Genomic DNA, 72,089 nt, shown 5'->3' with positions numbered 1-72,089 from the left:
ATTCTGGAATATACACGTGCGTAGGCCCACAGGCAAAAACACACATCTCTCAGATAGGTTTGACATATCATAGAATGTAGGTTTATGTCAAACTAATTTAGCTGGGGTACTCTTTTCATTGAATGATGGGGGCAGGACTTCAGGCCCCTTATTTTCTGCTGGGAAAGAGGTCGACTGCATCAGCAGAGTAATAAAGGCACATTTAAGGAGGTTGCATACTCTGCAGCACGGGCAATTTTCATTAAGCCTGGACAAAGCACTACGCTACGCCCGCGTAGTTTGCAATGTTTGCGCTACTTCGCACTACGTGAATTGCACGTAGCACAGTGCAAACATGCGTAGAGTAGTGCGGCGGTCATTTTTTGCTTGCTTGCGGTCCTCAATGTCAAGTTGGTGACCGCGAGCAAGCAAAATGACATCCCGGCGAGACTTTTTCCTCATTCGCGATCAGCAACATCAAGTTGCCGATCGCGAGCGTGGAAAATAAACCTCCCGGCAAGCTTCTCAACGCGGGGAGGTTAGGTTTCTCATTGCAAGTGGTCACGTATGCTTGCGACCGCTCGCGATGAGAAGCTATCAGTCCGCGTTGAGACAGCTGCCGCTCGAGTAGAAATGTACTCGAGCGGCAGAAAACGACCCCTTGCACTGTGCAAGATGCAGTTTGCACTGATTGCACAGTGCGGACAAGCATCCGGCACTGTGCAATCAGTGCGAACAGCATCTTGCACAGTGCACTCCGCAGTTTGCAAAGCTATGCGTAGCTCGCGTAGTGCGAAGTGCACTTCGCGTAGTTACGCGTAGCGCTACTTCGCAAACTACGCCCAGGGTTACTTTTCATCACTTAATGAGGCCCAGGATGTGAGGCCTGATAATTCTCACTAGAAGAGAGGCAGGCTGCATCAGGAGAGTGCCGCATGGGGCCATTTAAGGGACTGAGACTGAGCGGGACACACTTGCGCGCGTGTTTGGGCGAAGAGCGGGCAAAGAGTGGATCTGTCTACGCATGCAAGCCTGGAGGAGGCTGGGCCCCTTCTCTTGGTTCTCTGTTTGGCCAGTGATGATTCACTTTTGAATTAGGCAGGTACCTTTATTTTACATCATAGAGAAAAGAAAGGCAAACGCTACAAAAGGAAATAAGGAGGTTCCCATAAAACAATATCCTCTAGTACTATTTAATGTCACAAAATCGGGCAATTATCTCTGAGATTGAAAATGTTGAGGAAAGGATTGACGTTCTGACGAGGCAGACATTGTAAGAGAAGGAGACCAGGAAAAAGCATTGGTAAATGTAGGAAAATATGCTACACCCAATAGAAATGGGGAAAGATAAGTGGCACGCACAGGAACCAATGAAAAGCCAGAAAAGACATGAGGTAGGATGTAATTCCGTTTTAAGTTCATATCAAAAGCATAGATTCCTTAAGCACAACGCCATCCCTGAACAGGTAAGCCTAAGAAGAGAAGTGAGGGAGCAAAGCCCGTGTGCAAGAAATCGCTGGTTCCTCTCCAGCCGGCTATCACTCCGTGCAGGAGGCGCAGTACTCATGTTGATCAATCTTGCAACACAGGAGATAATAGCAGGGGTGATGAGGTAATATCCTTGCATATTAAATTGATGGGGCATTGTAATCTGTTTAGAACCCTTATTGCAGACTTTCCACACTAACATGGAAAATAAATTGTTCCTACTGCTTAGTCTCATCCATGCTATTCATTTGGTTTGCTGAACTGTCCTCAGCCAAAAATCTGGCCTTTAATGCCCCTGTGAGAGGAACCGTTTGGCTGACGCTGTTAGTGGTAGAGAACCAGAAGGACGACACCACGGGGCAGTCCCAGAGAAGGTGGACAATGTCTCAGTTGAGAGTACCACATCTCTAGCAAGTGGTGGAAGGGAGAAGGGAGGACATGCAGAGCTGAAGTGGAGACCAGTGCCAGCTACAAATTACTTTAAAGTTGTTGAACTTGAGGTGGGTCTCTCCGAGATAGCGATCATGATCCGAGAGGGCCAACCAAACAGTCATCGCGCACTTAGGAGTGGGCAAACCACTCCTCCACTGTCCTGCTCAGAGCAGAGCAGCCCCACCCTCAAAGCAGCACAAACATAAAATGATAATAACTGGAAGTTATTATCATTTTATGATTTTGCTTCTCGCACTGCTTGAAAGCAGTGGGGTGACGCTCCGCCGACATAGTGGAGGAGCCGCCACTGTACGCCAGAGCTGTTTTTGAACCCTTCTACCAATGATGTAAGTTCCAAATAACTTGCTAAATCACTTTGTTATAAATGGTGCTTCAATGAGCAAAAGAAGAAGGTGCAATGTATGAAATCAGTGTTAAACTATACAGCTGTTTCTTCTACTCGTTGGATAGAACCCTATTTGGACCTCATATCCAGGTCCACTTTTAGATGCTATCCTACTTGTCTTCGCCTGGATACTTTGCACTTTGAGGTGACCTTTTCCTGTGCAGAGATCTTGGTGAAATGCACTTCCAATATGGTCTCGAATCAAAGCAAGTGCACTTTTTTTTGCTTTGCACTGCATATAGTTCCTATTCTTCGAGCAGCAATCATTAGGCAATATCAGACTGGAATGATTTTCTTTCAACACTTAAGTAAGCCAAGTATTTGTTAACTTTGATTAATTTTTTTAGTGCTACTCTAAGGATTAGGATACAGTACGATGATTCATAAAATGTTACTTTCACAATATGTAATTTATATATTTTCAGAAAAATCATGTTATTAAGGTAATTATTTTTGTTCTTTTGAACGTTTAGCCTTTCTATTTCTTATTAGGCGATTGTAAGTAAAATATACTGATTTTGTACTGGGATACATCGGTTTGTTCTATTTTATGAATTGTATGTGCTTTGCCCTTTTATGACATGTTGCCGAATAAAGACCAGTTGACTGACTGGTCGAGGTACCCCAACTTCCTAGAAAAGCCATTCAAATGGTTTGTAAAATGTGATGAAAAAATAATCATTTTGGTCTTTTCTGCAGTGACTTCCAAAGGCGCCTTGTAAAGGACTGTCTTACTTGCTGCGCCTACTTGTTGACTCAGTGAGCGTTTGCAATGTATGTACTCTGAGCGAACCCCACCAGGGGATGGTGGAGGCTCAGGCAGTTTGCATGTGTCGCCCCTTTGGGCAGCATCTCAGACTAACGCCCATTGCTGCCCCTCATCTCTCCCAGTGCGACCTGATGGTCCTTTGTTGTCAAGTAACCCGATGTGCATGGTGCGGCATCTTCTGTTCACGAGTCGCCTTTGGACTGGAAGGTCACAATTGCGAGCATCTCATTTCTTCTCAGCCACTATCTTGCTTCGGTACTTTTTCTCGAGTGGAGTGTTTCAGTTTTTTTCCACCCTCTTCCATTTTCATACTGGTATATAGGGGTGTAATCCCTTTCCAGGAAATGCATCTCATGTCTGGTAAAGCTTGTTTGTTACAACGCTTCTGGGGTGACTGAAGGGTGCTCGGTGCCAGTTGCTGGCACCAGTAGAAATGTTGCTGCTCTTGTGCCACCCTTTTTTGGTTAATGTGCTCTCAGAATTCTTTCAGTTAAAAAGCTGAGACAAGCAATTACTGGATGAATAAATTATAGGCAGAGGCTTTAGACTCATTGCAGTCTTTTTCGTATTAAAGAACGAGTACAGGAGATGAGTTGTATGGCATACCATCAAAGGTTTCCAGTTTTCTTTTGCAGGATGGTTCACCCAGTTTTCATTAGGCCGGACATGTTTGCTCTGCGTGAGCATTATGCACTGACTATATTGTGTTGCTAAACGCCTGCCATTTCAATTGAACGTGCCGGGAAATTACGACTCTTGCACTTTGCATTGGTTTACGTGTTCAAAGATTTAGGTCAATGAGGATCTTATATAAATGCACATACATTCCAAGAAGAATAAATATTTAAGTGGATGGCGATATAAATAAAGAATTAAGGTAGGGACCTTTTTCAGAGAAGTGATGCCCTGCATTTAAATGTGGGTTTGCGAACTGCAGAAGTGACAAGACTGAACAATATACAATCACCACACACATCTATTAAATATGAAAAGGTCATACACAGTGCAAGATAAAGTGAATATTAAATTTGCACAGTGAGTTTCAGGTGTGAATGATTTGATGCTAATGATGCCATTCTTCTTCTTGTGCACCAGGGTGGGAGTGTGCTAACCTTCCATTTAAAAAGACACACACCTGATTGCTCTCCAGTGAAAGGTTTCTGGGCTTGGTGATAGTTGCCGGTATGAATGACTTTTCCGAAGTAGTTCATTTGTGATTCATTTAATGTTTTTAGCCTCCTGGATATTCAGTCTGTTACATCTGTGCCTAGAAACTTGATCCTGTGTTCACAAATAAATATTGCTTTTACTGAAAATAATCATATATGAATGATTACTATATATCAGTTTCAAATTGGATTGCATATAAGCAACTATAGATGTTTAGTCAATACGGGGTTGTTTTCCATGACGTAATCTATGTAGCATCAAATGGAAAATTAGAGCAAAGTCTGGCTTTTCTATGACGCCCTTAGATCAAAAACTCCATGATATGCACTGTTACACATTTATAATTTTATGTTTTGCCCCAGTCCTCGTTCCTTACTCAGCAGATCTTGGAGAAAAGGTGCACAGGAAAGGGGGAGTCACAGTTAAGCCAGGCACAACACTGCCTCACCCCCTTCCACAGCACTGCCAAATAATACTGTACAAATGAATGTAACTTGGTATCCTGACAACCCTCCATAACACTTGTTATTAATGTTCTACTACCTAATAGCATTAGCTGACTGAACCTTTACATGCCGCAGATTTAAACGCGTTTGCGATTAGCGCTATTTTTAAAAAATCGAATCCTCTTGTATGCTATTTGATTTGTTATTCTTTGTTATCCCCTGATTTTAGTCACATTTCAACCCGCTTACTTGCACTATAAAACTTTGCTCCAACACCGCTCTTTGGCGGATCACGCTACTGGGAAGTGGGGTGTTCTTTTGGCAGCCATCTTGGTTTGGGAAGGAACTGCCAGGTGTTTGCCGGGTGCCATTTTGGGGGAGTAGGCGGGCAGTGCAGGCTCCGACGGCGCATTTAAGCCGGGCGACTGTATGTGTCACATGATTAGCTGACTGAACCTTTACATGCCGCAGATTTAAACGCGTTTGCGATTAGCGCTATTTTTAAAAAATCGAATCCTCTTGTATGCTATTTGATTTGTTATTCTTTGTTATCCCCTGATTTTAGTCACATTTCAACCCGCTTACTTGCACTATAAAACTTTGCTCCAACACCGCTCTTTGGCGGATCACGCTACTGGGAAGTGGGGTGTTCTTTTGGCAGCCATCTTGGTTTGGGAAGGAACTGCCAGGTGTTTGCTGGGTGCCATTTTGGGGGAGTAGGCGGGCAGTGCAGGCTCCGACGGCGCATTTAAACTAGCCATCTGCACGCGCAGCGGTGACGCGCAGTGGTGTGCGCCTCCCTGCGCCGGAGTCGTGCCAGAGTCCTGCCCGTCTGCGCTCGTCCGCGTCTCGGGAGTGTCCGGGGCAGGACGGAGAGGTGTCTATTGCTGTCTATGCTGGTAATTCCGGTGTGTAATCTTACCGGTATGGTATGTTACAGTGCGGCCTAGTGGCCAATGTCATCTTTCATTTCCTGGCAGCCGGCATTTTCGAAAAAGCTGTTCTACTTGTGGATGGCGGCCTCCAATTTCCATCGGGACTGCGCCAAAAACCACTCCGCTCCCTTACCAATGCCTTCTTCTCAACACTAGATCCGTGATCGGTCACTCTTTGGATATTTGGAACTTATTGTATAATTCCGATATATCATGTTTATTCCTTACGGAGACATGGCTGAGCGACTGTTCAACACCTGACCTAGCCAACGCCATCCCTCCGGATTATAACATCTTTAGGAGGGACAGAACTTCTGGTAGAGGGGGAGGAGTAGCTCTTGTGGTCAATAAAAACATTCCCTGCTCAACCTTTCCGGTAGAGAACATTCAGGGATGCGAAGCCTTGGGCTTCACCCTTCAGCTCTCCCCCCTCCAGGCCTGCACCGGGATTCTCTTATATAGAGCCCCGGGGTCGATAGGGTCGTTCTTTGATGTACTACAAGTCGCTCTCTTTGTTCCCTGTCTCAGATCAGAGCACTGTATGCTTCTTGGGGACCTCAATATCCACATGGATATCACAGCCGACCCTGACGCAATGAAACTGAGTGACATCACAAATACCTTAGGTCTGTCTCCGTTTCTTCTAAAGCCGACACATAATAAAGGCCATACTCTCGACCAGATCTTTTCTACAAAAGCTATTGTGATAGAGTCTTTACAACCGGTACTTTGGTCTGATCATTTTTTGGTCTCTTTCTCGGTACCTGTCACCGTTCTCACCCGGGTGAGAGAATCTATAGGGACCTCGCGATCTTCGCGCCCTTTCCATCTACTTTCGGCGGAAATGCTATCTGAGGCCCTTAAGATCTTTCCATGTCCTCTTTCGGGTACGTTGGAAGAGAATCTCAGTCTCTTTCAGAATTGGCTGACAGCCAGACTTCAGACCTTAACTCCCGAAAAGAAGCATAAATATGGCGAGCGCAGAGTGTCTGCCCCATGGTTCACTCCCCAGTTAAGGGAGCAGCGGCAGGGCTGTAAAAGGGCAGAGAGAGTTTGGCGACGGGCCTATGACCTGACTGAGAAAGCAAAATTTCGAATAATAACTAAAGCCTACCATCAGTCAATTTGGAAGGAAAAAAAAGCATACTTTGAGCGACGAATTGATGAGGCTGAAAATGGTTGTAAGGAAATTTTTAAAGTTGTTTTGGATTTTATGTCCCCTGCCTTTTGCACTCCATCTCATACTCATTCTGAAGAATGGTTAAAACAGCTTGCAACTTTCTTTACGTCCAAAATTACAACTATTCAAGCCTCTCTTCTCTACCCTGGCTCACACTTGGCCGCAGGTTTTTCATCCCTCCCTGTATTTAAGGAGAGTACAGGCCCTTCTCTTTCACTTTTTCCTCATCTTTGTCTCGACACCTCCCTGGAGCTTCTGTCTGGTTTGAAATCAGGTTCTCCACTTGATCCGTGCCCAGCTAAACATCTGGGGAAGGTGGCACCTGCTTTAAATGCTTTACTGAATCCACTCTTGAATTCTTCACTGCTAACAGGAGTGGTCCCACAAGCATGGAAACATGCCTTGATCCTGCCATTGATCAAGAAGCCTACCTTGGACCCCCTCATCCATGCCAACTATAGACCTATCTCCCTTCTCCCCGCCCTAGCGAAAGTGGCCGAGAAATTTGTACATCGGACGATTTCTAATTTCATTGAGGAGCACGATCTGCTGCACGACACACAATCTGGGTTCCGTGCAAATTTCAGCACAGAGTCGGCCCTCTTAGAGGTCACTGATGACATCAGGGAAGTACTCGACTCTGGAGGAAGGGCTATGTTGGTAATGTTAGATCTATCGGCGGCGTTCAACACCGTCCCTCATGATCGCCTCCTGGAAAGACTCTGGGAGTGCGGCATTCAGGGAACGGTGTGGAGTTGGCTTAAATCTTTTCTAGCCGGCCGCCGACAAACGATCTGGGCGCCTCCTTTCTCCGTGGATATGTCTCCATTAGAGGTAGGGGTACCGCAGGGTTTCATCCTTAGCCCCACGCTATTTAATATCTTTATGGCCCCTCTGGCGGCAGTCGCAGAGTCTTTTGGCGCCCAGGTCATATCTTACGCCGATGATACCCAGCTCCTGTTCACTTGTGACAGGGGCGGGACTTTCAATGGCGTACAGATTAAGGACTGTTTGGGGGCGGTTTTCGAGTGGTTTAGGTGTAATGGGTTAAAGTGTAATCCCGACAAGTCGGAATTGCTCTTTTTTGGTTGCACCTCTGAACCAGACTGGAAAGCCTGGTGGCCTCAAGATCTGTTTCCACCTGACAGTGTGTCACTCAAGGCAAAAAACCTGGGAGTAATTGTGGACAGTGAACTGTCTTTTGGGCCACATATTTCGTGCCTCTCAGGTAAATGCTTCGGCATTTTACGGATGCTGAGAAAGTTCCTTCCTCTTTTGTCTGTTCAGCATAGGAAGACTATTGTTCAGGCTTTGATTGGATCGCGACTGGACTACGCAAACGCCCTTTTTTTGGGCCTACCAAAATATCTTCTGACCCGTCTGCAAGTGGTCCAGAATTCGGCAGCCCGTGCTATTTACGGGCTCCCAAGAAGAGCCGGTGCCACGGCCCTTTTGAGAGATTTACACTGGCTGCCGATCACTAAAAGAATTCTTTTTAAGTGCCTGACTTTTGCCTTTAAGGCTCTACAAGGCTCCGGCCCCAAGTACATAAGGAAACGTCTTTCCCGATATGTACCGGGCAGGGCCCTGAGATCATCTTTGCTATCTAAAATGACAGTCCCGGTCATTAAGCGTGCAAGGATGGGTGGTCGATCCTTCCGCTACCTAGTCCCGAAGGAGTGGAATGAATTACCACTCTCTCTTAAACAGGCCCCGAGTCTCCTTGCCTTTAGAAAGGAGCTTAAAACGTGGCTTTTCACTAATTAAGTTCTTCTAGATAACTTGAGTCCCTCTTCTGTCTCTTTTATGTAGTTCTCTATGATCTGTTTTGTCTGCCAATGTTCTTCAGCAAAGCGCCGGGACGCTCCTGGGAGTAGCCGTGCGCTATAGAAGAAATAAATTAACATAACATAACATAACATAATATACCAAAAAAATACCTGGACACATATCTAGCAACATTTGGTGCAACGCAATGCAGCAACACAACTTGCTGCGTTCTGTCAAATGTACGCAGCAAGAATGTGCCATACTTACTCAGAGTGCTGCCGAGCCTTAACTCAGGCACCCATGACCACGGTGCAATGATGCCTGTGTTACAGACTGTGCACCACCCTGCACAAAAACAAGCCTCAGAGGCGATTTCCTCTTTTTATGTGAGCTGCAGAATATGTGACATGTAGCAAGAGGAAATACACAATGCAATACCATTCCTAAACCAATTTAGAATAGGTGAGCAAACATTAGTGAGGCAAAGGACACCAAGATCAGCAAAATAGGTTAAGGGGAATAAGAGATATGATTTTTTAAAACATGTTCAGACAAAAAGCCACAAGAGAAAGTAAAGCACCAATCAAGTCACTGCTTGAAGTTGACTGATTCAAGTCAATTGTGATGGAGCAAATGAATTATCCCGGTCAACGTTTTTACCTTCTGAATTAAGCTTTTATTTTGGAAGTCAACATCCTCCAGAAGGGTAAGGTACAAGGTTTTGGTGATTGAGGTCCTACCAAAATCAGACACACTGAAGCTGTTGGTTTTGGCTCCAAAAGCTCCAAATGGGAGACAACTGAATTTTGAAGCTGGGAAGGTCACTTAATGGGTGAGACACATTTGCCTCCTCCCCAGGTCCAAAGTTTTACATTTGAACTCAGTTACTTTTTTGAAAGCCAAAATCCTACAGCAGGTTTAGGCTGGAACGACTCCATGAGGCGGGTTTCTTTCTCTAAGAGGTCTCAGTGAGCCAGTACTCAGTGAGGCAAAAGGTTCAGAGTGTCCCAAACCTGATTTCCTTGCACACCTTAGATGTGACCTCCCTTGGCACACTTCAGCTCCGGAAAACAAAACAATGCAAAGTGCCAACTATTTCAAACTTCTGGGAAAGTTCCTCCTGATAAGTACTGCAGCCCCAGCTCCTTTGGATGGGATTCTAGGCACAAGGTCTCTCTCAAGCCAGGTCTTCTGAAGGGTTCGGCTCTCAGTGGTTAGCTGACTTCTCTTGTGATCAGGAGCTCTTTTCTTTTTGTTTCTGTAAAACAGGGGGCTAACAACTTGACCCTTGGAGATCAGTTCTTATCCCTTTGTGCCTGCAGGAATTAGGAGTCCTTGAATCCCTTTTTTCCAAGAAGAGCCAGGAGTCTTCTTCCAGCAGAGCCTTCTTCTTCTGATGGAATCTTCCTGGGTCCAGGAATTTTGTGAGAAGACAGTGGTAGAGATGCAAGATTTTAGCTGTGATTGAAGAAATTATGCCAGCCAGTCCTAACTATTTTCCCACGGTCCTCCACCACATTTTACAGCACTTCTTCTCTTGGCTGTAAAATTACCCGTTAGCCACTGTTGCAAGATTGTAAAACCCAGCTGTCACCAGACAGGCCTGTCATCATTTTTTTAACCACTTTTCTATACAGATTAAATCTCCTCTCACTTGAGAAGGACAAATGCATTTTTTCCTCTTATTTTGACTGGAACCTACATGCCTTCTGGGTTCCTTAAAATGAATAGGAGAAGTCCTAAATAGCCTCTCAAAGTCAAAAGAAGCAGTGTAAAGCATATTTTGCTCTGCTCACTATTCTTGCCACTCCTAGATAATGAATCCCAGCTAAGTGGTGATCAGTTAACGCCCTTTGGCCCTCCTTGGCTTCAGAGACAGGGCATTTTATTTTGAATCAGAGTTGCTAACTCTTCCAACCAAGGATGTGAATTTCAGCTCTGGAGATGAGATGAGTGAATGAACTGGTTTGAAGCCTTTTTTTTTTTCAAAGTTATGTTTATTACATTTTTACATCTTACAATCTGAAATAGCACCATTACATGTTCCCACGCAGGGGATCAAAAAGACTCAGCAATACCATAACAGTTAAACAAAATTCATTGATCAAGTAAACCAGCTCCTATTGCCATTAAGTAGGCCGAATGGTGGATACAGTCTCTAAACATACTGGAGCTTAAAATAGTCTTTGCAGAGTCTTTGCGACGTAGCTGCCCCAAGGTGCTCAGTTGAAGTGCTGAACATTAAATGGCCAAAAACATGTGCAAACGGATCCCAACGTGGGAAAATGTAAATAACAGGCAAAAAAAGAGACAAAAAAAAGGTTAAAAAAACCCACAACCCACCCCCCACCCTACCCGTGGTGGCGGCGAAACTCATACAATCAAGAAAGTGATCGACACTGGGACTCTAATCAACATTGAAAGAGATGGAGGGCTCTTATGGAGGAGGGACACACAGCCGATGGGAGACCTCTGGAGAGGAAGGAGACAAGGAGACCCCATTTAAATTCAAAATTCTTATAGTTATCCCTGAAAATGTCAGCCATACGCTCTAAGCTAAGCAGTCTCCATAGACGACATTGCCAGAGGGAAATAGCTGGGGCCTCCCTCCTCTTCCAAGCGGCTGCCAGAGTAACCTTAGCTGCTTCAATGCAAAGCCACATAATCATTTTATCAGCTCGAGTCTGGTGTTCTAAGGAGGAGTCATGAAGCCCCAAAAGGACTCCCCCCATGGTAGTGGGGATGGGATAACCCAACATATATTTTATATGAGCCAGGATTTCTTCCCAGAATGGGCGGATAACCGGGCAGTCCCACCATATGTGCTGGAAATCCCCAAGAAGTCGAAGCTTGGATGGATGCAGATACCAATCCATCATGGTCTTCAAGTGTGCCTCCCTGAGTTCAGTGGAATGATTGAAGCGTACAATGTTGGACCATAGGTGCGTCCATTCCTCATCGGAAATAGGACGGTGAATCAGGTCTTCCCACATTGACATATACCTGGGGCATGGGGATAGAGCCGTTTTAAGTAGTAAGCTATATATAAACGAGATCACCCCTTTCAGTAGCCTTGGTGAGGAAGGCCTCAAATTTAGTGATAGGGCGAGTGGCAGCATCCCGCACCTGAGGGGTAAGGGCCCAATGCATCAATTGCGCATAATGGTAACTTTCTGTGTTCTATAGGTCATAGTCCCGCTTACAGTGAGAGGGTCAACATTATGGAACAATGTGTTAGAGCTAAGCAGAGCTAAGCAGCCTCCCTTTCTCCAAGCATCAAAAGCTCCCTCATGCTGGGCCAGAGGGAATGCTGGATTAAAGTGGATCGGGGTAAAGGGGGACGGGAATGAGGTCCATCTATCGTCACCCGAGATCGAATCCCATACTTTAAGAGTGGTGTGTGTGGGGGTGCTAATGTATGCGTTCTGGGGCCTGTCCCTTCGTGAGCGCCACACTAGATCCCATATGGTTCGTCCCGTCACACTACGATCCTTGTGTAACCAATGTTTTTCGGACTCCCGTTGGGATCATTCAACCAGGACCCTCAGCTGCACCGCTTTGTAGTATAAGAGGATATCTGGGAGGCCTACTCTCCCATCAGTACGGGGCTGGCGCAGCAGAGTGTAAGAGAAGCGTGCTCGTCCCCCCTGCCACATAAAGCGCAGGATCATGGCCTTCACTTTCCGAAATAAATCATTCTCCAGTTCAATGGGTAAGGCCTGAAAAAGATAGAGAAGCTTGGGCAAGAGGGTCATTTTCATGGCGTGTATGTGGCCCAACCATGACAGGAAAAGAGGTTTCCATTTCGTAAGGTCCGTCTGGATGCGCACAAGGACGGGAGGGAAGTTGGCAGTAGAGAGCCCTTCAGTTCTCGGCGTCAACTGAACCCCCAGATACTGGATGGATGAGGTAGTCCATGACAGCGGGGTAAAAGGTTGGAGCCTGAGGACCTCTGAGGGTGAGAGAGTAAGATTAAGTATGTACGATTTGCCCAGATTTATTTTAAACCCTGATACTAGTTCGAAACGCTCGAGTTCCGACTGCAAGTACGAGAGAGACGACGCAGGCTCAGACAGAGACAAAAGAACATCATCTGTGAACAGAGATATTTTATGGGATTCTCCTGTAAATGGTATTCCCTGGATGCCAGGGTTAATTCTGATCGCTAATGCTAAGGGTTCAATGCTGAGCGCAAAAAGTAGAGGTGAAAGAGGACACCCCTGACGCGTGCCTCGTGAGTGGAGAAAGGGAGATGATTGTATCCTGTTAATCACCACTCTAGAGCGGGGGAGACAGTAATTAGCTCTTATCATATTGAGAAATTTGGGGGCAAAGCCGAATGCCGTAAGTGTGCGAAAGAGGAAAATCCGATCTACCCTCTCAAAGGCCTTCTAGGCGTCCAAGTCCACTAAGACCGCAGGGATTTGGGGTCTATTTGCCTTTTCGATTAGGTGTATGATTCTACGGGTATTATCGTGCGTTTGACGGCCTTTTATAAACCCCGATTGGTCCGGGTGAATGAGGATAGGCATGAGATCATTTAGGCGATTGGCAATAATGGAAGAATACAGTTTAGCATCCAGATTCAATTGGGCGACCAGCCTATAGGAGGCGCAGCGCTGGGGGTCTTTCCCCGATTTGGGAATCACTGAAATCACCGCCTCAGACATGGAGCCTGAAGTTGCACCGTCTTCCGCTATTTTGTTAAAGAGACATACAAGATAGGGGGAAATATCGGGGGCAAATGTTTTATAAAAAAGAGCCGTATAGCCGTCTGGCCCTGGCGCTTTGTGAGGTTTCAGGTTTGTAATGGCCATGGTGACTTCATCTATGGTTATAGGAGCAGAGAGAAGAGCATTCCATGTATCAGACACCTGGGACAGAAGCAACGACTGGAGGTATTCCTGTTGAGCGTCAGCATCTAAGGATTTCCCAGCATATAGGTTCCCATAGAAATTCCCAAAGATCTCAGCTTTGTCTCTGTCCCTATGTGTAATTTCCCCCGCAAAATGCCGCCTATGTATTCTTTCTCCAGCTTATCTTTCAATTGTCTAGCAAGATGTTTACCAATTTTATTGCCCTGGGTGTATGATAAGTGTCGTAGCTTGAGAAGTGTGAACTCTGCCCTGTTGTTATAAATGGCCCTGAGTTTAAATCGGAGGGCAGTGAGACTACGTATCGTTTGTCGCATGGGATTAGTTTTATGGGTACGTTCAAGAGACATCAGTTCAGTCTCCAAGAGCTCTCTCTCGCGAGTGCACTGTTTTTTTAGTGCCGCGTTGAGGGCAATACACTCCCCTCGAATAACCGCCTTCAAGGTATCCCAGGTGACAAACTCCGAGGTATCTTCTGGCCTGTTAGTATTAAAAAATTCAGTTATGGCGTTTCTTAGCTTGGAGCAGGATTCCTTGTCGCGTGTAAGCGATGGCGAGAAGTACCATCTAGAACTGGTCGGGCGCTCCCTTGCCAGTTAAGACAAACAGAGAACAGGCCGTGATCAGATACTGAGGGGGAAGATCTTGGCGTCCTGTAATGCACCCTGCAAAGACTTATTGATGAAGATGTAATCCAACCAGGAATAAGTACGATGGACATGTGAGTAGAACGTGTAGTCTCGTGATTGTGGGAAAAGAGTGCGCCATGTGTCTAGGAGGCCCATATCGCGTATGTGTTGTGTTGTCTCCCCGGAAAAGAGCCCATGTCTGACCGCTGTGAAGATGTACTGTCCAAGTCTTTTTGCCATATCAAATTAAAATCGCCCATGAGAACTAGCGGGCCTTCTGCAAAATCTGTCAATTTCCTCAAGAATGCATGCAGGAAATTCGCCTGACCAGAGTTGGGGGAATATATCGCCGCAAAAGTGCAAACTTTTCCTCTATTGAAGTCCTTTTTAAGTTACTTTTCTGCTTAAGTTGTCAATTACACCATTAGATTTGTTTCTAAAAAACAACCTCAAAACAATTTCAAAGCTTTTTTCTAATCTTTTCCTAAGTTTGCCTAGAGAAAAGTCCATTAAGGCCTACATAGTGATATATCTTTTGGGGTTTCCTACACGAAGACACACATAGTTTACCTTTTCTTAGTATTGGCACCATGCCATGTGACTTAAAGGCACCTTCTAGGTGGTGAGATGAATGTATAAAATATGTTTCTGATACATTAATAAGTCACCCATACAACCCTCAAAACACCATCCAACAATCCCATTCCAATATACATTTTAAAAGGTTATATGGCATTCAATCACACTTTCCACACATTCCCTAACTTCATCACAAATTATAAAAATATCTGATGTTCTGACACCATCCCAACACCACTGAAAAAGACACCCACAACACATTCCAACATTAAAAATAAAACTGTCCCTAAGTTCTGCAAACCATCCCTCCAACCTTGAATTAAGCCGCTATGTACAATGTGGAATGCCTTGTATTTTGCTTCCCACCCCATCCCATTCTCATCATCACTGATATGGCTCACTGTGAGACCTAAAAGTGTGGTAGTGGACTGTCTGTCAGCATGAGACTGTATGTTGGCAGAGGCAAAGAAGCTCCAGCCTTCTCTGGCCTTCCTACAGAATTTAGATCATGGAAAGGGGCAGTAGAAATTGAAAATGACCGACACTCAAATTTCCTCTGTTTTGCTTGTCCCTCAGACCTATTTGAGATAGAGGAGCAAAAGTAAAGCAAAACCTTCCCTGGTGATGTCACAGCAGTAGAAACAATTTATTTTTTCCACAGCTGTGGGGTAATAGCAGTGAAAAACTGGGTTTATATATAGTATTCTTTCTACTGGCTCTCAGGAGAGCGATCAACCACAAGGTGTGCTGTTCCTAGCAGAGGGAGCGAGATCAGTTCGGAAGGGGGGGGATAGCTCCTATAAGGAGCAATGGCCCTCACACACCCCGGGAGGTGTCATGCTTCATCAGCGGAGAGGTGTGGCTCACTGGTTAGAGGAAGCAGACCCAGAAGCAGAGGACGGCCCGGGACCAGGGTTCAATCCCCGACGCGGCAGGGTCGTGGACCAGGGCCAGCGGACTCGATAATTCTCGCTTCGGTGCCTACTCTAACCAGGGATCACACTCGGCGACTCTGGGCATTAGCTTGCCTCATCTCCACAACGGCCCCCCATATTCGCTGGGGATGCCTGGTTTCACCTTGGAGATACCCGGGAGGGACCATCTCACAGGGATAGCCAGGACGGGTTCCCCAGCGGTCTACAGCGCCAGGACGCCTCAGGGCAGCAGTGCGCTTTACAAGACACATACATTTACATTTACATGGGGCAGCTCCTCATTGGGCTGATGTTGCAATGACCAACATGCCCCACAGGGGGGCTCTTTGCCGGAGATCCTTTCCCTGTGGTTTCTGCTGTAGATGAAGTGGGAGTATGTGGGATCTATGGTGTATGTATAGGAGTGAGCAGAGTGTGGGGTGAATGAAGTTAAAAATAACTATAGGATCTAGCTGTTTTCACTTTATTTAGTGACATTTTGAAAAGAATATATACATGCACTTAATGTATGATTCTATACCCTTCAATCCAAGATAGTAAATGGGGGAAATTCAATTTAAATAGTTGCATTTTCTACTTTAAATCACATGGGAATATATTCTTTACACTAAAACTATTTTGGTTTTATTTAAATTTTTTTAAACCTCAAACATTTAGGCAATTATATATATATATATATATATATATATATATATATATATATATATATATATATATATATATATATATATACATTATCTAACGGCGGTCGCCAGTAGATAGTTATAGTTAGGACCTATTTTCCATAGGAAATCTGCAACATTCTATTCCCAATAAGTCTAGCGCCGGTTGACGAATCTTTCCCGAACTTTTGGCCAGCTCCGCTCCGCTCCTACCCTGAAAGTTTCGTGGTGATTCGTCAAGCGGGGGCCGAGAAAAAAAGGGGGTCCCAAAACACGTTTTCCCCATGCAATTTCCCATAGGATCTGTTGTTGCAGCTACAGCCCGAACCGCTGAACGGAATGACACCAAATTTGGCAAAGAGGTAGTCCTCAGTTCAGACTCGTGCCTTTTGCATAAATGGTGTGAATCCGTTCAGTAGTTCCTGAGAAAATTAGAGATAAAAGTACATAAATATCTATGGCCGCGGAGGATCCACGGACCCTATACGCACCGTAAGCGCACCCTCCCCGAAGCGAGCGCGCACCCTCCCGATCGCGCGCTGAAGGCTAATTGGCTATTGAGTGTCTGTCTACATTCGAAACCAGGAACTGTTGGCAGCCATTTTCTGCCTCGGTAGAAGCGAGGCTGAAGAAGCAAGGGGAAAAAGTGTGTAAAACATATAAAGGGGGCAGAGTGGAAATACTCTGACCCTCTAGAGGTGCTTAGGGGGTCCCAGAAGGACCCCCTGGGGCCCCCCTTTAAAAAAAAAAAAAGTCGAAATGCGCACACGGTGCGTACATTCTATCACGTTGGATGCACGGATTCTCTCGCAGTGGGTTCGCGGATCCAAGGAAAATAAAAATGAAATTGTTGGGAGATAAAGATTAAGCTTAAGTGTTTTGTTCTTGAGTGGCTCTAAAAAGAGCTGTTGTGTTCATTGAGAGTTTTTGGTACTTATAAGTAAGTACCTATACAGAGTCTAAAGTTACATGTTAATGTAGTACTCCTTGTAGATGAAGAAATGTGTTTTGGTATAGTGCAAGGGATAGTGTTGTTTGTCTAGAATCACACAGAGAGCCTGTGTGCATTTGGGAACCACTGTGAGAGAAGCATTTAGTAATATGTTGTATTTGCTGACAGATAACTCTTTTAAAACCTGTCATGTTGTCAAGTTTTAGTAGCATGAGAAGCCAGTGTTTGCTTATGCGTTGATTAAATGAGTCAGGCAATGATACAAAAGTGCACTTTTGAAATATGCACATTGTGTGCAATTCTCTTACCACTTCCATAGTAGTAAATAAGGTTTGGTAAACTCGTAGGCATAGTGGTTGTTGTCTAGAATCACACTGTGCATGCATGTGTGCATTTAGGAACCAATGTGAGAGAAGCATATGGTAACATTGTTTATTTGCTGACAGATAACTATTTTAAATCCTGTCATGTTGTCAAGTTTTAGTAGTATTAGAAGCCAGTCATGCGTTGAATAAATGAGTCAGGCATTGACACTAAAGTGCAGTCGTGAAATATGTAGATTGTGTGCAGTTCCCTTACCACTTGCACTGTAGTGAATGAGTTTTGGTAAACTCCTAGGGATAGTGGTGCTTGTCTAGAATCACACTGTGCGTCTGTGTACATTTGGGAACCACTGTGAGAGAAGTGTTTGGTAACATCGTGAATTTGCTGATAGATAACTGTTTTAAAACATGTCATGTTGTCAAGTTTTAGTAGCATTAGAAGCCAGTCATTGCTTATGCTTTCATTAAATGAGTTAGGTATTGACACTAAAGTGAAGTTGTAAAATATGTAGATTGCATGCAGTTCCCTTACCACTTGCACTGTAGTAAATGAGTTTTGGTAAACTCCTAGGGATAGTGGTGCTTGTCTAGAATCACAGTGTGAGTTAGTGTGTATTTGGGATCACTGTGAGAGAAGCATTTGGTGACATCGTGTATTTGCTGATAGATAACTGTTTTAAAACATGTCATGTTGTGAAGTTTTAGTAGCATTAGAAGCCAGTCATTGCTTATGCTTTCATTAAATGAGTTAGGTATTGACATTAAAGTGCAGTCGTGAAATATGTAGATTGTGTGCAGTTTTAGTAGCATTAGAAGCCAGTCTTTATGCGTTGAATAAATTAGTCAGGCATTGACATTAAAGTGCAGTTGTGAAATATGTAGATTGTGTGTAGGTCGTTTACCACTTCCACTGTAGTGAATGAGTTTTGGTAAAGTCCTAGGGTTAGTGGTGCTTGTCTAGAATCACAGTGTGAGTCTGTTTGCATTTGGGAACCACTGTAAGAGAAGCGTTTGGTAACATCGTGTATTTGCTGACAGATAACTGTTTTAAAACCTGTCATGTTGTCAAGTTTTAGTAGCATTAGAAGCCAGTCTTTGCTTATGTGTTGATTAAATGAGTCAGGCATTGACACTAAAGTGCAGTCGTGAAATATGTAGATTGTGTGCAGTTCCCTTACCTCTTCCACAGTAGTGAATGAGTTTTGGTAAACTCCTAGGGATAGTGGTGCCTGTCTAGAATCACACTGTGAGTCTGTGTACATTTGGGAACCACTGTGAGAGAAGCATTTGGTAACATTGTGTATTTGCTGACAGATAACTGTTTTAAAACATGTCATGTTGTCAAGTTTTAGTAGCATTAGAAGACAGTTATGGCTTATGCTTCCATTAAATGAGTTAGGTATTGACAGTAAAGTTTAGTCGTGAAATATGTAGATGGTGTGCAGTTCCCTTACCACTTCCAGTGTAGTGAATGAGTTTTGGTAAACTCCTAGGGATAGTGGTGCTTGTCTAGAATCACACTGTGAGTCTGTGTGCATTTGGGAACCACTGTGAGAGAAGCGTTTGGTTAGATCGTGTATTTGCTGACAGATAACCTGTCATGTTGTCAACTTTTAGTAGCATTAGAAGCCAGTCTTTGCTCATGTGTTGATAAAATGAGTCATGATTTGACACTAAAGTGCAGTACCATGTAGTATTGTCTTCACTGCACCAGAGCTGAAAATTTAAAATGTTTACCCTGGCACTGTCCTAGAAGTAGTCTGATGATTTAGTCAGTTTCTAAGTACTTATGTTGTGAACCATTCATTACCAAATAGACTGCTTCAAATGTCTATGCAGTATGCATGTAGTTCTCTAACCACCTACACAGTTGTTTTCACACCTTCAATTCCATAGTCAGTATCCATACACTTCTAGGAAACACCCTGTCAGTCCCTTTGCAGTCTTCTAGTGACCCATTCAGCACCATGTAGTAATCCATTCACTGTGCCAAAACGCAAACATTTATAAATTCACTAAGACACTCTGTTTACAGTACTGTAATGATTCAGTAACTGTCTAAGTATTCATGCACTGAGCCAGGCCTTAGCACATGGACTGCTTCAAACCCCTATGCACTATGCATGTAGTTTTCTAACCACCTACAGACTTGTCTTTTACACTTTCAATTCCCTAGTCAGTATCCATATTGTCCAGCAAACATCCTGTCACTCCCTTTGCACTCATCTAGTGACCCATTCAGTACCAAGTACTAATCCATTCCCTGTGCGAAAACCCAACCACTTATAAATTAATCCAGGCAGTCTCCTTGCTGTAGTCTAATCATTCAGTCAGTACCAAAGTACTCATGCAGTGAGCCGGGCCTTAGCGCATGGACTGCTTTAAATGCGTATCCAGTATGCATTCAGTTCTCTAATCAGCTACACAGTTGTCTTTTGCACCTTCAATTCCCCAGTTAGTATTCATATACTTCTAGCAAACACCCTGGTACTCACCCAGTGTGTCTCCTTTCAGTAGTGTAATCATTCAGTCACTTAGCATGTAGTCTTTTAGTGAGGTAGGCTTTAGGGCATGAACTGCTTCAAAGTAGTATGCACTATGTATGTAGTGTTTTAATCATCGTCACACTTGTGGTTCAGGGCTATAGTTTCTTAGTCTGTTTTTATAATAAAATGTGTTTGTACAGTAATGGAATACTGTAAATTTGAAAGTTATTAATATACATTTATTTGTGATTATTTTTGCCAGAAAAAAAAAGAAAAGAACAGAGACAGGAAGATTATTTGAAGAAACATCAACCACAAGTATTGAATGAACAAGATAATGTGGCTAAAAGGAAAAGAAATTCTGGTAAGATCATGAAGCAATTTATTAAAAATGTTTGTAGGAGCAAACAGAATGGAGAGAATGCTGCAACTTCAGAAAATGTTTTAAGTAAGAAAAAAAATAAAAATAAGAGGAAAAGTAGAAAAGCAAATGTTCAGTCAAAGGAGATAAAGTATGGTAAAAGAAGACAAAATCAGTATAAGGAATTACGCAAAAAATATTTTACAAGAGAGTAGTGCATAATTTGCTGAAAGATGTGAAGAAATATAAAAAGAGAGCTTTATTTTATAAAAAGAAGAAGCATATTGAAAGCATTGTGGAAAAGGCTTTTGAAGTAAAAAGGAAACTGGTAATTTTACTGTTAAACAGAATTCGATCACTAGATAAACCAATATTTGTAATGAAGGCCAAAAGTAGGAAGAAAAGAGATATTAATAAAAAATAAATTGTGATTTTTTTTGGGAGAATGGAAACACAGTTCTAGTTCAGAGCCCTGTTTTAATGAAGAGAGTTATTCACTAAGGGCCTCATGTAGGTAGCATACAAGTTACCACTTCTTAAATACCGAACGTTACCGAATCGGTATTTAAGAAGTGGTAACTTGTATGTAGGTAATCCTTCGGAAAATATTACCGAATCGGTAAAATTCGGTAATTACCGAATCGGTATTTACCGATTCGGTAATGAGGCATACCTTCCCATTGATGGGAAGGTATGCCTCATTACCGAATCGGTAAATACCGATTCGGTAATGGGGGGAACACTTGCAAGGGTGGCAGGGTGTCACATTGACACCCTGTTGCACCCCTGATTCGGCCATGTGTGCACATGTGGCACACATACATGCCCTAAGGGCATGTATGTCTGCCACATTGCACACTTCTAAGCGCTATCACATGCGTTTACACAACCATACATTATTTACCACCAACTATTAGTTGGTGGTAAATACCGACTCAAAACATCACCCACACACTCCCCCTACATCTCATTTTTGTATTCGGAATTTACCGAATCGGTAAAATTACCGATTCGGTAATTTTACCGATTCGGTAAATTACCGAATTCAAAAATGATCCCCCTACATACCAAAAGCCAAAATACCGGTCGGTAACGGTATAATTACCGAAAATCGGCCGTTACCGACCGGTATTTGGCGACCTACATGAGGCCCTAAGTGAAAAATTATTGTATGCAGTTGACACCAGTGGTAGAGGTTATGAGGTTAGTGATGGTTGTCCAATGGAGAAAGAGAAAATGGTTGAAAGATATGCAGAAGAAGTGATAGCTGATGAAGTTTTAGGGAGACGTGCTAAAAACCCTGTGTACACTTGGGATTGCAGTAGTGTTTGTAGTGTACGACAGGAATCTATTGAAAAATTATGTAGTTTTTTATGAGTCTATACTAAAAAGATTAAGCTGTTGCAAGGACTAGACCCTTGCAGAGTGAGAAAACATACTGGTTTGCAAGGTCATTCTCTGGCTTGTCTTTCTAGGAAGGTTTGTGAAAGAGTCTTTCACCATTTCAGAATGCTGGCAGTACATCATACTCAAATGCGGAAGTTAGTGAGAAGGTTGTATTATGCAAAAAGTCCAGCACTAAAGTTAAGTGAGTTTCAGATGTGAAGCAGGTTTGTGAGGATATTGAGTTTTGTTACTTTGGGCCTCAGCAAGAGAGTGAAGAAACTGACACATTAGTAGAACAAAATGTTGAAGACAATGTAGAACCTGTAATTACAGAAAAATTTGAGGATGAAATCACAAAGTTTAAGGTAATTTCAGGTGAAAGACCAAATGTTTCTCGTATTTGTTGTCGGCGAAATCACTATAAAAATCAGACTAGGGGTGTCAATCTGTATTTAAAAAGTGAAATAGAAGATAATGATAAGTGGATGGAATTTGCAACTTATTTGTTGGTAGAGGATTGTCTTGATTTGGGATGTGAGCAGCGTATTTGCAAATATTGTTATAATAAATTAGATGAGAATAAAATGCCTGCTAGAGCTGTTCACAATAATCTAGAGTTGGTTGCTATTCCTCCAGAGCTGATTGATTTAAATACATATGAGTCTATTCTGATACAATGTGTTCACCCGTTTCAGGCTATTGTTCGTATGGAGCCCAAAACAAGTAAATTACCTCCATCAGAGTTGCAAAGAGAATTGAAAGGAAGAGTTGTGTATTTACCATTAGATTTAAGGAAAAATGTTGAAACTATTGGTGTAAATCATGCAGAAAATGAGCCACTAGTCATACTAGTTAATGGTGTTCCTACTAAGAATAAGAAAATCTGGCAATAGTTAGTGGATGTTAGAAAAAGTGCAAAAGGCATCATTGTATCTGATAAAAAATAATGAGTACTATAGAAATGTGTTTGTTGGAGAAGAAGAAATAGATTTAGCAGAAGATAGTGAAACATTAAGTGGACATATCCAGATGTGAAGAGATCTATGAACATTACAGTGTACATCCACTTCATTCCAAAGAGGTGATGGGTAATACAATCGAGTTGTTTCAAATGAAAAAAGCAACAGGAAGTCCCATGAGTGTATGGGAAGAGAGATTGGAAGCTCGTTTTCCCGCAGTTGTTTCCAACAGGAAAAGGTGGACGGTATGATGAACGTCCTGTGCAGATTCCTGCATTTGAATATCGGACAACAAGATTATATGCAGAAGATCCAAGATTTTGACAATGTATCCCTTACATGTTTCATCTTCTGTTTGAAAGTGACTTGTCTGGACTTTCATATGCAGTAAATCACATTTTAAAAACTGGAATGCTTCTGCAAAATGTAACTGCAAAGGATTTTATGGATAAAGTGCATCAGAGAGATGATCATTTAGAATCTCAGTTGATTAATCTGATGGCATGTCAGTGTGGGACTAATGAATATTGGTACCGTCGACATGGAGAACTGAAATGTATGCTACGGAACTTGGGAACTCCTACGTGGTTTCTTACCCTAAGCTGTGCTGAGTACGCTTGGGATGATTTACTTGAATTTCTTCGAGAGGCAAATTCCAATATAAAAAATATTGGATACAAGACACCTGGAGAATTGTGCTCCTTGGATCCTGTCAATGTATACAGATATTTCAATCATAGATTTGAAGCTATGATGTCTTTCATCTGCAATAAAAAGAATCCTCCTCTTGGAGAAGTTGTGGATTTCTTTTGGAGAAAGGAGTATCAAGCAAGAGGTGCTCCTCACATACATATGTTGTTATGGGTCAAGGACGCCCCCAAATTTGGAACAGATTCAGATGAAACTGTTTTGTCTTTCATTGAAGATTATGCTACATGTGCTCTTCCAAATAGCAGAGAAGAGACAAACTTAAAACAACAAGTCTTACGATTTCAAAGCCACAGGTGTGTAAAATACTGTCGACGAAAGTACAAGTCAAAGGATAAGTTCTATACCAAATGTCGTTTTGGATTTCCACGTCCTGTATTAGCCAAAGGAAGAGTGAACAGTTTTATGTCAGCTGTACGACATACCATCACAAGAAAGTCTCCGAAAAACACCTACAACTTAAGAATAAGCGAAGAATCGAAATACATGAATGACTACAATCCAGTTATTTTATCCATGTGGAACGCTAACATGGATATTCAGTATGTTGCGGACAATTGCATTGCTGTTGCTCGATATGTAACGTCTTACATTACTAAATCAGAAAAGACTGAATTGAAAGAAATGTGGGAAGAGATTTCTCAGTTTCAGTTTGAAGATGTTATTGCATCGTGAAATTGGAGCATATGAATGTTCAGATCGGTTATCATCTGCAAGTCTATATTCCAAAAGTAGAAGAATCATTTGGGTGAGTCTAGGTCTTGCAGGAATGCGAATTCGGGTACTGAAATCTGTTCAAGAAATTGAATTTTTAGCAGAAAATGACCCTGAAAGTACAGATATTTTGAAAACCAATATGTTGGACACATACTATCCAAAGAGAAGTCATCATCTTGAGAACATGTGTCTCTATGAAGTGCTGCATAACTACACTTATAAATGGAATATTACAGAGAACATCAACAATGGAAAATATGGAGTGATTGGTTCTGAAGGATGTCTGGTGAAACAAAGGAAAGGAAATGTAATTAATCACAGAAAACTGAGTTGCGACACTGCTGACAAAAGGGGATTTTACTATTTAGCCCTTTTGCAAATTTTCAAACCATGGCGTTCTGAACTGGAATTACATGGAGATTTTCCCAGCTATGAAGATTCATTTAATGCTTGTAAAGATAACATACAATGCAGTGCTTTCGCAAATTATGTGAAAATGTTGAATGATGAAATTGATCAAGAAGCTACAATTGCAGCTGAGATTGCTAGAGACAGTTCTCAAGACAGTCAAAGTTCTGCTGCACTGAGTCAAGATCCACTACGACAACCAATTGTTGAAAATGAAGCAGCGATTGCAATGAATGAGGTGGAAACAGCAATGTATCAAGCACAAGAAGATGCAATACTGCTAGGAAACTTGGAAGAGCAACTAAATGTTGAACAGAAACAAATATATCAGCAAGTGAAAGAGCAGATTGACCATGGATTACTTCATGAAAAGAGAGTGTGCTCATGTACATCATTTCAACCTATCCAAATGTATGTGAGTGGTCAAGCTGGAACAGGAAAGAGTTTCTTAATTAAAGTAATTACAAGTTATCTGCAAAAAACAACTGAGTCGCATTTGTCTTGTGTTGTCACTGCTCCAACTGGGTTGGCAGCACATAACATTAAAGGAATTACTTTACATCGTTTACTAATGCTGCCAGTAGAGCATGAGAACAAATTGGAATACCACAAGCTATCTGGAGAAGCTTGTTGTGAAGTTTCAAGAGTGCTGAAGAAAATTAAACTTCTCATTATTGATGAGGTGAGCATGGTTTCAAACTTGATGATTGCCTTTGTGCATTTAAGAATGCAGCAAATTCTTAAAACAGAGTATGACGTGTTATTTGGAGGAAAACACGTCATAGTTTTTGGAGATCTACTGCAACTGACACCGGTAAAAGGACAACCGGTATTTAAAACACTTGCCCATGAAGATACCAGAAAGTCTCTTAGCAGTGTTGGTAATGTGAACATTTGGAGTAATTTTGAATACAAAGAACTGACAACAAATATGCGACAGGCAAATGATGCTGAATATGGAAGTATTCTTCAAGATATCAGAATTGGAATTCTTTAAAAAAAATGGAAAGAAGCTTTGGAGAGTCGATTACTTTGCAATGTCTTTCCAAATGAAAATGCAGTTGCTGCAAAAGTGTACGTGGAAATTGCTAAAAATAAGTCAGTGATTTGCTTAATGCCGACACTGCGTGAGTGTTCAATATTTAACGAAGAATTATTACAATTGGAAAATGAAGAAACTGTTAAAATGGAAGCCATCGATAAAATACTACATGAAGGAATCATTATTATTTTGATGGGTAAGTTGAGATCAAAACTCAAGATTGTTTAGAAAAAAAATATCTAAAACTGCTGGTTTGGAAAAGACACTGTATGTGTGTGTAAACTGTCGGGTAATTTTAAGGCGTAATTTGGATGTAGAGAAAGGTTTAGTTAATGGTGCAATGGGTAAAGTGGTGGATTTTGTGAATTATCAGAAAAAAGAAGGAATTGAATTTTTAAAAATTAAATTTGATCAGATTGATAAAGTTTAAGAAATTGGTCGTTGTTCAGTTCGTTTTTTGCTTGTTAAAGATTTATATGTCCGTAGGAAACAATTTCCATTTTCTCTGGCATATGCAGTTACTATTCATAAATCTCAAGGATTAAGTGTAGACAGTGCATTGGTGAACATTGGATCTACTGTATTTAGAACATTATCTGGTTTGTTTTTGATTGATTTTGATGAGACAAAGGTTACTGCAGATGCAAACTTTGTAAAAGAGTATAATAGGTTAAGAAGGGTGTATGCTCCAAATGTAGGTCAATATCCTGTATTTGAAAAGCGTGTGGTTTGTCGAAAAAGAAGGTTCGAGAATATCTGTACTGAAGATGTCAAGAAGGGAAAAGAACAAGATAATGTTGCGATTGCAGGTAAAAAGAAATTGGACACTGTTGAAGAGATTGTTGGTTATCAGTTTGAAAATAGTTCTGGTGTCAACTGCTATGCTAATGTAGTGGTCAATGTTGTTTTATATCTGGAAGGTTTGCAAGCACAAATTATGCAGAATCGGGAAAAAAGATTTTGTTCTCTGTTGCATTCTGTTTATGAAAAATTGACAACAGATTTAAGTAAAATACAATCTGTTTCAGATGTTCGTAATCTTTTGGATGTGTGTTCTGGTTCTACACAATTTACACAAAATATCCAACAAGATGCTCAGGAATTTTTAATGTATATGCTTACAATTTTGGAAAATGAAGGTGTAGAAATAGAAAATATTTTTGGCCTTTCTTACAAATGGGAACATTATTGTGAACATTGCATGTATACATGTAGCACCAATGTAGACACTGAGAGATTTCTGTATTTAACATTACCAGACTGTAAATCAGTGTCTTTCAATAAATTAGTGAAAGGTGCAATTCAAAACATGGAGTGTAGCCAATGTAAATCAGAAATGTTATCCACATTATTCTTAACAAAATATGGAAAATACATAATTTTAATGATGCAACGTTGTACAGCTGATGGAAGAAAATTGGATACTTTAATAAAGCAGTTTGTAGCAACACAAGTGTCAATATCAGGAAGGACTTTTGTAGCAATTGCTATAATTTTCCATGATGGTCCTTCCACCACATCTGGACATTATACTGCCTATCTAAAATGTGACAAAGGCTGGACACTTTGTAATGATGCCCAGTTGGTTTTCAAACAACGTTTGCCTGGGGAATTACAAAATTCCTACCTAATATTGTTAAAGCCAAAGTTTTAGGAAGATAATTCACTCTCTGAGGAATTTATTATTATAATTTAATAGGACTACCATTGGACAATTAACATAAAGAAGAAGTGCAAAAATACCATTTGGCCTCAAGGAAAGGTATATTTTTGAATTATGGACTTTTTGGTGGTCATTTATTCGGTGATTATTTTAATGCGGCAACATTTACAGTTTTTATAAGTTAAAGTTATAAAATTTTGCAATCTGTAAGCATTTCATATATGTATGATTTGTATTTTCTGGTATTTTACTGAGAATAGTATGTTGTTGTTTTTTAACAATCTTTCTGATTGTTTTTTTTTTTGCCCGCTGTTAAGTGATGAGTACCATTGAAATCACTATTTCTAGTGAAATTCAATATATTCTGAGAACAGCAAAAAAGGCAAACAAATTACTTTGTGGAAATTATGTTGTGTTGTAAAAAATGTATTATTATATGTTATCATTTTTCTTTTCTTTCACAGATCCAAATTTTAAAATAAGCAATTTTTAACAATTTATATTTGAATGAAAAACAGCAAAAAATAAATACCATTTTTTATTCCTATTACTGTGAAGGTAAGTTTAACTAAGTCTCAATATGCAGAATGAAGAGGCCTGCAAGAAGCAACAAAGTTGAAACACGTTTCTAAAAACACTCTGTTTATGTAGTTTTGAAATCTGACCATAATCAGATATCATGTGACCTGCAAAAAAAGAGATTTGAGGGGTTCATAATATTTCACGTTTTTAGCTGTTGGAGGACTGCAATAATTTCAATCATTCTTCTTTGAACATCTTTGCAGACAAAACTCTTTGCTTACTTTTATCATTTGCAAGGAAATTTAAAAACGGAAATATGTCACTTTTTGGAACATAGTTATTGTGCAAGACACTCTTTTATATTTACAAAGAGAGGAAAAGGCACTCTGTGCACTTTTTTTACTCCATGTAAATACAACCTCATAATTTAGACCACTTTGTGTTGAAAGGGTGTTCTATAAGTGTTGTTGTGCATGATTGCACTTAATACTCATAGAACAAGACATATGTCTAGATTTATCAGAAATCATAAATCTCGATATGTGTGTGAATGGTGCATGATTCTACAATTGGTGTAGGAAAGCACAACAAAGAGAACTGTTTTAATTTCTCCACATTTTTATATCTTCAATGCATGCTGAAATGTTCAGCATACATTGAAGGAGAAAAATGCACTTTCTCATTGTTTTTGTACAGGAAGGTGTGTCTTCCTGTAGAAAAACAAGCAGCACATGACACAGATATCCTTGCACTATTGTGCAAGGGTGCCTGTGTCACCACATGGCTGTAGTTTAAGCAGCCGTGCAGACAGAAGCATAGATGTGCAACATATTTATGTACATATGTTGCATCCCTGTGCTTCGGAAGTACTACAGCACACTGCAGCTAAAGAGGTTACTGTGTGATGCTGCAGCACTTCCTTATAGTTCTGCACTTATACATTCACCATACGCTACTAATGCATTCATTCAGTCAATTACGTACTACACATACATTCATGTAAACTTTCACACACTAACAAAGAAATTTAGCTCTTTTTTTCAACCAGGAAAGTTAGTTTTTTTCTTCTTTCTTCTTTTATATTTTTTGGGGGGTTTTCGGAACAATTTTGTGATTTTTTTGGTTATTCAGAAAAAAAAACAGGAGAAACCAAACAATGAACTTCAGGGAACAATAAAAAAAACAAAATAAGCCTAGCAAATATGACTTTCTTGGCGGCGGCAGATCAGATCGATCGACTGCTCGCCATAGCACAAAGTCTTATTGCACTTAGTGCAGAGCACTTTTAAAAATTGAAATTGAGGACGGATGTCCAAGGTTTGGTCTGATGGATGCACTCCTGATGTGCTCGGCTGCGATGAGGTGGATGGCGCAGGAGCAGGAGAGTTTCTCATCCGTCGGCACTCTTCTCGTGCAAGATTGTTTGGATGAAGGGTCCTCATGTGCTTCATCATACTTGCCGTGCCGCAAGAGTATTTCTTGTTAGGATCCCCTCTCAATAGGACTCTTTTGCAAATCTTGCATGTGACCAAGGTGGCATTGGTCTTATTATGCCCCTCGGGAAAAGTAAAAAATTTCCACACCACTGAAGAGAAACGTTCTTTGCGTGGTAACTCCGGCAAAAATTCATCCTCAGAGGTTTGAGGTGATGCAAGTGATGCCTGCTGCCCTGAAGCCATTTATGGTTGAAAAAAATTAGAGCTAAGTGTAAACTTAGTCTAAAAAATGTTCTTCTCTCCACATTTGAGATGTCATCAGTGATGTCATCAGTGATGTCACTGACCATGTCATGAGTGATGTAATATGTGATGTCATCAGCAGTGCATTGCGGGGGCGCGAGTTATAGTTAGCTGAACTAACTATAACAGGGGAATTTCAATGGTTTTGTACGAGTGAATAGTCCAGCTAACTATAACGCCCCTGAAACCTATGTTTTTTTCAGTGAATATATATATATATTGCACGTCAACCTCGGTATCCCCAAGGAAGGACAACGCCATGTGGTGATTCAATCTGCTTTATTTGTCACTTACTCTACGCGTTTCGCCTGCACCAGCAGGCTTGTTCACGAATAAAGATTTCAACACAATCCACCATTTTTAAATCTTGTGCATGTGATACTGATCACGTGAGAACTACAAAATGCATGAGAATGAAAAACAGACTTGTAGTTTTAAGTCATCAATCTAACAAATATCCAACTGCCGCCTGAAGAGGAGAATATCCTAAATTTGCGGTTATCCTATTGTCCAACAGCAGACTTCAACTATGTCCAAACAAGAATTGACATTTTTAAATATGTAAGATTACTCAAGTTAAAAAAACATTTTACGATCAAACAACAACATGACTCTGTAACGGGGTCTGTGCATATTAGAATGGATGGAAATCACTTGGACGATCTACAGGTCAATGATATGGAATTGATGGTAGGAATGCGACAAATTGCTACAGAGACAGAAATCAGTGAGAGTCAAGGAGGAGCCACAATGAATGATCAAGCTATTCAAATAGCAGCAGAAAAAGGAATTGAGATTGGTGAGAGTGAACTGACACCTTTCAGACCCTGCTCACAATTTATTCCACCATCAGCCAGAGACTCCATTGATGTATTCAATGAGTTAGTGATCAATGATTTGTAGAAAATAAAAAGTTATCTAAGCTGGAGAAACAACAATCTGTTTTGATTTCTAAACTGAGAAAAGATGATAACTGTTTGATACGTAATGCTGACAAAGGTGGAAACGTGGTGTTGTGGGAAAGAAAGAAATATTTAACAGAGACCTATAAACAGTTCAATAACAAATCTTGTAGCTTCTATGCTTTATTTTGAGTACGTTCGGCACCCTGAGTAGCTACAGAATTGTGAGGCTGCAGTACAAAAGTGTACACCATGTCATAGACCTGACTTTTGTGCTGCAGTTTCAGTATTCTCCTACAACTTAGAATGTTTTTGTCCTCCAATCACTCAGGCACTACTGTAGTACTACTCCAATCACTCAGTCAGTACACATGCACTTATAAAATTACTCAGGCACTTCCTATGTACTCCTGTAATCTCCCAGATATTATCCCTGCAATCATGGAATCACTAGACATTACATATGTACTAATTTAATCCCCCAGACATAACTCATGCAATCATGCAATCACCAATGTGTTAGTTATACACTGGTTTAATTATGCAGGCACTGGCCTTGCACTCTTCCAATCACCCTGTCAGGATCTATGCACACCTCCAATCACTTAGCCAGTGCCGATGCACTTATAAAATCACCTAGGCATTACCTTTACACTCTTTCATTCACTGAGGCACTACCACAGTATTACTGCAATCACCGAGGCATTACTGATGCACTTATATAATTACCCAGGCTCTTTCTATGTACTCCTGTAGTCCCCCAGATATTACTTATGAGGAAATGCAATAACCAATGCATTAGCTATACACTGGTTCAAACACCCAGGCAATACCCTTGCAGTCTTTCAATCACACAGGCACTACTCTTCTACTTATGTAATCATTCAGCCAGTACTCATGTACTTATACAATCACCCAGGCACTACCTTTGCACTCCTGTATTCACGCAGGCAGTCCCTTAGTACTTCTGTAATCACCCAGGCAGCACTCATGGATTTATAAAATCACCCACTGACTTCCTATGTACTCCCCAGATATTACCCCTGCAGTCATGCAATCACCCAAGCACTAGTTATGTACTACCCCTGCAGTCATGCAATCATGCAGGCTGTACCTATGAACTCATGTAATAACCCAGGTACTACTCAATGAATCATCTATACATTTAGGTGCTTTTTATACAGTTATCCATGCACTCAATTTTTATGTGTGCACTCATGCAATTAGCCAGTCACTATCTATGTTCTCCTGCAATTACCCAGCGACTACCTTTGGAATCGTACTATCACCCAAGCACTATGCATGGAGTTATGCATTCACTCAAACAGATCTATTACATGTCCCAGTTACTAGATTTCACTATATTCCAGAAAAATTGTATGTATATATATATATATATATATATATATATATATATATATATATATATATATATATATATATATATATATTTTTTTTTTTAGATATGATGATGATTTGAAAAGGTAGAGACAATTGTATGCATGCTTTTAACAATATGGAGAGACTTATGGTTGAGTCATGTAATAGGCTGCTGCTTTATATTTGGCTAGGCCCAACACTCATGCAGTTATAAAAATACCCAAGTACTACCCATGCAGTCTTTCAATGATCCAGTCACTATATTTGCAGTGCTGTAATCACTCAGGTATTACTCCTGCACTCATGCAAACATCCAGGCTCTACCTATTCAGTCATGTAATCACCAAGTTATTACCCATGCACTCTTTGAATCATGTAGACAGTACTGATTCACTTATATAATCACTTAGGCACTAAAGTTGCAATCCTTCAATCACAGAGGCACTACCCTTGTGCTTATGTAATCACTCAGCCAGTAGTCATGCGGTTATGCAATCACTCAGGGACTATCTTTGCACTCATTTATTAATTCAGGCGTTACTTCAGAAGGCCTTCGATCACCCAAGAAGTACCCATGCTCTTATAAAATCCTCCAGTTACTTTCCTTGTAGTCATGTAAATCCCCAGATATTACTCCTGTAGTCATGCAGTCACCCAGGTGTCACATATTTACTCTTTTATTCCTCTAGACGTTACCCCTGTACTCAAGCAATCACCAATGCATTAGCTAGACAGTGCTTCAATCACCAAGACACTATCCTTGCACTATTTCAATCACACAGGCACTACTCTTGTACTTATGTAATCACTCAGCCAGTACTCATGCACTTATAAAACCACCCAGGGACTACCTTTGCACTCCTATAATTAATCAGGCAGTACTTTAGTACTTCTGTTATAACCCAGGCAGTACTTATGGACTTATAAAATCACCCACTCACTCCCTATATACTCGAATAATCCCCTAAATAATACCCCTCCAGTCATGCAAAAACACATTCACTAGTTATGTACTACTCCTACAGTCATGTAATCATGTATGCTGTACCTATGTACTCATCTAATAACCCAGGCTCTTCCCTTGCAGTCATAGAATAACCCAGATCATTACTGTTGCACTCATCTTTTCACCTACACACTACTCAATGAGTCATCTTTATCTTTAGGTGCTATTCATACACTTATCCATACACACAACATTTATGTTGGCACGATGATGAAGCATGACACCTCTCGGGGTGTGTGAGGGCAACAAGAGAAAAGCTCTGCTTTCCCTCTCGACTCTTGGGTCTCATATAGCCTAGGACCCTCTTTACATACGTTTTTCTGTTTCCTTTCTCCTCTACTCCTTTGGAACAGTGTCTCCTCATTTGATTGACACATTTAAGAATGCAGCAGATCTTAAAAACAGATTATGATGTTTTATTTGGAGGAAAACTTGTAATTGTATTCGGCGATCTACCACAACTTACTCCTGTGAAAGGACAACCAGTTTTTAAAACACTTGTCCCTGAAGACACTAAGAAATCTTTGGGAAGTATAAGAAATGTGAAAATTTGGTCTCTTTTTGAATATAAAGAACTTATTAAGAATATGCGAGAAGCAAGTGATGAACATTATGGAAACATTCTTCAAGATATTTGAATTGGTGTTTTGACAAAACATGGTAAAGAAGCTTTACAAAGTTGGCTACTAACAAAATTGTTTCCAAATGAAAATATTGCACCTGAAACAATGTACAAAAAGATTGGAGAAAAAAAGTCTATAGTTTGCCTAATGCCAACACTGCAAGAGTGTTCAATCAAGAACTCTTGAAATTGGGGAAACAACCAATAGTGAAAAAGGAAGCCATTCATAAAATGAAACATGAAGGAGTTACTATTCTTCTCACAGAGAAATTGCAGTCAAAAGTGTATTCTTTGGAGAAGTCTGTATCTAAGACTGCTGGTTTAGAAAATACTTTATATGTATGCGTTAACTGTCGGGTAATATTACAGCGTAATTTAGATGTAGAAAAAGGTTTAGTAAATGGAGCAATGGGAAAAGTTGTTGATTTTGTAAATTTGCAGAACAGAGATGGAATTACATTCTTGAAGATTAAATTTGATCAGATTGAAGAGGTAAAACAGATTGGACGTCGTGCTGTTCGTTTTTGCTGGTAAAAGACATGGATGTTCATAGAAAACGGTTTCCTCTTTCTTTAGCATATGCAGTGACCATTCATAAATCTCAAGGTTTATGTGTAGACAGTGGTTTGGTAAATATTGGAAGTATAGTGTTTGAAGAGGGTATGGCATATATTGCATTGTCTAGAGTAAGAACATTATCTGGTTTGTATTTGATTGATTTTGATGAAAAAAGGTTAGTGCTGATGCAAATTGTGTAAGAGAGTATAATCGGTTAAGAAGACTGTATGCTCCTAACTTAGGTGAATATCCCGTATATAGAAACATGTAGTGTGCCCAAAATGGAAATATGACAATCATTCTAGTAAGGTTAAAAAAAAGAAAACAATTCAAGAGAATAATGACGCTGAAAATAAAATAAAAATGGACACTGTTGATGATATTGTAGGACACCAGTTAGAAAATAGTTCAGGTATCAACTGCTATGGTAATATAGTTGTAAATGTTGTCTTTTAAATAGAGGATCTTCATCATCAAATTATGGAAAATCGAGAAAAAAAATTCTGTACTTTACTGCATTATATTTTTCAAAAGTTGGAAACTGAAAGAACTAAAATCCATACTGCTTCTGGCATTCGGCATCTTTTAGATATATGTACTGGTTCTTCACAATTTTCACTTAATATACAACAAGATGGAAAAGAATTTCTTATGTTTATGCTTGCAGTACTGGAAGATGAAGGAATAGAAATTGAAAATGTGTTTGGACTAAGTTACAGATGGGATCATAAATGTGAAGAGTGTTCATTTTGTTCTACCACTCAAATAGACACTGAACGATTCATATATTTGACAATACTAGATTGCAAATCAGTGTCTTTTAACAAATTAGTTAAAACAGCTAATATGAAATGTTCTCATTCGAAATCCGAAATGTTGTCAACATTATATTTTGAAAGATTTGGAAAATATGTAATTTTAATGCTACAAAGTTGTAGAGCAAATGGAAGAAAATTAGAAACTAAAATTTAAAAGTTTGTGGCGAGTCAAGTGTCAATTTCTGGATAAAGCAGTGTTTATTATATTCCGTGATGAACATACTACAACATCTGGACACTATACTTTGTATTTAAAGAGCAATAAAGGATGGAACATTGCAATGATGCCCATGTAGGTTGCCTTACGAATTACCAAATTCATATCTGATATTTTTGATGCTACAATTTTGAAAACATCATTTGTCCTATTGGGAAGATGTGAATAAAAAAGAATGAATTTATTTTGGATACTATCAATGCAAATGGATTTGGAAACATCATTCGGCCTATTGGGAAGATGTGAAAAATTACTGTTTGGATTATTATTTGTGTTGTTTTTAATTGCATTTGTAAAATTCTGTTTAAAGAAACTAGTTTATATATTTGATCTTTATATTATAAGCAGTGTAAATGAGAGTGTATATTTTAGAAAATGTACTTCAGAGAAATAAATAATTTAATGTAGTTGAAGAATGTAATTTAGGAACTGTAGATAGGTAAACAGATAGTTGAATTTGTTGTAAATATTTTCGACACAGATTTTTATTTTCATAATCACATTGATTGTTTTTTTTCCCACGCTGCTATATGATGATCTACGTTGAAATCACTGTGTATGGTGAAATTCACTAGAATCTGAAAACAGCAAAAAAGAGAAACTGAATATGTTATGTAATTGTAAAATTAAGATGTGTTCTAAAAACCATAATATTATATGTGATAACAGTTTTCCTTCTTTTTTATTACAGAAAGTAATAGTGAACGTTGAAAAGATTTTAAATTCAGTTTACAACAAAACAACTATAAAATAGTTTCACTGAGTTTGGTGTGTATTTGAACAAAGAATGTAAGATGAAATAATGTAATAAGCATAATAATATGAAGTAATGTTTACAGTCATTTTTATTGCAATGATCCGTTTTTTTACAAATAGTACCCATGCACTGATCTATATAATAAGGCACTAATCTCACACTCCTACCATCACCCATGCATATCCAAGCATTTCTCCATTCACCTAGCCTGAATCTATATACTTATAATATCACCCAGAGATTCTTATGTACTCTTCCAAAGACCGAAGCAATACCCATGCAGTCTTCCAATCATCCACGCACTACTCCTGCACTCATGTCATCACCTGCTAATAGTCATGCACTCCTCCAATCACCCAGGAACTACCTATGCACTTATACAATTACCAAGGTACTACCTATACACTTGCATAGTCACTAAAGCACGGCCCATGCACTCCTCCATTCACCTAGACATTATCCGTGCATTCATACAATCACCCAGGCATTACCCATGCACTACTTCAATCACTCAGGCACTGCTCATGCAGTGATACATGTGCTCAGGCACTTCTGCAGCCCTCATGTAATCAACCAAGCACTACCCATGTAGTCTTGCAATCATCCAGGCACTACTCCTGCACTCATGCAATCACCCTGGAACTACTCATGCACTCGTCCAATCACTTAAGAACTTCACATGCAGGCCTACGTGCACCCAGGCACTAACCATGCACTCTTCCATGCACCCAGGCATTACTCATGCACTCCTCCAATCACCCAGACATTACCCCTGCACTTATACAATCACACAGACATTAGCCATGCACTCCTTCAATCACTCAGGCACTACCCCTGCAGTCATGCAATCACCCAGGCACTAGTTATGTACTACTCCTGCAGTCAAGCAGTCATGGAGGCACTACTTATGCACTCATGCAAGAACCCCGGCACTACCCTTGCACTCCTCCAGCCATCCAGGCACTATCCATGCACTCCTCCAATCACCCAGCTACTACCCATGTACTTATAAAATCACTATCTATACATGCATCTAATCATGCAGGCACTGCCCATGCACTCCTTTATTCACCCAGATATAATCCCTACAATCACCCAAGCATTACCCATGCACTACTTCAATCACTCAGGCGCTGCTCATGCAGTCATACATGTGCTCAGGCACTTCTGCAGCACTCCTGCAATCAACCAAGCACTACCCATGCAGACTTCCAATCATCCACGCACTACTCCTGCACTCATGCAATCACCCTGCTGCTACTCATGTACTCCTCCAATTACCCAGGAACTACCCAGGCAGTCCTACATGCAGTCAGCCACTACCCATGCACTCTTCTGTGCACCTAGGCATTACCCATGCACTCTTTCAATCACCCAGACACTACCCCTGCAGTCGTGCAATCACCCACACGCTATTTATGCACTCATGGAATAATCCAGGCAGTAACCTTGCACTCGTCCAGTCATCCAGGAACTATTCATGCACTCCTCCAATCACCCAGCCACATGCTGTTATAAAATCACCAATGCACTACCTATACAGTTGTCTAATCACTCAGGCACTGCCCATGAACGCGTCGATTCACCTAGACATTACCTCTGCAGTCATGCAATCATCCAGGCATTATATATGCACTCATCCAATCACCCAGCTACTACTCATGCACTTATAAAATTAGCAAGGCACTACCTATACACTCATCTAATCACTCAGGCACTGCCCACACACTCCTTCAATCACTCAGGCACTACCCCTACAGTCACACAATCATCCAGACACTACTTATGCACTCCTGCAATAACCCAGGCACTACCCTTGCACTCCTCCAGCCACCCAAGCACTATCCATGCACTCCTTCAATCCCCCAGGCACTACCTATGCACTTATAAAATCACTAAGGCACTACCTATACACTCATCTAATCACTCAGGCACTGCCCATGCACTCCTTTATTCACCCAGACATTACTGCTGCATTCATGCAATCACCCAGGTATTACCCATGCACTACTTCAATTACTCAGGCACTGCCCATGCAGTTATACATGTGCTCAGGCACTTCTGCAGCACCCATGGAATCAACCAAGTACTACCCATGCAGTCTTCCAATCATCCATGCACTACTGCTGCACTCATGCAATCACCCTGCTACTACTCATGCACTCCTCCAATCACCCAGGAACAACCCAGGCAGTCCTACATGCAGTCAGGCACTACCCATGCACTATTCCATGTACCCAGGCATTACCCATGCACTCCTTCAATAACCCAGACATTACTCATGCACTCATACAATTACACAGACATTAGCCATGCACTCATTCAATCACTCAGGCCCTCCCCCTGCAGTCATGCAATCATACCGGCACTAGTTAAGTACTACTCCTGCAGTCATGCAATCATGTAGGCACTACTTATGCACTCCTGCAATAACCCAGGCACTACCCTTGCCCTCCTCCAGTCATCCAGGCACTATCCATGCACTCCTCCAATCACCCAGGCACTACCTATGCACTTATAAATTCACCAAGGCACTACCTATACACTCATCTAATCACTCAGGCACTGTCCATGCACTCCTTTATTCACCCAGACATTATCTCTGCATTCATACAATCACCCAGGCATTACCCATGCCCTTATTCAATCACTAAGACACTGTTCATGCAGCCATACATGTGCTCAGGTACTTCTGCAGCACTCATGCAAAAAACCAAGCGCTACCCAATCAGTCTTCCAATCATCCACACATTACTCCTGCACTCATGCAATCACCCTGCTACTACTCATGCACTCCCCCTTTCACCCAGGAACTACCCATGCAGTCCTACATGCAGCCAGGCACTACCCATGCACTCTTCCATTCACCTAGACATTACCCCTGCACTCATACAATTACACACACAAATTAGCCATGCACTCCTTCAATAACTCATGTAGTTATACAATCACCAAGGCACTACCTATGCACTCATGCAATAACCCAGGTACTACCCTTGCACTCTTCCAGTCAGCCTGGCACTATCCATGCACTCCTCCAATCACCCAGCCACTACCCATGCACTTATAAAATCACCAAGGCACTACCTATGAAATTGTGTAATCACTCAGATATTATCCATGCAAAACTCTATCCACCTAGATATTACCCCTGCATTCATGAAATCGCCCAGGCATTGTCCATGTACTCCTTCAGTCACTCAGGCACTACCCCTGCAGTCATGCAATCACCCAGGCACTACTTATGCACTCATTGAATAACTTAGGCACTACCCTTCCACTCCTCCAGTCATCCAGGCACTATACATTCACCCGTGCAATAAGTCATGCACTACCTATACACACATGCAATCAGTCATGGACTACTACAGCACTCATTAATTTCCTAAAACACTATCAATCCACTCATTCAATGACTCAGGCAATACTGCTGCACTCATTCATTCACTGACACAGTACTTATTCACTCATACAATGACTCAGACATTACCATAACAGTCATACACAGAACACATACAAGTTTGTCTATTTTTAACCAATTAGGCGGTTGAGAAAAGAACCACTTTTTTCTTCTTTTTTTGCTTTATTTTTTTGGGTATTTTTTAGCCCTTTTCTGAATTTTTTTGGTGTTTTAAACAAAAAAATAAAAAATAAACAGAACGAACAGTGAACATGTTGAACAAACTATGGAATTATAAACTCATTGCATACAAAAAAAATCAAAAAAATCACAGTAGTGGTTTCCTATAGCAAGCAGGACAGCATCCAGTGATTGCTCACCTAAACAGAGATTTTTTTTGCATTTTATGCAACGCTGTTCCACTCGAGCAAAGTCAGGGAAGTTGTTGGCTGTGGTAGAAGATGTTGAAGCACTTGACATGCTAGGTCCAGCAGCGCTGTTGTCACTTCTTTGCCTCTCTTGTTCCTGTCTAAGCTGTTCCTTAGCTAGAAGTCGAAGATGAATTGTTTGTAGATTTTTCAACATTGACGATGTCCCACAGGAATATTTTTTTTCAGAACCTCGTGAGAGGACCTTTTGACAAATAGTGCACATAACTTTATGGGCATTTACCTTTTTTTTCCTGGTGGAATAGAGAAAAGTGCCCATGTGACACTTTCATACCTTTTCTTTACATGTTCCGCCAGGTATTCTTCCTCTTCAGGGTTAAGCTGTACAGGTTCACCATCAGATGCCATTTTCAGTTCTGTTTAAAAAAAACACCAAAAAAAGGTAAAAGCAAGACCAGAAGACAATAGGTGTGTTTCCTCAGATGCACTTCAAGGAATGAGAAAAAATGGGTGGGGTCCTTCAAGTTCTAGAATCAAAATGTTCTTATCCATTGAAATACTTTCTTTTGAAGTCACATGGGATTCACGCACCCAGTGAGCACCTAGCGAGCACCCGACGCGATTACCGAAAAATATATTTAACAAATAATATATCTTTATTCCAGTTACAAATATATCATATTTACAATTATCTTAAATAATGACTGGGTATAATATATATAATAAAGTTATATACATATACTTTTAAAATGTAACTATTTGCAATGGAGTCATGCACCCGGCACAACCCCTGGAACTAAGTACGTGACGTTATGCAAGGCCAAGATCCCCGCACCCATTGCATACCAAACACGCATCCTACATGAGTTAACCAATATGGCGGCAAAATTCTTGGATTCGCACACCCACCAAGACAGGCACATGATGGGTACGTGAATCAACTTTTGAAATATTTCTTTTTTTAACATAAATTTATATTTATATCTTAGAAAAGAGAAAACACTATATTATTTATATAACAATTAAAAACCAAATAAAATATTTTGGGGATATTATACGTAGAAATTAGCATTTAAATAACCTTTTAAATTCACTGAAAAATCCACAGGTTTCAGGGATGTTATAGTTAGACATTTCACTCGTACGAAACTCGAGAAATTTGGCTGTTATAGTTAGCTGAGCTAACTATAACTCGCTCCCCAGCAATGCACTGCTGATGACGTCATATATTACATCACTCATGACATGGTCAGTGACATCACTGATGACATCACTGATAACATCTCAAATGACATCACTGATGACATCACTGATGACATCATCCACTTAATATCTGATGCACCTCCTCAGACCTTAATATATCCTTTCATACACCTACTCTAAAATACAAACTACCATTCCCGAAACCATACACCGACCAATTCCAGTTAGTACATACCCACTCACTGATTCATAGGTCTACACACACATCCACTCACCCATACAGTCACTCAAACACGCAGTCACTCATCAATACAGCCTCTGATATATGCGCTCATATACCTTTACAGATACTCATACACCACCACCCACCCATTGAGCTACTCATACACCTAGTCAGTCACCCAAAGACTCAATCACAGTGCCATTTACTCACCAATACAGTTATACACACACCACCTCACATTTTCATACAGAGACTAACACATACTTAATCTCTTATACAATTACTGACACAAGCATACACTCATCCATACAGCCACTCTCACAATCATTCACTCTCACATAAAGTCACTTACATACTCAAACACTCACATATACTGCCTTACACATATGTAGTTACTCAAACATATATCACTGAGACATCCATTCACTCTCCAACACAGCCATATGCACACTTACTCACCCATAGAGCCCCTCGCAGATGCACTCATGGACCCATACATCCACTGAATCACCCACTCACAGCTAGAGCGGTCGTCCTCGAATCTGGGGAACTGCGTTCAAGTCTCGGCAATGACGCTGAACATCCTGTGATTCTGGGCAAATCAGTTAATCTCCCCATGCCTAAACAAAACAACAAAAGTGAATGTGTCCTCATGTAATGCAACTGGTGCTATGTAAAGCGCTCTGATACCCAATTCGGGTCAAGTTCACGCTATATAAAACTCTGTAAAATAAAAATAAGAATAAAAAGTCCATGCAGGGAGTTTCACCCCCCCACCCATCCATACAGACACTCAGCCAACCAATCATTAACCCATTTAGACACTCATGTAGCTACTCACCAACCCATGCAGCCACTTACATACCAAATGACAAATTCAGTCACGTACCCACTAAATCATCCATTCAGACACTCATACACCCACTCATTCTACAATACACCTTGGCGTACATATATATATCACAGTCTTAAACTTTTGAGAAACACTCACAGTCACTGGATGATGCCATCAGTGATGTCATGAGTGATGTCATTTGAGATGTTATCAGTTTTGTCATCAGTGATGTCACTGACCATGTCATGAGTGAGCTATATATAACTGAAGAATTTCTCTGGTTTTGTATGAGTGAAATGTCCAACTAACTATAACGTCCCTGAAACCTGTGTTTTTTCCAGTGAAAATATATATATATATATATATGTAAACACATATACATATATATGGGGGTGTGTGTGTCTATACACATGTATATTCATAGAAAAAAACAAAGGATACAGGGATATTATAGTCAGAAATTAGAATTTAAAAAAACCTTAGAAATTCACTGAAAAGCCAAAGGTTACAGGGACTTTATAGTTAAGCTCAAATTTCACTCCCATAAAACCATAGAAATTCAGCAGTTACCTGAGCTAACAATATTTTGAACACCTGCAATGCACTGCTTATTACCTCACATATTACATCACTCATGATATGGTTATCGACATCACTGATGACATCACTCATGACATCTCAAACAACATCACTCATTACATCATCCAGTAACTATGAGTGTTAAATATATATAGCAAGCTACAAACCAACTTAAATTAGTATACGTTGTGTACTTGTAATGGGCGCTACTATTTCTAACATATTTTAAGTAAGTGGTTGTGTGACTGTATGTATCCATGTGTGAGTGTATGTCTGAGTGGTTGTATGAGTGTGTGAGTGTTTGTGTGAGTGCCTCTATGGGTATATCAGTGGCTAGGTGACTAGCTGTATGGGTCAGTGAGTGGCTGTGTGAGTGGATGTATTGGTGAGTGAGTGGGTTTATGAGAGGCTGTATGGGTGAGTGACTGGGCATGCCAGTGGATATATGGGTGGGTGATTGGGTGTGTGAGTGGCTATAGGGGTGACTGAGTAGCTGTGTGAGTGCCAGTATGGGTGAGTGACTGGGTATATAAGTGTTTGCCTGGGTGAGTGGATGCTTGAGCAGGTGTTTGGTTAACTGAGTGGGAGTGTTAGTAGCTGAATTGGAGAGTGATTACCTGTGTGAGTGGCTGCATGGGTCTGTGAGTGGTTATAGGAGGGGATATGGATGTGCAAGTGGGTATGCAAGGTATTGTGGGTATGTGAGTAGCTGTATGGGTTGGTAAGTGGGTGTGTGATTGACAGTATGGGTGTATGAGTGGATGTGTGAGTAGAATTGAGAGTCAGTCAGAGGGTGTGTGGCTGTGTGACTGGATTTGTGAGTCACTCTGTAAGTGGGATTGTGAATGACGGTATGGGTCTCTGAGTGGGTGTGTGAATGGCTGTATGGATCTGAATAGGTAGGTGAGTGGCTATATGTGTCTAAGTAAGTGTTTGAGTAGTTTTGTAGATGTGTGAGTTGTTGTATGGGTTTGTGAGTAAGTATGTGAGTCACTGTATGGATGTGTGAGGGTTTATATGGATCTGTAAATGAGTGTGTGAGTGGCTGTATGAGTGTGTCAGTGAGTGTGTGAGTGGATATGACAGTGACTGTAAGGGTCTGTAAATGGGTGTGTGATTGACTGTATGGGTATGTGAGTGAGTGTGTGAGTCGCTGTATGGATGTGTGGGTGGGTGTAAGAGTAGCTGCGTGGTTCTGTGAGTAGATGTGAGAGTGCCAGAATGGATATGTGAGTAGGTATCTTGTGTCTGAGTGGGTGTGTCAATAACTGTGTGAGTAACTGGGCCAAAACAGAACCTCACCTGTCCCTCATGCAGCAAGAGTCCACAGTTTTGCACAAAATACCTACCCAACTGGAATACCTTCTACTGGTTAATTAGTAAGTGCTACTTCATTGGGAAAATATCTAGTGCATATTCTATAGTACCACTGCAAAATGAACCACCGGGGAATGTCTCCAGTGACCTTGTTTGCGTTTCGGAAATGTGATTGTTCCTCATGCGTCTTCATCCAGAAATCTGTGACAACATGAATCGTTCTATAGAGAAGACAACAAGACGACAAAGAGGTAAATCTCACACAAACAAGGGTCCTTTCTCTTAACTATATGAAGTAAGTGCTTCTTTGTTTGGTGGACATGTCCTCAAATTACTCATCCTCAAGAATGTGTCAGTTGGCAGGAAATGTGTCGGGGGCCCTTTGTAAACTGTCCTTCATTCTGGCAAAAGGTGGAAAGACATTTTCATACTACTAAGGTGTACAGGGCCAAACTGGCAGAGCTTCAATGTGACTTATACATTTGCATACCCATAGTAATTTAAAGGGAGAATCATGGACAGGACAAAAAAGAATGCATTTCCCATTCATGGGAAAGTGGGGCCATGAACACCCCTTCCTTGGCCAATTTTGACCCCAGGGTCCGGCCTCTTGATGCTCAGTGCTCTGCAACCCACTCAGGGCACTCAGTGTGCAGAGTTGTGGACCACATGTAGAGCCCCAATGACCCTGCAGTCTCTGCAAGTGGTCATTTTGATTTTCCCACCAGTAGATACTACCAACCCTGAACATATAGAACGATGGGAAGGCAACCTAAAGCAGGCCTCTAATAATACGATAAGAGATTGCTGAAGAAGAATATAATAAAGCTAAATTGAAAGTGGACAACCTAAATAAACATACTGAGGAGACAATATGACAATATTGACCTGACAAAAAAGAATTATGACATTTCATACAATATTATAGCTGTATTTGAGGAGGACCTTATCAATAGAAAGAATTGGAAATTTCGTAGAGACCAACTCGACTATCAATTAGTATGAGTTTATACCTTTGAAAAAAATTCAATTTGACACCCAAATCAGTGACGAGAGCTGGACACCTTACGCTTCCACAAGACCAACTTCTAGTTCTGAGATTGACTCACCTGAAACTGTTCAAGACGCGAGCACGTCATAATGCAAAGTATATTTTTACAAGGAGGTTCTACGCTACAGGCTTAGTATAAGAACACCAAACTTATCAAATACCTCAACTACCTCAGAGTCCCGATGAAACAAACCAACACAATCCTCATCACCAGGAGTGACACCTCAAACAGGGAGGAAGGAACTGGAGAAAGCACCCACAGCATTATCAACCTAGTGAATAACTTGTCAAACATCGAGCTGTCAACCACAGAAACCAATACTCTCAATAAAAGTATTTGCTTTTGTCCCACAGCTTCCTGGAATGTAAATAAGACCCAAATTGATCTACACAAATTTACTCACAAATCGAAATTGAGAGTACTCTTTGAAGATAAACCCTTAAGACCTAGGACACAGATAAGAACTACAATGTCTGACCTTTCAAGACCTTGAGGATATTAACTTACTTGAGAGCTTGGCTGAACCTCACACCAACCCTAGCTTCCTAATGATAACTGCTGCTGGGCTAGGTATCCATACTGATTCTCTAGAGACCACACACTTGATGAAGAAATCTACATTCTGCTCACAGCTCACACCAGGCAATAGCACAAACGCTTTTTATATTGCTGTCATATGATTTGGAACACAAACATCAAAAATATATGAGGCAAAGTAGACTCTTACCTCAAAACATTACTATGGACGAATAAGGCGCCATCAGAAAACTTCAACAATGCTAAGACCTGATCATTAAGGAGGCAGATAAAGGTGGTAATATGGTAGTACTTTATGTGGATGACTATCTTTCTGAAGCCCCACGAAAACTGAATCAGATGACAAATGCTATCAGCTACTTGACCAGGACCCCACTCTAGCTACACAGACCAGCATTAAGACACATCTAGGCAATTGGTATGCACAAGATCTACTTAGCTATGAAGAGAAGACCTATCTGTTCATCTCATATCCAACAATGCCAACATTATATTTACTACCTAAAATACATAAATTAGGTTTGCCTCCACCAGGATGACTCATAATAGCTGGCATTCACTCTCTGTGCTTAAGATTAGGAGAGTATATAGATAAGAACATATTTATTAAAGACCTGCAATCATTTATTCAAGATACTAAAGATGTTTTAATTAAACAACAAAATATCCGATGTTAAACAGATTTTATTCTTGGCAACATGAATATTGTTAGTTTATATACCTCAATTGAACATCATGATGGCATAGCGGCAATCAAACGTACCCGCTTGACCAGACCAGTTAATTATCTAAAATCCAACCCGATAATTCTTGACATGCTTGAAGTTTGCCTGACTCAAAAAGTCTTCAGCTTCAATCAGAAATTCTAACAACTACTACGGGAAACAGTGAAGGGCGCAAAATTTGCACCACCCTATGCCTGTATCTTCATGGGCCACGTTGAGAAATTCTTTCTGGCTATGGAATGAAAGCGTCTCTGACACTACTCACATTATTTTTGGGGGTTGCTATATTGATGACATATTCTGTATATGGCAGGGTGCTGCAGCTCAACTTAAGTCATTTTTTAACAGATTAGACAACAACCCGTGGCAAATGTAAACCATTAATTACTTCTCAACATTTGAGATCTAGTTTCTTGACCTCACACTCTTCATATAAAACAACCAACTTCATACCAAATTTTCCGGGAAAGAAACATCTGTTCATTCCATTCTTCATGCTGACAGTAAGTAATTCTTTATTGTTTGATTAATTAAAATCTTACAATATTTCCAATACAAAGACATATTTAATAAATATAATACATTTAAAAATAAAAAAAAACAATTATAACCTAAAAAATTACTTTAAAAATTATTCATAAAAACATTTTTTCTATTTTATACTCCCAGTTTTAGAGATGCAATCTTTAGGAACTTTACAAAGGCAAGGTTCATGACTATATCGTTCGAATGAAGACAGACTTTGAATGCCTGTCTACATGTCCTTGTTCCACGCATGTTAAAATGAGGTTTCAGTAACGTGCATCTTTCATTTCGGAGTCCTGGACAAATACATAGAAGGTGGACAATATTCTCTTCTCCACTTTTACAAAGTCTGCACAATGTGCTGCTACTAGTTTTTAAGACATTGTTTACTTTTTTCAGACCAAGGTGTCTCCAAGTATTCTTGTACTTTCTTCTTTTCTTATCCATTTATTACTTACTTACTTACTTACTTACTCATGCTGACAGCTGTCACCCAAACATAACACTCATAATATACCAAAAGGTGAACTTTTGAGAATCAAAACACAATTGTAGTGAAGTCACAATATTTCTAGAGAAAGGACACAAACTAATAACGTGCCTTCAAAATATGAGCAATGAACATCAGCTTCTCAGGACAACTATGAGTAAGATTTCTGAAACAGAAAGATCAGCAACCTTTCATTCTAAAATAAAGTCAACCCCACAAAGTACTGATCACATATGTTTCATTACGGACTACCATAACCAACATCATAAAATAAGAACAGTATTAAATTATACTGGCATCTTCACAAAACCATACCATGCATTTCAGAAAAGATTCAAGATTATCCAGAATTGAGCTTTCGCCGTGCCCCCAAATTAAAACAGTTTTTTTGCAAATCAGAGTTTATGGAGACAAGGAACAAATGGGCATGTCAACAACAACCGGCAATAATTATCGCTAAGCATACTTAGCGCTAGGATAATTATCGCCAGCTAGCGTGGATTTTTATCGCTGAGATAGCGTGCTATTAGCAACGCTTATCTCAAAAGCAATAAAAATCCTAGCGCTAACTGCCTAACGTGAGATTATCGCTGGAAAACCAGCAAAAGTCCCACGAAGTTTGGTGATAGCTTGCTGATAAGGCTTCACATACATAGCCATGATATCCACCTTCCATAGGATATCATGGCTAAGACAGTTTCAAAGCAGGCGTAAGGAAAGTGGCAATAACAGAGGTTATTGCTACTTTTCTTGTCGCTATGCTGCTTTGCGTGAGGCTTGATAATAGGAGAAATGTCGCTTAGCGACATTTCTCCTGTTATCCTGGGGAGGAATGCCCACTTTACATCTCATTAGAGATGCAAAGATGGGCATTCGGAATTCAGGCGCTAAGGCAAGGTTTCACGCGATAGCGTGACCTTGCTGATCTGGTGATGAAATTATCGCCGCTTTTCGGCCGAAAGCGGCCGCAAAAGCAGGGATCATTTTTTATCGCCGCCTTGTAGATATGCCCCAAAATAAGTACATTCCTTGACAGGCTGACAGGTTTTCACATGTCACAATTGTAGCATATCCAAACTTGGGCTTAACAAAACATCTATGATCACAATGAACACTGGACAATCCATTAAAATACCATAATGGATTTACTGTAACAGAAGGTTTGTGATTTTTGTTATCTTTTGGCAATGCAATCAACCTTATATAGGCAGCACCATAAGCTGTTTAGGTACTAGAATACAAGAACACTACCGGAGAATTCACAAATTCAGCACAGGCAATCCGTTAACAGATCATTTCTACGAGGCACATTCCACCAGAAAACTTTCACTTTTTCGGGTATTGAGATTGTACATCGGAATTGATGTGGAGGTAACCGAGAACTCAAACTACACAGGAGGGAAAGGGAACTTTAACTGAAATATAATACAGTTAGATCTAGACTTAACAAAGATGCAGAAATGCAATATTGGTTACATGAGGACTAGTGTATCTGTCTTAACATCACTGATATATTGCCTGTGCTATGGTCTGTAATACATATGAGGATTTACCCAGGATATCTTTATGGAAACAGTTAGCTTAATATCTTTTTGTACCCTTTACATACTACCCTTACTTGCCTATGATAGATGTACACTTTTGTATCTCATAGTCAATAGGATCATTATCATTATAGTACATGCAGACTAGTAATATTGCCTAACATCACAGACAAATCGCCTGTTCTATGGTCAATAATACACCTGGGTATCTATCTAGGATATCCATGAGCAAATAGCCTGCTCCAATTTTTTGCAACTTGTATCATCTTTACTTACCTTTGTTAGATGTACAACCTTGCATCTCAGAGTCCATAGGTTTGCCACCATTATATTTACTAGGGTAAAACATTGAATGTACAGATTGCACCAATAATCCAGTCATTACGCCTATGATCTTTTATGCATGCGCCACCTTACTTCTATAATTTACTCATTCATGGTGTACGATATGGAAAAAACGACACAATTTGCAATCTCTGACAAATCATGTTAAAACTGTTCTTCAAAACAGACTGCTGCCATTAATATCACCACTTGGATAACAAGTACTTAGGGGCAGATTTACAACTTCTGGCGCATCTCTGCAAATCAGCAGGGATGCGCCAGAACAGATGCGTCACATATTCCCCCCCTTGCGCCACCACGGATGCGTCGCATTTACAATGCGGCGCACCATGGTGCAAGGAGGGGCAGATGCGTGACGCATCTTGTGGCGTACGGGCGGCGCATTGCTGGATTCGCATTGCAAGCGCGACGCAACTCCTGCAATGCACAGGGGCTGCCCATACTTAACGTAGTGCGTCACTCCTTACGCCTGCTTCAAGCAGGTGTAAGGATTTGACGGAGCAGCATCGTAAAACTGACTTAGTGAAATCTTGAAGATTTCACTGCGTCAGTTTTATGGGGCTTTCCTGTGAGGGAATGTCCACTCTGCAACAGAACGCCCACATGAAACCTGACACAGGTTTCATGTGGCGCAGGGCTTTACAACATGACGCATCTGCCTAGATGCGTCACGTTGTAAATAAGTCGCAACGTGGTGCATGGTTTAAGCCGCCGCTGCATCACAAAAGTGACGCAACGGCGGCGTAAAAGTGTCGCAAGGAGCTTGTAAATCTGCCCCTTAGAGTTTTGTTGTACCCTCTCCTGCAAGATATTATTTTATATTGTTCTAATATGTAAATATAGGACCTATTTTATATATACTAGAGAACTTTAATATTCTTACAAACAGCAGCCTAGGACTAGGATCTACGTCTCAGCAATAATATTTAGTTCCCTCCTTTGCCTTTCACGATACCCTTTAGTATCTACTTATATATTTATTCATGTCTTTAGCAACACCCAACATGGTGCTCAGTCCATGCCATTGGAGTGAACTGGATGAGGATCTAACTCCCAACCTGGAAGTACTCGACTGTCATCCTCCACCATATATAAGTAACAATAGGAGCTTTCCACCTCGCTAATGCCGACTGCAAGTGACCTTGAAATGCAATGACCTTAGTGTTTTGTTTCATAGGGTAGCCCAATAGAGGCTTGAGTAGTCACCTGACACTTCACCTACATTTACCATACCATTGTACTATATAACGGGTTTTGGTAGTGACCTTTTACCTAGTTTAGTGCTGTATAAATGCCATGTGGTTTTCCCTGAAAACTAGCCTCATTAATTATGCATAAGGATTCTCAGAATCACAGTAGGATTACCATCTTCTGCATAGTAACTATGTATGAGGGTCATCCCTTCAATCATCCTCGGCCGACATGACACAGCAAGGTAGAACCCCTGAGGGTACCTTTATATGCACCATATCTTTGCAGGGGCAGGCAGAGGAGAAAGACTTCCATGCTGACACACTGACGCGTGACGCTGAGGTTCCTTCACGCAGACACTCCAGCTCGCAGTGGTTTACCATCCGTTATGGGGTATCTATCTCTAGACCAAGACGGGTCCCACAGTCTCTCACTTTAGGTAATGAGGTTGGCTTTAGCCCAGAGGGATTCTTGGCTCTACGCCTACATGCATGTTAGGTACACTTAGGTACATCTAGTTAGGGTGTGCATTGTAAAAGTACGCATAATTACTGTCATGTATTTATATACCTGCCTGTCTTCATTGCTTCAGCACCTTAGGATGGAATCTACAATCCATTTACTCTCTTGGTGCTTATAATCTTTTATATCTGTTTCTCTCTGATGGTTGTTTCAGCACACCTATTTTACACTAGAATTACGCATGTTCAATAAGTGCTTATTATAAAATGTCCTCACCGTTTATTCTGTGTATCTCCCTGAGACAAAGTGAGCATGAGTGACTGAGTGAAAAGTACTGTACTGCTTCCACGATCCCTGATGGGATATGGTTGTCATGTTTGATAGTTGCCAAGAACTGTTCTCTCCTTGGTAAGAGGAGTTTACAGTGGCACTGTGAGCTAGCTGGTATACAGTCAAACATACCCGGTGGGGGTGTCTGGAATCATTCTGGACACCAATCCCACAGTCTATGTTATCTAAACGTGCAGATCCCATATATTATTTTATAGAAACTACATGACTTAGGTATGGAAGACAACATCCCGACGCCCCTTTTAGAATTGTGCATCAAGTATGTATCTTAAATTTATTTTATTTATTTGTGACCTGTACAGCGCCCGAGTCACCCCCAGAGGGGTATCCCCGCACTCCGGAGGTGCTACTGTTAGTAGGAGAAGAGGTTTTAAAAAAAGCTCAGTTTTAAGGAGCCTACGGAATAGTAGATAGTCTGGGCAATTCCGAAGGAGGCTGGGAAGTTGGTTCCAATAGGAGGGGGCTAGGTAATGGAAGGCTTTCCCACCTATGCAGGATTTCCTAATACGAGGTACCAGAAGTAGCGACTTAGAGCCTGAACTGAGTTTTCTGGAAGGCTGATAACGGGTGAGTCTATCTGCTAGATAGCTAGAGCCATTGCCATTTAGTGCCTTGTACACAGTGCAGCAGATCTTAAATCTGATCTGCTTGGGAATTGGTATCCAGTGTAATCATTGAAGTAGCGGGGAAGAGGCGGTCCTGCATGAGAGTTGGAGGCAAGGCGGGCCACTGTATTTTGAACTACCTGAAGTCTATCATGGGAAGACTCGTTAGCTGAAATCAGAAGAGCATTACAATAATCTAGGCAGCTTATTACTAATGCTTGGAGGAGTGATTTACGTACTGTCAGAGGGAGAAAAGGAAAAACCCTCCATAAAAGGCTTAGCGTATGGAAGAATGAGCTTACAGTGGTAGTGACGTGCTCCTTCATCGTAAATTTCTGGTCCAGATGTATGCCACAGCTTAAAGGGATGGGGTCGGAACCCAGTTCAGTAGGTCACCATTCTGGGGACCAGAGGAGCTTCTCCGAATAACATGATCTCCATTTTCCCTGCATTTATGTGCAGAAAGTTGTTCCTCACACGAGCAGCAATGTCGGTCATGCCTTCTGAGAAGGTCAGCAGGGTGTTGGGAGAGTTTTTATCAAAAGCCATTAAAAGCTGGGTGTCATCAGCGTAAGAGATTGGAATGAAGCCTTGCTCCCTGAGTAAATCTGCTAAAGGAGCCACAGAAATGTTAAACAGTGTGGGACTGAGACAAGATTCCTGTGGGACTCCTTTGGTCAACTCCAAAGGTTGACATCAGAAGGCTCCGAGGTTGATGGTTTGGGTATGGTGAGTTAGAAAGCATGATAACCACTGAAAGGCTAGGCCGTGGATTCCGATATCTCTCAGCCTGTTAAGTAGGATGCAATGGGATATCGTGTCAAATGCCGCTGACAAATCCAGCAGCACCAATAGTGCTACTTTTCCATTGTCCAGGGAGTGTCTTAGGTTGTCAGTAACGGCAATCAGTGCTGACTCCGTACTAAACGTAGGCCGAAACACAAACTGAGAGGAGTCGATGCATCCCGTTGCTTAAATGTACTCAGAGAGGTGTTTATTAATATGTTTTTCCAAGAGTTTACACAAAAATGGAAACAGGGGGATAGGGTGATAATTAGATAGATCTTCCCGCGGGGCGTTGGGTTTCTTCCAGATGGGGATTATTTGGGCGGCCTTCCATTCGGGTGGTAAATGTCCCTTGCTCAAGGAAAGATTGAGAATTGGGCAGATAGCAGGTGACAGCTGTTTATGCAGATATTACGATACTTTAGCATGTAGAATATCCTGAGGGGGAGAGGAGCATTCTATGCTGTCTTCTAAATACATGTCCGACACAACTTTCATTTACTTATGTGTAGCAACTTTTCAGGTAATTAGATCTCAGTGACCATATTACACAGGTTGCACAGTACCCCCTATTTACAACCTAAGACTTCAATATTTTGATTCACTGAATTGTATGCATTTGATATTTGGCCCTAATTACAGGGCACTGAATGATAGTAAGAGCCTTTAGCCAAGTACTTTAATAATACTGGTCCTCTATCACTACAAGATCATCTATGGTAACTTTTCACACTGATTTTATCCGGTCGACTTTTGCATAAGTGCCGCCTTCTGCACGCTGATTTATCCAGCCGACTTTACTGCGCTTTTTTATGCACCCTGCTATTCTGTATCTCAATAAGCTCAATGGGACCGGTCTTTTCTTTTCTCTTTTTTTTCTTATTAACTTTACTTTTACACCCAGATGATGATTTACTATCTTTGGTTCAATCTTCGAACCTCACACCAGTGCACAGGGTCACTAACGTTAGAGAACAGCTCGTTACAATGATATCTCTTTCACTATTGAATTGTTTCTTTCTCTTCAATAAACGACACCTCCTGATATTATTTGTAATATACCCCATTATAGACCTGGTTAGTCACCTAACCTTTCACCTACATTTTCCCTGCCATATCAGTTTTTTGGTATTGACCTTTTATCTTGTTAGGTGCTACATAAATGTCGTGTGGTTTCCCCAGAAAACTAGCTTCATTTATTATGCATGAGGATTCTCAGAATCATAGCAGGATTACCATCTTCTGCATAATAACCATGTATAAGGGTCATCCCTTCAATCATCCTACATGACACAGCAAGATAGAACCCCTGAGGGCACCTTTTGGGTATATACACACCATATCTTTGCTGGGGCAGGCAGAGGAAAAAGGCTTCCATGCTGACACACTGCCGCGAGACTCTGAGGTACCTGAATGCAGACACTCCAGCTCGCAGTTGTCTGACATCTTTCACAGGGTGTCCATCTCAAGACCAAGACGGGGTCTTTCATTCTCTCACACCAGGTAATGGGGTTGGTTACACACATACATGCATGCTAGGTACATTTAGATACATCTAGTTAGGGTCTGCATCGCAGGAGTACACATTATTAGTGTCATGTATTTATATGCCTGCATATATTCATTGTTTTAGCACTATGGTGGAAATCTACTATCCATTTACTCTATTGGTGCTAATAATCACTTATATCTGTTTCTGTGTTATGTGTTATTTTACACTAGAATGATGCTGGTTCAATAAATGCTTATTGAAAAGATCCCCAATGTTTATTCTGTGTATCTCTCTGAGACAAAGTGAACGTGAGTGACTGAGGGAAAAATACTGTACTGTTTCCATGATCCCTGAAGGGACACAGTTGTCATATTCGATAATTACCGGAAACTATTCTTTCCTTGGTAACAGGGGTTCATAGTGGCACTGTGAGCTAGCTGGTACACAGGGGAACATATATGGTGGGGGTGTCTGGATTCAGTCTGGACACCAATCCCACAGTTTATGTTGTCTAAACACGCAGATCCTATATAGTTTTATAGGAACTACACAACACTTCATGCCGACTATGACGAATAAACATACGCATGTACATTTATCATAATTTATATGTCTTTTCTGTTTTTTATTCAGCAATTGCTATAACCATTTCCATCTGACCATGTAACCATTTACATAAAAAAGCTTTACCCTGCCAATTGAAACTTGATGACATATGACATGAATGGTACAGTATTTTATTACAGATTTGCTCATGAACATTATGTTAACATTATGTATCTCATTCTCAATTCTCACTATATCCTTTGGGGTTTGCTTTTGATGTATCTATTGCATTGTGTTGACAATGGTTGACAACCCTTGTGTTTTTCTACACTGTATTGGATGACTACATAATATTTTCAACAGTGTGATTACTAACATTATTTCTCTACTATTGGATATATGTAACAACATGTATGTTCTCAATATATTTACTCTTACAATAAACATTGTAATGTTTTCCTTATTTCTGTTTGCATTTTGTCATATTGGTCTTACTTATTGGTTGATATTTTCTTTCACTTGTACTTTATAATTTTATGTTAGATATACATTATTTTTGTATGTATTATCAGCCTTGAGGAAGCCCCCGGCCTGTACACCATGTTGGCTGTATCTCCGTACCTAGTGTTTCTTACTCTAGAAGAATTACGTTGGAGCTTTGATTTACCATTTAAAAATAAAAACTTTAATTTTGCACTGCCTGTGACCTTCTTAACCATTTATTCAGATTAGAAGGAACATTTTAAAAATAGTCACATGTCATGTTTCCTATACACACTTTTGGAATCCAATGAGTTAGGGGTTTCCCACTCACTAAGGACAAGTGGCAACATAGATACCCTCATTAATTCAGGACCTGCAAATCCAGGAACTATCACCCCTATTACATTGGCCTTCCAGCTCCCTGCCTCCAGCAGGAGCTAGCATTGCTCCTGCAAGGAAGGAACAGTAAAATTGCTGATTCCTATGTGCAGGAGGAGTTCTTTCATCTGTGTTCCTCCCCGCTTGACAGCAGACACGAAAACAGATGAAAAGTCCACTCCCAGTAAGCGGTAGCAGTTTTTGTGCTCCTGCCCACTGGGAGTGGGCTTACTGTTTGCTCTCACTTGACGGGGGATGGCAAAGATCCTTCTTAGCGAGATCAAAGAGCTGTGTGCCTGGGGTGGGTATGCCGAGACATAGGGAGCTGGTGTTGGGGGTGGCGGTCCCCACCTTTGTATTTTTAAGGGCCAGACCCGGGGAAGTGGTGGTCCCCAGGGCCAAAAATGGCCCAGGACTGGTGCTGTGCAGCCCCCTTGCTTATTAAATTGTATTTGTGGCCCGAGGAGGTGGTAGTTCCTGGGGCTCTTAAGGGCAATGAAAGGGTCTGCATGGCCCCTCTCCAATTTATTAATTAAGCCCCAGGGAGGTGGTGGACCCCGGGGCTCATAAGAGCCTTAAGAGATGGACCTCGCAGCCCTCCTCTAATTAACAATCATCCTGCCCCGGGGAGGTGACGGTCCATGGTGCCATGGGGAGGGCCGTCATGTCTGCCCCCTCCCTATATAATATAAAATATTAAGCCTCATGGACCTTGCCCACCCGGGGCTTTGTTATATTCCCGAGTTAGGCCCATTTAGTAAAGCAGTTTATTTCTTATATTGTCCTCACAAATAACATTTCCAGCTGTGACCTTTCACACACATTTACATGCATGACAATGTTGGATTAGTTTCTCCAAAACAAAACTTGTTTTTACATTTAGCTTTGCACAACAATATCACAAAGCCTTGAGGTCTTGTTTCACACTACGTACCAATGTAATCACTATCTTCATCCACGGGGCGACAGGGCTATCTATATATCCATAACATCACTAATATATGTGTTCCATGCAAGGCTGATTTCTTTTATAAAAGATGAGCATCCTGATGGATTAGTAGAGGAGGTACTTCCCCTGACACCGAGGAGCCTTTCATGCTGAGAAATCATAACGCAGCGGTCTGAGATTTCATGAGGTGTGTCCAGTTCATGACCAAGAAGGGGTCCTTCACTATATCCTATCAGGTAATGAGGTTGGATCGTCCCTTGGGGGATTCTTGGCTCTACACCTACACACACTCTAGATATGGTCCACATAGTAGGAGTACGCTAGATTACTTCCTTATTGTTATGCCTTCATTTATACAATTGTTTAGCACCATGGTGGAACTACATCTACTATTTATGCTTTTGGTGCTTGTAACCATGTTTACATGCTTCTGTCTCCTAATCATTGCAGCACACATTTTATGCAAGAATAACATTGGTTCAATAAATATTATTAAAAACATCTCACTGTGTAGTCTCTGTATATGTCTCTGAGAATAAGTAAGCACAAGTGACTGAGCGAAAGGTTCTGAACTGTATCGCGATCCCTGAGGCTTTAGGATTGTAATGTTTTGTGGTTGCCAGAAACTATTCGCTCCCTGGTAGGTTAGGGGGGCTTACAGTGGCATGTGAGCCAGCTGGTCTATAGGCCAACATATCCTGCAGGGGTGTCCGGAATCAGTCTTCACACCAACCTGTAGTTTATGTGGCAGGAACTATATGACAGCTCTAATATACACAGCGCGGGAAACCAAGCTTGTTTGTTTTAATTACATTTTTCTGGGTATTTGTGACTCTTTAGGAGTTTCATTGTGAAAATAAAAATAAATAAATGCTTTTTGGCCCTGGCCAGGTATCTGAAGGACCCCAGCAAAAGGCCCAGGGGGTCAGGGTACTCTTACCCTGCCCTCTTTCCTTTTATTTATCTTTTTGTTTGTGACTTGGCTGAGTCTGTGTCCCAAAATGGCTGCCACCTCTTCTGTTTCAAGTGCTGGCAGCCAATCAGATCTCTGCACAAGGTTGATTGGATTCATGGATGGTGGGTGCCTCTAGTTATACAAATGTGGTTTTCTTTAATATCACAAAAACTACTGAACAGATTGACACCATATCACAAGCAGCTAAACTCATGTGCATACTAGTTTTGAAAATGTCATGACATTTTCAAACAGATCCAAAGTTATTGTCTAAACCAAAAACACTTTTACTATGGAAAGTAGGTCCTAACTATAACTACTTATTGGCGACTGCCAATAAGCAATAAATATAGATATATATTCACTGAAAATAACAAAGTTGACAGGGTGGCTATAGTTAGGTTCGGATTTCACTCATGCAAAACCATTGAAATTTAGCAGAGATAGTTACCTGAGCTAACTATAACTTACGCCTCCACAATGCTTTGCTTGTGACCTCACATATTACATCACTCATGACATGGTCAGTGACATCAGTGATGACATCACTAATGTTATGTCATGGTATGGTATATTATGTTATTGGCCATTTGTATAGCGTGCGCTCACCAACAGGTCGCTTAAGGCTGGGTTATTAAGTCATAAGCTAGTCCAGTGCTTAGCTGTATGCTTGAGAAAAAAGCCAAATTTTCAGCATTCTTCTAAAGCACATGTAATTTGCTGCTTGTCTGATAGCGATAGGTAATGAGTTCCAGATCTGAGGACCTAGAGTAGAGAAATGTGTTTCTCCCATCCTTTTGCGTTTGAATCTCGGGACCACTAATAGGTTCATTTGAGCTGACCTAAGGCTAGGTATTGGGGAGTATTTATGGATCCTTGCGGATAGGTACCTGGGGCCTTTGCTGTGGATAAATTTTAATATAATACATTCTGTTTTAAATATAGTACGCTGTGCCACTGGGAGCCATTGTAGCTCCTTCATCAGTGGCTTAGTGTGGCAGTGCCTCGTTTGTTGAAAGATGATTCTAGCTGCTTGGTTTTGCGCCATCTGAAGTCTGTGATTTAGGTTTTTTTAAGAGGCCCAGGTAGAGGGCATTGGCATAATCAATTATAGACAACATTAATGCAATGATGATTTGGGTGCTAGCCTCCATGGAGATTCTCCTCAACTTCCTAAGTTGAAGGCAGAAAAAAGATCTGACCATGCCTATCTGAGGTTTCATTGACAGATTCACATCGATTTGAACCCTCAATCAATCAATCAGTGCATTTGTAGGGCGCACTATTCAGCCGTGAGGGTCTCAATGCGCTAAAGGGGTGGGGGTAGTTCTGCTACTGCTCAAACAGCCAGTTCTTGAGTAGTCTTGAGTAGTCTTCTGAAGGTCAGCAGGTCCTGGGTCTGTTGCAGGTGGATGAGAAGGGAGTTCCATGTCTTGGCGGAGAGGTGGGAGAATGATCTGCCGCCGGTGGTCGTTCGGTGGATGAGTGGGACTGTGGCGAGGGCGAGGTCGGCGGAGCAAAGCTGGCGGTTCGGGGCATAGAAGGTGAGTTGATTGTTGAGGTATGCTGGTCCGGTGTTGTGGAGTGCTTTGTGAGCGTGGGTGAGGAGCCTGAAGGTGATCCTCCTGTTGACTGTGAGCCAGTGCAGGTCTCTCAGGTGGGTAGTGATGTGGCGGGTTGTGTCGAGGATGAGGCGTGCAGAGGCGTTCTTGTATTGAAGTCTTTTCTGGAGTTTGGTCGTGGTTCCCGCGTAGAGGGTGTTGCCGTAGTCCAGCCTGATGCTGATGAGGGCCTGGGTGATCATCCTTCTGGTTCCTGGTGTGGATCCATCTTTAGATCTTGCAAAGCATGCGGAGGGTGTTGAAGCAGGAAGAGGAGACGGCGTTGATTTGCTGGGTCATTGAGAATAATGAGTCAAGTATGAACCCTAGGTTGCGTGCATGGTTGGTGGGTGTCGGTGCAGCTCCCAGCGTGGTCGGCCACCAGGAGTCGTCCCAGGCGGATGGGGTGGAGCCGACAATGAGGATCTCCGTCTTGTCTGAGTTCAGTTTCATGCGACTGTTCTTTATCCATTTGGCGACGGCCTTCATTCCTTCGTGGAGGTTGGTGTTGGGTGTAGAGGGGTCCTTGGTGCGGGAGAGGATCAGCTGTGCGTTTTTGGCATATGAGACGATGTTGAGGTCATGTGATCGGACGATGTTGGCAAGCGGTGCCATGTAGACATTAAAGAGGGTTGGGCTGAGGGATGATCCTTGGGGTACGCCGCAGACGATCTTGATGGCTTCGGATTGGAATGGGGGAGGCAGACTCTCTGGGTTCTGCAGGTGAGGAAGGAGGTGATCCAGTCCAGGGCTTTGATGCGTATCCTGGCGTCGTGGAGGCGTGTGTGTAGGGTGTGGTGGCAGACGGTGTCGAAGGCGACTGAAAGGTCCAGGAGGATGAGGGCCACGGTGTCGCCTTTGCCCAGTAGGGTCCTGATGTCATTGGTGGTGGTGATGAGGGTGGTTTCGTTGCTGTGGTTGCTGCGGAATCCGGATTGCAATGGGTCCAGGGTGTTGTTCTCCTCGAGGAAGTGGGTCAGTTGCCTGTTGATGAGCTTCTCGATGACTTTCGCCGGGAACGGGAGTAGGAAGATGGGTCGGAAGTTCTTGAGGTGCTTAGGGTCGGCCTTGGGTTTCTTGAGAAGGGCGTTGATCTCGGCGTGTTTCCAGCTCTCTGGGAAGGTGGCAGATTCAAAGGAGCTGTTGAGGATCTTCCGGAGATGGGGGTGTGATGATGCAGCTTGCTTTGTTGAAGATGTGGTGGGGGCAGGGGTCGGATGGCGAGTCGCAGTGGATGGTGTTCATGATTTTGATGGTGTCATTGTCGTCGACGTGGTTCCAGGAGAGCAGGAGGCCAGTGTGGCTGGGGGACGGTGAGTTTGGGGTTTCGGTGGCTGTCGGGTATTCTGGGTGTTGAAGCTGTCGTGGATGTCTGCCATCTTGCGGTGGAAGAAGGTGGCTAGAGCGTCGCAGAGGTCTTGTGATGGCGGGATGTTGTTGGAGCAGGAGCTGGGGTTGGCGAGTTCCTTCACGATGTGGAAGAGCTCTTTGCTATTGTGTGTGTTTTTGTCGATGCGTTCCTTGAAGGAGGTCCTTTAGGTGGTTCGAATGAGTTGGTGGTGCTTGCGGCTGATGTTCTTGCGGGTAGCATGGTTGTCCGGTGTCTGTTCATGGTGCCACTTCGTCTCAATTCTTCGACAGGTCTGCTTGGATGCCTGGAGGTCAGTGGTGAACCAGCTGGCCCTTCTGTCAGTGCGTCTGTTTGAGGGTTTCTTGATCGGGGCGAGAGTGTTGGTGCAGTCGTCAAGCCACTGTCTGAGGTTGCGGGCGGCTGTTTTGATGTCAGTGGGATCGGCTGGTGGGTCTCAGGTGAGGGTGGTGATTAGCTGGTCTTCAGTGACCTTGTTCCAACTGCGGGGTGGGATTCGCTGAGGGTGGTTGTGCGCAATGTGTTTCTTGAAGGAGAAGTGGATGCAGTGGTGGTCGGTCCAGTGGAGTTCATTGGTGTGGCTGAAGGTGACGTGGTTGCTAGCGGAGAAGATGGGGTCAATCGTGTGTCTGGCGGAGCGGGTGGGAGTCGTGACAAGCTGTTTGAGTCTGAGGTTGTCGAGGTTGTCGAGCAGGGTGGTTGAGTTGCTGTCGTTGGAGTTCTCGAGGTGGAAGTTCAGGTCTCCAAGGAGGATGTAGCCTGTGGAGGCTAAGGCGTGCGGGCTGACGATGTCGGTGATGGAGTCACTAAACTGTGGGGGGTGTGTAGACGAGGGTTCCTCTGAGGGTGGTGTTGAGATCGATGTGGATCTGGAAGTGCAGTTGTTCGGCGGTGCTGAGGGTGTCTTCGGTGCTGGTCGAGATTCTGAGGGTATTCTTGTGGACGATGGCGATTCCTCCTCCCGGTCTGTTGTTGCAGTCCCTGTGGGTAATCTTGTAGCCATCCGGGATGGCTATGACAACGTCAGGTGCCGATGAGGGGTTCATCCAGGTCTCCGTCAGGAATGCGATGTCCAGGGTGGATGAATCGAGCAGGTCCCAGAGTTCGACTGAGTGCTTGTGGACGGAGTGGGTGTTGAGTAGTATGCATCTGAGATGGTTGTGGCCTGCCCTGGTGGGAGGGGCAGGATGTGCAGGTGTTTGCTGGCTAGTGAGGCTGCAGCTTTGGCAGGTGAAGGGTCCATGGGTGAGCTTTGGGGTGGCCTGGAAGCAGGTGGATGAGCGACCGGCATTGAGTGCGTGGAGGGTGTTGGTATCGTAGCGGCGTCGGGCATCACGGCATTTGCTGGGGCCAGGGGGTCTGGCGCCGGACATGGTCCAGGGGCAGACGGGCAAAGATGGGCTTGCCTTAGGCATTCCAGCGGCGCGCCCGCTGCGCGCAGCCAGCATTAAGCAGGGAGGTGGGAGGGAGGAGCAGCTGGGAGGCGGGGGTTGGGATCGAATGGGCGAGTGGGGGGGCGGGACACAGCGGCAGGAAGGGAAAGGCAGAAGTGCTAAACCAATAGAGAAAGGAGCATTAGTAAATAAAGCAAAAAGCAAATAAGGCTCTTCTTCGCTAGAATATGCTCTTCATGGCAGTTTTAGGACTTGATGAGGGGCCCATCTCTATTGGCCAATAGGCCGGGTTCCAGTGATTTATTTTGTTGTTATTTATGACGATCTCTGTCTTGTCAGACTAGAATTTTAACTGGTTGATATTCATCCAATCTCTGACATATAGCATAGTGTTCTGAAAGAACTCCCTTGAGTCAGATGTTGCATCAATTGTGAAGATAATTATATATTTTCACCTTCTTCTGCTGAAGAGTGTTTATCAAAGGGTGAATACAGAGTTTCAAAAGATGGGGGGCAAGGAGGAACCCTGAGGTACTCCGCAGTTCACTCGAACTTTGGCTGAGTAGTAGGAAGGGAGGCGGACTGACATGGGTTAAGAAAGGATTTCATCCAGTGTAAGGCAGTCCCCCTTAAGGCTGCTGCGCATTTTTATCAGTCAGAATCCTATGATCCACAGTATCAAATAGTATCAATAGGACTAATGACATCTCAAATGACATTACTGATACCTTCCCAGCTCCCAGACAGTGGAAGTATGCCATAAATGATAAATGATTACCTGGTACAGTAACGAAGGTGAATCCTTGGCTGGGAATGAGGTTTATATATTAAAAAACATTTTTGGGCTGGTGTAATGTTATATATGTTGAAGATAGTACCACTTGTGCTCACTGTGTGTGGTGGCACATTAGGTGAGGGAACTACACGGGATTTAAGTTAAAGTATTGTCTTATATGATAATGTATACAGAATAAGGAGATCCTGACCATATATGGTTGTTTGAATAACACATTTCATTCATTATTTTTATAGGTATTTCCCAGGAGTTTGTCTACAGTGGGCAAGTATGGCAACATATTAATGTGTACCCCTCCATGTGTCAGTGATGAGGAAGTGGTATTTGAAAGAGATCTGTATCCTGAAGAAGGCCAGTGACCCACAGGGGCACATTTTTATGGCTAAAACATGTAGATACCAGCAGTTCGGGAAACAGGGATCAAATTTCACAGGTCTACCTCATATTGACGAATTTTAATCCTGCCAAGGGGCGTCAGAATAAAATTGAGGGGCACCCTCTTAGACAGTTTTACATATGTATTTTTCTGCCTATTGGATCCCGCTAATACCAATATAAAACTCAGATCCCCACCTTGAGCGTTGGTCTGCACCAGGGTGTGTCAGCAGCCCTATGATGAAGCATGCCACCATCTAGTAGGTGAGGGCAATTTTTTAAAAAACCATACGGTTTCTCAGGGAATAATGGATGTCTTAAGTGTCTGTTAGAAATTGTGTAGTCCTTTTCTTTTTTGTTTAAGTTTAGTTGAAATTGTGGGAGATCTAGGGAAGGCTCAACTTTGCGTCCCATCATTGTTGGATGTGTGTATAGTGGAAGTGTATTACCTGCTTTACAGTGGCTAGAGGGCAAGGATTGCAAATACTGATGTGAGTGAAGGGATGGTTAAATGGCTCCTTTTACAAATTCAATGACTTTTGTTAGCAAATGAAGCTCTGCCCATTTTTGTAGATGCTATGGGTGAGTAAAGGTGTAGCTGCAGGTTGAAGGGGACACTTTAGGTGAGGCCAATGATTTGTCTACCCTAATCCCACTTCAGTGCAGAGCCCTCACTCCTGTTTGTGCTTCTGGTGTGGGTGCTTCAGGCTGGAGACAGGCCTCCTGTGAAGGGCATCACTACCCAGAGGCTGGGTCTGGCGTGCAGCCTGGAAGACATTTGACATGTAAACGTATTTAAATGTATCTGTCCTTCTCAGAAGATAGCTGTGGTGGTCCATGTGTTTTTTGCAGATATGGGGAATTTTAAAGGCAGGATAACAGTGTAAAAACTTCCCTCACAGAGATAAATTTTTTCAAAGTAAGCCAACCAGAGGAAACAGGGCATGTGGCATTAGCTTTGACACAATGTCTCGTCCTATCAATCGCCTTTGTTTGCTACATTTTTACCAGCAGGTATGCTGAAACAGGACTTAAAAATTTACCATTTTACACATTTTTTTCCTTATTTCTTGGAGTGCAGAGTTCACTCCCCACCATCCATACTGAGGATGAGGTTCAAAATGACTGGAGGAAGCGGGTCAAAGGGGTGCAAGGTAGTAAGAGGCAGCATCCGCTAGAAGAAAAGAAGAAGTAGGGAGATTGGAGTAGAAGACAGGGTGTGAAGGGGACATTTGCCTAGAGAATGTACAGGCACATGGAAGAGGTGGCTTTAGAAGAAGGAGTATATAAAGGAGAGGCGAAGATGGAGAAAGCACAAGTGTAAGGAGGAGAGGAGTGAGCAGGAATGAGGGAGAAGTGTACACGGTTTGTGTATGCAAGAGAAAGAGACCTGGGAGGGTGGGACATTGTAAAGGGGTGAGGGAGGTGAGAATAAGCAAGTATGTAAGATGGATAGAAGACTTGGTAGAAAGAGAGCGAGAGAGAGAGAGAGAGAGAAAGGTGCATTGAGTCAAGTCATAGAGATGAAGGAAAGAGGCGTAGGCACATGTCCGACTATCACTTGAGCCCCTACAGTGCACAGGTGGCTGCACTTTGAGATCACCAGTCTTACACTAAGTGTCCACTCCCTCTGCTCATCTTCTCAACAGGAGTGTCTGCTCAGACTCTTCTAGCATCCGTCTGCTTGCACTGCTGCCCACTCATAGGGCTGCTGTTCCCCTAAATAAACACCTTTAGGTCCTGATGGTACTACTGCTGCCGGTTCCACTCAGACCTCACCTGTTTAGTGGTGTTTAAAGCACAGCAACCTTCCAAATTGTGATCTTGTGCAAAGGGAGCCTCCAAATTGTGGCAGAATCCAAATGTAACCCTCATCATCTGTCCTGTTCTGCCACCTACCACATACCCAACACCAGCAGACTTCAGGCCTTCAACTAGGCTGATACATGGTGCTGTCCAGGCATGCACTGTGATCTAAGGCAATACACCTTGCCTCAGCTCTCTGCTGAAGCCTCAGCACCTCTGTGGCACACAATTCTATATAAGGTAGTACTCATTGACTCACATTTCCCCTGCTGGAGTCTCAGCACATCTCTCGCTTCATTAGAAATACCAACTACCCGCCCGCCTCTCTCTGACACCCCCTGCTTCTCGTGGACACTGTGTGAATATAGTCTACAGCACACTCTGCATGATCTTGGACAAGATGATCTTGGCACCCCACCAGCTTCTACTCTACTAGATAATGTCTTTGGCAGGGTGATATGCCTCTGTAGCCTTTCCCTGACACCCTGTATATTCTCTTGGGAGTTGTCAACCACACAGGTTCTGGGTAAAACTAGGTGCGATCTTGGGCACGATTACCTATAAACCATCCTAACTCTGCAGATACACCAGGTGTGCTCCTGGGTAGCATGATGCCGCACCCACTGGTACTCCTTGATATATGGTGCGGTCTAGGCACCCCTTCAGCCACACCTCAGTCAAGAGGACAGCCTGGGCATGAGTGATCACAAGGTGCCAAGTTCGGGTGCAAGACAGAGCTTCTCCTGAATGATCTTTTGACAAAGGATATTATAAGGAGATCTCAGCAGTACAAGCAAAATAACTGTTCAATAGAAAATAGAAATGCTATTGTACTCTTCATTTATGTTATCTTTGAAATTGGGAGCTTGCCCCTGTGGCAAACTGACTTAGCCTTGTAGTTAAGAGTGAGAAAATGTTTTGAGCGACCTTGTGTGTGTTTCAGCAAAGTGATTATAACTCATGCATCTTCATCCAGAAATCTGTGATAACATGAATACTCCTATAGAGAAGACAACACGACTACAAAGAGGTAAATCTCCATCAAACAAGGGTCCTTCCTCTTAACTATTGTTGTAGCGCGGAAACCTGGGTAACGGGAATCAGAACAAAACACCGTACCAAAATCCTCCCTTTGTCACAGACCAAATACCACATTAACACATTCACTCATACATTCATTGGTGGGGCCCATAACACCAACACTCACTTCTCACTGGTCTGCACTTACAGGAGAGATGAATGTTCCAAGCGCTGACATGAAAGGAATACCTTATAACCTATTGAGAGAAAATTATTTACATATCTATACACTAATATCTTTATCTCTACACATCTTACACTTAAACATTAAGATACACCTCCCACGTGAACAATGGATCATTTAGTTGGATTGGAAGGGTGATTTAGTCCTGCTAAAACACACTTAAGATCCTGATCTATCCTCTCTCAATAAACGACCCAAAACACATTTGTTGTTAATCAATAATTTGTTTATCTAATTAATGTAAGAATTTTTAGTTCCATCTAATAAGTTTACTAGTCTTTACACAAATCACAGAACACCATATTTACCTAATCTGGCTATTGATCATCCTCTAAGTCATCAAATTTAGTCGTCAATCGGTCAGAATTCGAAAGTTCTTCATGCAGCACGCTACAGTCCCAAAGATTGGGTCAAGGACCACAGACGTGCAAGCATTGATCCGTGCCCATCAATTTTAGGAAGTCCTCAGTTCATCAAGAAATTGGGCAGCATTCAATCTGTCAAAGGTTCAGGAACGCAGCAGTCTTGTCGCGTCACCGTTGTCTCCGTCAGCAAAAAGGAAACACGCAATCATCATAAGTCCTCTCTATTCTACCATAATTTTATAATGAAAGTAAGGTCTAGAAGATACATTTTACAAAATTTGGGCTTCACCCATTGGTTGGTTAGGATCGTCCGGTGAGGTTTCACACAGTTCAAGAGGTTATGTCATTTCCATGATGGTTCCGGTTTTTTGTAAAAGTCCATTGTCAAGATACTTGGCAGGCCTCCCACCGTGGCCTTGTTTGGGTACAGCGAGTGTGGGGTCATGTCGAGGCCACTGGTACATGTTGTGGCGCAGGCGCACTTCACCCGAAACCTCGTGGAATGGTGGCCATCACGTTGTGTCAAGTCGGCGGCCATCTTGGTTTTAGGCCCAAAGGACAACTTAAGCAAAACAAACACAAAAGAGGTAATTAATACATAAACATAATGAATAAAATGTTAAACCCTCACTAATTCCCTTATGTGCTTGTAATTATCTCGCGCATGGCGACATTTAAAGCTCTCATATTCACCCATTGATTTCATCTGGTGCGACTTTACGATAACGTCACAAAAGCATCATATATCATGCGATATTCTATTTTCATAGTATTAGTAGGCGTACATATGTTAATTACAAATTATATAGCCATGCAATTAGCAAATCCCACGTGTATGTTGTACATTTGTAATGTTGATTAAATGTCAAACAAACACATTTACATTATTACAATTAATAGATTATTCTAATTAGTATAAACATGCAGAATAGGGGGGGTATACAAAATGTTGTACTACCCGCTCCATCTATCCACTATATAAAGGAAGTTCTTCTTTGTTTGGTGGATATGTCCTCATATTCTTTGGCATCAAGAACACTTCACCAAAATATGCGGGGATTGCTCTGGAGATGCCTCTTGGTAAGCTGTCCTTCATCCTGACAAAATGCAGGCAAACCTTTGTATACTACTTAAGTGGAGGGGATGGGGCCAAATGGATAGAGCTTTCAGGTGATTTGCACATGCGCATCCACCTAGTAATTTAAAGGGGGCCGTCCTCCCCAGGCCGATTTCGGCCCCAGAGACCCCATCCCCCGGCCTAAACTTAATGTGGGGGGCAAAACGGTCCCCCTCCCTGGGCTGATTTTGGCCCCAGAATCCCCATCTCCCTGGGCTTGGCAAACTAAGGTTGGGTGCTCTGGTGCTCACCCAGAGCACCCAGTGAACACTGTCTGAACCACAGAGAGAGCCCTAATGCCCTCGCAGTCCCTGCCTGCTCCCCACGTCAAGACAGATCTGGCATTGCTCCTGCACATTGGGAGCAGCCATAAATGCTTCAATCTCCATGCAGGAGCAATGTTTTTAACTGTTTTCCAATCCACTCCCAGTGGGCGGGAGCAATATTCCTGTTCCTACCCAATAGGAGTAAACTTATAGTTTGCTCTCGCTTGGGGGGAGCTGTAAATGCTCCCGCTAAGCAAGAACAAACAGCTAGTTCCCACGGGTTGGCACCCCGGAACATAGGGAGCCGGCACGGGGGTGGTGGCAGTCCCTAAGGCCATTAATGGCTCCAGAAAGAGGGCCATGCTGAGAACAGCCTGGGAGAGGGACCCCTCCTCCTTTCTTCCTGCAAGGTCACCCTAGGGAGGTCATGGTCCCCAGGGCCCTAAATGACCCAGAAGGAGGTCACACAGCCCTCCTCCCCAATTGTTTTAATTCCTGTCCCTGGGTAAGTGGTGGTCCCATGGGCACGTAAAGGCTACTGCGGATGAACCGTGCGCACCCCATTAAATTTTATAAAGCCCCGGGGAAGTTGTGGTTTCCAGGGCTCTAAAAAGCTTGAGGAGGTGTCAAGATCCATCGGACTGCCCACCACCTTCCGCACGCCAGCAGTAGTGGGGGAACTATTCAGGGTGAACCCCAGGGTGCTAGGTCCATTTCACTTGCTTAAATCCTAACTAGGAAGACTGCCCGTCAGGTGGGGGCTCCTAGCAGGTTCTCAACACATGCCTTTTGCCCTCGGCTCGTCCCCTCTTTTACTACCAGTGTTCCCTGAGGAAGAAAAAGCTGACTTTATATTTCTTTAATTCTCTGCTCCGGTATGGGGTGGTGTTTTCCTTATCTTTGTTTCCAGGCCATGCCAGAGCTCGACTCAGCAACCTCCATGACTCAGCAGTCTCCGTGACTCAACAAGCCTCTGTGACTCTATAACCCCCATGACTCAGCAGCCTCCATGACTCAGCAACCTCTATGAATCAGCAGCCTCCCTGACTTAACAAGCCTCCATGACTCAGCAGCCTTCTTGACTCAACAAGCCTCCATGACTCAACAACCTCCATGACTTATCAGCCTGGCAAAAGGTATTTAACTCTCACCCAGGCTCATCTTCAGTGCTTCGCATTGAGTGTCCTGTTGAAGATCTTGCGGCGTAACAACTCTTCTCTGCAGGTGTTGGTCAGATGAGTCCTGTTCCATCCTGGCTGCTGCTACTCACAGATAAGTGTAAATCCTTTTTGGGCTACATTTAACTCTTGTGCTCAGTGGAATTCCATTGGTTTGACTCCCAGCGCATTTCTGGTTATAGAGGATATCTTGGATAACTGTGCACAAAACTCTTCGCAGTCAAAGACTTCCTGACTTTGTTTCCTACATCACAGTTCCCTCTTGTTCCCACTCAGCTTACTTTACGCTACTTGCCTGGATTTTTGTAATTTCCACCTCATATCATTTATGTAATTCGTGCATAGTCCTTGTTGATTGAAGTATTTATTCTTATCCTGTTACGTCTCTGTTTTTTCTTGCTGAAATAAAGTCTTGGTAACGCTCTCAAGCCTTGGAAATACTTCAGCTGAAGGATACAGATTATGTCTTATCTCATTGAAATAACAATGTTTGGTGTGCCTATGTGTAATCTTCATTGACACAATATTGTTTGAGTGTGTATTTATCTTTGGCCCAATATTGTGTGAGTGTGATTTTATCATTGGTGCCATATGGTGTGAGTGCAGTTTTGATTTATTCTAATAATTCTAACAGACCTCTTTTATTGTGACCCAATGCAAAAGTTTATGCATGATATATGTCATTGATTATTTGTGTTCTTATTGATGTATTTTACTACTGCTGCAGGAGCTGGTCTCCATACTCATTCCTAGCTTTAGGACAGATGTCCTAGAGTGTTCTGTGACCTAGAGCTTGCTTCTCCACCAGCACAAATGCGCACCAGTAGTTTTTTTCTGTATTTTAGCTTTTTGTCTCAACTAATTATTTTAGTTTATTGTTTGTTCCCAAACCCCCTTCCCATGAGATTATCAGATGAGAACTGGTGTCTCTGGTTCAGTGTTCGTCGGAGGATTTTTGGGGATTGTTGGGGTCCAGCTGTCTCTGCGTGTCCAGCAGAGAGAAAAACACATTCCAACGTTCATCTTCCCAGATTGACTCCTGATAGGAGGGTGGCTATATCGACCTCCTTCAAGTAAATGAACAACGGTCTGTCCAGGGAAGTGGCAGTCTCCATAGACAAAGTTGGCCACGGGGAGGGAGGCCCAGTGCGTCTCCTACCCATTTTATATGTATAAATAAACCCCCGGGACCTGGCCCCCCCTGGGGTCTAATCATTAAAAAAGCAGAGGAGACCGCACTTGTTTTTTTTATGTAAATGCATGAATACTCACATTTTTGTACCAATTTTTTTCTTTTTTAATATTTTGTCCCCCAGCTGGGTACCTGGGAGACGCCAACACAAGGGCTAAGGCATCAGAGAATTCTTACCCTGACCCCTTTTCTTTATTGTCACTTTTCATTTTGGGACTTTGGCTGAGGCTGCAAACACTTCCTGGTTGAAGTGTCGGCAGCCAATGAGGTGTCTGCATGAGATTGTCAATACTCGTGGAGGCTTTGCAGTTGTCTGTAGTCGTGTCTAAAATCCCATTCGGAAATTGCTCAGATAAAATGTGTTTCGGGACACCGCCTTTTTCTTTACCCCATATATATATATGCAAATGAACAATCCCCACCGCACTGCTTCACGCGAAATGGGAACACGGACTCCTCTTTGTACTGTTCAAGAATCGATTAATTACAGATAAGATGGCAGGATATATATATTACCTACTGGCGGTTGCCAGTAGGTAGATATAGTTAGGACCTAATTTCCATAGGAAAAGCGTTTTTTCGATTTGGCAATATCTTTGGCACCATTTGACGAATCTTTGCGAAATGTTCCAAAAAAAAGATTCACACAGGTCAGCCCCTGTCTTGAAAGTATCAGGATGATTCGTCAAGCGGGGCTGAGAAAAAAGGGAGGTCCCAAAACATGTTTTCCTATATGTATATATATAGATATATATGTATGTATGTATGTATGTATGTATATATATATTCACTGAAAAAAACATAGGTTTCAGGGGGTTTATAGTTAGCTGGACATTTCCCTCGTACAAACCCATTGAAATTCCCCTGTTATAGTTAGTTCAGCTAACTATAACTCGCGCCCTCGCAATGCACTGCTGATGATGTCACATGTTACATCACTCATTACATGGTCAGTGACATCACTGATGACATCACTGATGACATCATCCAGTGACTGTGTGTTTCTGTAAAGTTCAATTTTGTTTTATATATATGCCAAGCTGTATTGGGGAATGAGTGAATGTATAAGTGTCTGTATGGAGGATTTAGTAGGTGCGTGACTGACTGTATAAGTGAGTGATTAAACATATATTACTGAAAGCATGGGCTAGTGACTAAACTGTGTGAATGTCTGTATGCATCTGTTTGTTGGTGTGTAAGCGGCTGCATGGTTTTGTGAATAGCTACATGAGTGTCTATATAAGTTATTGATTGGTTGTCTGAGTATCTGTATGGGTGCCTGAGTGTTTGTGTGGGTGGGATGTGTGTCACTCTGTGCATAGATGTGTGAGTGGGTGATTCACTGGGTGCATGATTTCAAGACTAGGTCTGTGATGGACTGTATGGGTGGGTGAATATGTGTATGGTTGTGTTAGTGAGTGAATATATATTTCATTAGTACATGTGTGATTTAGTACATATGTGAACGGCAGTATATATGTATGTTGGAGTACAGAAATGACTATAAGTGAGAGTGTGTGATCGTGTGAGTGGCTGTATGGATGAGTGTGTGCTTGTATCATTGATTCTATAAGAGCATAAGAATGTGCTAGTATTTGTATGAGTAATTGAGCTAGTGTGTGTATAACTGTATAGGTGAGTAAATGGCAGTGTGATTAATTATTTGCATGACTGAGTACGTGTGTGAGTACCTCTATGGATGAGTAGTGGTGTGTGAGTGTCTATATAGGTGTATGAGTGCATTTGATAGTCCTGTACTGAGTGACCATAAGTGTCAGTGACTGTACGGGTGAGTGAGTGGATGGGTGTGTAAACCTAAGACTCTGTGATGGGGTATGTACTTATTGGTGTTGGAGTGTCTATGGTTTTGAAAGTGGCAGTATGTAATTTAGAGTGGGTGTATCAAAGGTTATATTAGATTGTGAGAAGATTCATCAAATGATCACATGGATGACGTCATCAGTGATGTTATCAGTGATGTCATTTGAGATGTCATCAGTGATGTCATCAGTGATGTCACTGTCCATGTCATGAGTGATATAATATGTGACGTCATCAGCAGTGCATTGCGAGGGTGCAAGTTATAGTTAGCTGAACTAACTATAACAGGGGAATTTCAATGGTTTTGTATGAGGGAAATGTCCAGCTAAATATAACGCCCCTGAAACCTATGGTTTTTTCACTGAATTTCAAAGGTTTTTTAAATGCTAATTCCTAGCTATAA

Source organism: Triturus cristatus, chromosome 5_1 (genome assembly GCF_964204655.1).
Source record: "Triturus cristatus chromosome 5_1, aTriCri1.1, whole genome shotgun sequence".
In the NCBI taxonomy this organism is placed as follows: Eukaryota; Metazoa; Chordata; class Amphibia; order Caudata; family Salamandridae; genus Triturus; species Triturus cristatus.
Note: the sequence above shows the minus strand (reverse complement) of the source record.